At 36.1% G+C, this 64,264-nt stretch overlaps 1 protein-coding gene and 1 long non-coding RNA gene across 4 annotated transcripts; one reads left to right on the top strand and one right to left on the bottom strand.

The window, feature by feature from the left end:
• The first annotated feature begins 27,462 nt into the window (after nt 1–27,462).
• LOC132615386 (uncharacterized) lies at nt 27,463–30,883 on the top strand. Its single transcript, XR_009572679.1, has 3 exons — nt 27,463–27,620; nt 28,672–28,819; nt 30,669–30,883. It is a non-coding gene; the product is annotated as an uncharacterized LOC132615386 (long non-coding RNA).
• A 3,205-nt stretch (nt 30,884–34,088) lies between these two features.
• LOC132615601 (uncharacterized) lies at nt 34,089–40,074 on the bottom strand. 3 transcript variants are annotated; one of them, XM_060330213.1, is made up of 6 exons: nt 39,964–40,063; nt 38,248–38,693; nt 36,029–36,247; nt 35,142–35,231; nt 34,836–34,940; nt 34,089–34,587 (listed from the first exon to the last, which is right to left on the bottom strand). In XM_060330213.1, the coding sequence occupies exons 2-6, from the start codon at nt 38,596–38,598 to the stop codon at nt 34,369–34,371; spliced, it is 984 nt and encodes a 327-aa protein (XP_060186196.1). In that variant the 5' UTR covers nt 38,599–38,693; nt 39,964–40,063; the 3' UTR covers nt 34,089–34,368. The 3 variants fall into 3 exon arrangements, with proteins under 3 accessions (XP_060186196.1, XP_060186197.1, XP_060186195.1); XM_060330214.1 differs by lacking the exon at nt 38,248–38,693 and having other exon boundaries at nt 39,964–40,074; XM_060330212.1 differs by lacking the exon at nt 39,964–40,063 and having other exon boundaries at nt 38,248–39,119.
• Between the last annotated feature and the right edge of the window lie 24,190 nt (nt 40,075–64,264).

Below are 64,264 nucleotides of genomic sequence, written 5' to 3'. Positions count from 1 at the left end.
TGGAACATCTAAATAATAGCTATGATTTTCTCTTGATTAACTTTTTCGTTCACGCTTTAGTGAGAAAGTGAACGGAGTTTCTAAGCATACCAAATTAAGTCCTTTTTCTTGTTGTTTGCTTTGTCTGCAGTTTCTTGATGATGATAATAAGTGCTATCTGGAGATCAACTATACATTTGAAATCAAGAGAATGGCAGGAAAAATGAACGAAGACGCCATGACATGAATCGTTGCTTCCATACTAATTCTTGTTTCCATTCTTCGTAATTATCTAAGTCTTTTTTTCCTGCTAGTTTTATAGAAGAGAAAAAAGGAGGGAGAAAAGAGAAAACAACCTGCTACAATTGATTGTGTGATCAAAAGCTCTCTTTTGTGCCCTCCTCTCAATCAAGTTTCATATGCATAAGTGTGCTTTTTGAATGTTGTAAAACTGTGAAGTAATCTTTTCAGGAATCTAGAGATTTTCGTTCATCAAATTCCTTATTTTTTTCTTCCATTTTCTCAATTATGATATGTCTTCCTTTTACTTACCTTAAAACCAAAGTTTGTCAAGGTTAGGTTCTTTAGCTACTTTTCTCCCTTGACTTTAGTGACTTTGTTATATTCGTGTGACTTTCTCAACCACTTCTCCCACTTTCTTTTTCCCTGTAATAGAACTTGACATTTATGCATTGGCATGTTTTCTCATGATTTGAATGTTTCCCTCCAAGATCGGGCTCGAACCACACCATAGACAAAAGCCTCTAAGTGGAAAAAGGTAGAAGGATAGACTCATTATCCACCGAGCTTCAAATTGTGGGCCATTGGTCTCAGGAATTTCTTTTTATCAGAAAAATATTTGCTTTCAAGGCTTTGGTCTTAGTGGTAATGGTGCAACATGTGATGTGTAGGTTGTTTTAGCAAAATACTTAAGAATCGCAGAATAAAATAGTCAAAAAGAAAATTTTGAGGTTGATAGTTCAGTACCGACAACCAAACTGGAGACACTTCACATGTGTATTAATACAAGTTACGTTGCTCAGACTTTTAAAAAATATGGATGCACGTCTGCCCGATCATCCATATACAATATTAATTTTTGGAGAATCTGATATGAGCACGGCATTATTCTTTAAGAGTTCGTATAACATAGAATATGATCCATTTATCCCTCCTTCACACCACAACCAGTCTAAGCTAACTTTTGGGCACATCGACTATTTTACTTGATATATGCTCTTTTACATACAAATATTGAATAACTCCAAAGGCGGATCCAAGATTTGAAGTTTGGGATTTTCCACCCATCTCAAATTAAAAAATAAAAAGAGCCAAAAACAAAGGCCTACTATATATGGAGACCAAAGGGATTCGAACCCCAAACCAAGAAGAAAGAAAGCTTAAAGGGTCCTTTCTCTGCACTTACACCAACAACACACTTTGTTAATGAGTTCCCATATTGTGTTCTTATATATTTACTGAATTTTTCAATATAAATACCGGATCCGCACGAATGTATGGGGTGTTCCCAGGAACCCCCATACAATTATCTAGATTCGTCCCTGAATAACTCTGTTGATCGTCAAGGTTTTGGCAGACATCACTTCACATTTTTTATCTCTGCTGAAATTTAAACTATAATCTCCAAGATTTTCATCTACTTCGTTGACCGTTGGCCACACCCTTAAATGCATTTTATTCCCCTCTTGTGTTAACTTTTGTGTTTTGATCAAGATATTGTGTGTGATGTGCAAAGCTAGAACTCGGATTAATGGAATGAATCAAGATTAATTAACTCTAAGTTTATATATACTTAATTCTCGAGAATTTTGGGGGAGCTACACAAACAAATGCATTAAAAGGGAGAACAAAAAAATTAATTATGTGGGAAAAAATATAATGCGCAACTCTAACACGACCTAAGAGATAATGATGATAGTGACTAACACAACTGTTGAAGCAGGGAATCGAACTCGCGGCCCAAGCCTCATTTTGAACACCCCTCACCGTCGAGCTGCAGCTTACAATTGTTTCAAGGGTCTTCATCACTTAGGGGTCGTTTGGTAGAAGGTATAAGCTGGGATATCCCAGCAGTAATTTTTATACCATGTTTGGTAGACGGTATAAATTTATCCTGGGATAAATTTATACCTTGTACCAAATATGGTACAAAAATTAGTGCTGGGATATCCCAGCTTATACCTTCTTATCCCACTTATACTGGGATTATTTTATACCATCTTTTAGATGGTATAAAATAATCCCAATAGATGGGATAAATTAGTCCCGAGATTATAATCCCGGGATAATTTCGACTATCTACCAGATGACCCCATAGTGTATAACTACATATTACAGAATTTTACCTATATACCCAACGTAATTTTTCGGTGAAGGGTGTTCGGCTGAACACCCTTGTTATAGTGTAGCTCCGCCCCTAGTTGTAGCAATAATGCCTTTTTTGTCGAACAAGGCTGCAACATAGATGTTTTGTTGGTAGTGGAACCTTTAAATTCGTACGCACTTCATAACTCAAAAATTCAAAAATTAAAAATTCAAAAATTAAAAAGTCAGTCACAAGTCACAACCCAAATAAATGAAGAAAGAATCCTAGCAAAATCTATGACGAGTCTAATACTAATTGTTTGTAATACTTCCTCTGTTTCAATTTATGTGATACTTTTCGCTTGCCGAGATTCAAACTGCATGAACTTTGACCAACATTTTGAGATGTATTTTGTCACGCCCCGAACCATGGCCTGGACGTAACACGGCACTCGGTGCCTGACTGCATGTGACCGAGCGAACCACATGGCTTGCTGAACTATCATGAGGCATACATGAGCGGAATTATAATGTGAATGCATGATGAGCCTTTATAAAATATGGTAAGTCATAATACTTAATACAATACTTGTTTAAACATGAGTGAGCCAAAATGGCTATACGACTCCGAATGTCTGACATAACATAACTGACTTGTCTAGTCTATGAAACCTCTATCATGAGTCTGACTGGAAAACATGCTTACTGGGACAAGGCCCCCAGCATACCTTTAGATGCATAATTAATCATAAGATAAAAGTTGACTAAACCCCGAATGAGATGGGGCTCACCAATAAGCTGATACGAATGTTGTCCTACTGAGCAGATGTGTCGTCTTGTATATCAGTACCTGCATCGTGAAATGCAGGCCCCCGGGCAATAAAAATGGGACGTCAGCACATTGAATGTACTGGTATGTAAAACAACTGAATGAAATAACATGGGACATGAAATAGCATGATAAGAACTGAAACTGAAAAAAAACCTGGACATGAACATGAGCATGAGCATGAGTACATAAACATGAAATTGAAACTGAAACTGAGTACTGGAACTGAACATAATCATGAGTACTGTAAGCATGAGATAATCTGTAATAGTCTATAATACCGACATGAACCACCACGGGGAGAAACGTGGAATCTGATCTCTGCCCGATCAGCTTAGCCATCTCGTACCTTGCCGGGGTACGAGACATGAACATGACATGAATGGATCCAAAATCCCTCAATGGGGAAAATATGAAGGAATCGTCCTATTTGGGCGGAGCGATCCTTATCCTACGTTGGCATACGTAGTTTCAGGCTATCTGAGCCTTCTCGGTATTAATACAACTCCCGAACATGAAAATAATATGGTTGGCTAAGAAGCCCATGACTTTCGTGAATTAACTTGTACTTTTCTTGAAATCATGATTTCACGAAATAACTTGTAAACATGGTTTCATGAAATAGCTTGTAAACATGTTCTTGATTTATGAGTAATACAATAGTTCATAATCATATATTTGTAGTTGACTTGAAAACATGTTTATAACTTGCAAAATAACTCATGCAGTTTCATATGAACATAATGAGAACACATGAGGAAAAATTCATGATTCATGGATTAAGCTAGGATTCCTAATGTCCGTAATGGAAGGTTAGGAATACAATAATGAACATATATACGGGATTCATGTACATACATACATAATTACGGGCTACCAATATGTTGGGTTTAATGCCCTAGGATTTGAACTTCATAGATTTTACGAAACGGATCATGGGGAAGAACGTAGAGGTTCCCACATGTGGATGGAAGTTCTACATACCTTAACTTCCCGCTTTTGAGCGTATCACAATGTCCTTCAATCCCTTCAACTTCAATCTATAGCAATACAAGCCATAGGGATTCTATATTAGCAACAATATCCATGTTTTGTTCATCTAAGCATTTTATCAAACACTTAGTGGGCATGAAGCTCTATAACCCTCATTAATGGTGTTTTCTTCACCCAATCCCCATTCTATTACTCCTAGCTAATTCTACAATCTCAATTAGATGTAATTAACATCATTCTTCATCAACCATATGAATACAACAATCCCAAGTCAACAATCCAACAACTCTAGCATAGTTCATATAATTCTCTTCTTCAAACCCAATTATTATTCTCCCAAGAATTCATCAATTCACAACCATAAATGATTAGGGATTAGAAACATTACCTTTCAAGAGTAGTCACCACGAAATCAACACCCCCAAGTTCGATCCTTAGCTTAGAATGACGGCAACAACTTGTACTACACTTTATCCTTCACGAGCTTCGGGATTCGGGGCCTTAAACTTGGTTGATTTTCTACTTTATCTCTCTAATTTCCCTTTTCTCTCACTTCCTCTCTCTAAAATCTGAAGTTGTGGGAAAAAATGGGGCTTCTAGGGTTACATTTCCCTTATATACTAAGGGGAAATGGGTTGACCCAACTTGAAAATGGGTTGGGACCTTTCTGTCTTAAAACGTCCATATCTCCCTATCCCGATGTCTCCTGTGAACCCACAACCTATGGTTGGAAAGGTATTTCAATTATCTACAACTTTCGTTCTTTGAGTTTTCCCAAATTCCCAAGTTATGATAGGGTTATGGCCTCCCGAAGTCAGGTGACCCGAAACGTACATACGGACCAAGATACGGTCACTGTTACGGTCCCGTAACACGAGGTAAGGACCGTAACTTGGTACCGTACCTTGGTGAAAATTTCCAGTGAGGTTCTGGAAATTTTCGGGACGTTACGGTCCACTGTTACGGCTCGTAACACGTGTTACGGTCCGTAACGTCATCGTTACGCTGGCAGAATTTCCAGCGAACAGGCTTCAGTAAAATGGGCATAACTCTTTGCACAGATGTCCGTTTGACCCCCGTAAGATACCGTTGGAAAGCTATTTCAAAGGGATACAACTTTCATCAAGGAAGTTTTCTCAAATTCCCAACGGATTTACATGAAATTTGACTGGAAGGCAGACGTATCGAAAACTTAGCCGATTCTATAGGATTTCAAGTGCCTTACTATTAGCCATATTGAGACGATCATATCTCCTTGCTCCGATCTCTGATTGGCTTGGTCCTTATATTGTTAGAAAGGTATTTCTACGTACTACAACTTCAATGATAGTACCTTCCAAAATTCCAAACCGATCAAGGAGTTATTGCTGCCCGAACTAGGCCTATTAACCATTTTCGCAAAACGTTCAAACCTTCAATGTTTCCACTAGAACTCTAATAATATGAGCTTAAACTCAGTTCCAAGATGCGGGGTGTTACATATTTTTTCACCAAATTGATATGAGAAAAGTTGTAACATATAGTACTTTCATGTAGTTTTCAAATATATAAATTTTAATCATAAAATATTGAGTTAATCTAATACAATTTAGCTTCAAAATTTAATCAAATTGACTTTCGGAAAACGAAATGTATCACATAAATGAAGCGGAGGGAGTAATAAGCTCTGGTCCAACTACATAGTTGCTTCATGATTTATATGCGAGAAATCACCAACTACATAACTTTTTGCCTCATGGCACAGCAACACCCATACTATCGAAACAGTTCATCATTAGATATGTCCCCACGAGTGCCCTTTTTTTTTTTTTTTTTTTTTTTTTCGGTCCAACGGTACTATAATTCTTATTCCTGTCCCATCATTCTCTCTTTTGGTTTGCTGAAATTCATAACCTCCACACAATTCGAGTCCATAAAAAATTAAATTCTGTATCCGTCACTGACCGCTGATATATCCTTTTTTTTCATTTGTAGTTAATGGCCTACTTGACATTGACCGCGGTGGCGGCGGCCGCGCAGTCGGCCGTGTTTGCCAAGTTAGGGCAACCAGAGTTACAATGGATGAAGATATGCAATATGTATGGGAAATTTTGCAACCAGGTTGGAGAAGGAATTGCAAGTTCTTTAATTGTGAGCCTTAGCATGATAGTTCTATCTGGTATTTCAGCTTTCAGTCTCTTCCGTTTGTATGGAAATAATAAAGGAAAGGGCAATGCAATATAATGTAATGTAACTTTAGTGGATTTCCCGATTTATTTTTATTTTTATTTTTATTTTTTATCTTTTCTGTTGGCAGTTGAAAAATAAATCAAAGACCAAAGTTGGTGAAATTATAATGATTTCAGTTTTTTCTTGATCAAATTCAGATTAGTTTGTTTACTCTTTGATTTCAAAAAATTAACTATTGACTAATCTCAATTGATGGAAATAGAGACCATTGAAAGTTTAATTGGGACTTTGACAAAAACTGAAATTAGTGATGAATTTGTACCATTTTTGTTTTTGTCACATTCTTGGCTGCTTTAATTTTTGTCTATAATCGTCTCCATTACCCAATGGTTTGATTAATTTGGATTCGCGTTGTACTATTTATTGGTCATCCAATTAATCTGAATTACCCTATAATCGATTAGTTGACATTCGTAATGTACTATCTACTGGTCTGATTACCAAACTCATGTCGTCTTTTTACTAATTCGACTTATCAAAATTCGCGCCACGTAAGCGGTTTTAAAGAAATAAAATTTATAAGGTAGATATGAATTTTAGAAGGAAATGTAATTTCAGGAGATGGTTAATAATTCCGAGAAATATTCGAATCGCTTCAATTTTATCGAAGGTTTTCAAATAGACGCTTAGGTAGTGATTCTGTGATATTAAGTGTACTAGTATACATACCTTCGCGATGCGTGGATCGTTTCAAAGGGGAAAAAACACATTATAAGATGTGTGTATTAATGTAAAGAACCTAAAAGCACTTCTTATTACGAATTTACATTATAGGCCTTCCTCAATCAAGGTAGATTTCTGATAGAATTGCTGCATATGTTCATGTTTCCTGAATTATCGACGTACTGCCAAAAACTTAATCAAAATCTTCACCAAGACTAATTCCTAAATGCATACTACATATTACGAATTTACATAAAATAAAAGAGGATACATTGTCAAATTTGACGCTAAAAGCAAAAGATGATAAATGGACAAATTATGTAAGTTTATTTTCAAAAAACAATATGGGTGAGTGCACATACCTTCAAAGTCTTGTTTTCGTTTTAGGTTGCAATTAGCTCGCTAACTTGTCATATTAATCATACAGTCACTATTCATTGTGTATCTATGCGAAAGAAAATTAACTATCTATTATACGTAAACTTTCTCATGGATGATAGATGTGTATTCACCATTTGTATTGTTCAAGAATATTCCGAACCTTACATAAAGGTGGCCTTAGATTCATTAACTACTAATTCACAAATCATAGTTATCTATTGTCACATGTAACATAATAATCCAGTTGTTTAAATACTTAAACATTAGGGACAGACACAACGAACATTCATCACATGGAGCAACAATAATCATCAACATGACCAAGTAAACTCTTTACTTACTAAAGAGCAAGCTTCCTAAACTATTGAAGAAGACAATTTAAAAGCTATGCAGAAACAATTAGGGGATATGTCTCTTCCCTTACAATTGTACTTGAGAATTTTCCTGCGCCACAAACAACAAACAACAGAATATCATATTTTAAACATCTTTTGCACCAAACACAATTAATCATACGATCAACAACCATTTTCTGAAGATTGCTAATTGTTAGTCTGCTTCACTTTAAAAAAAAAACAACTCGAGCAATTTATGCTTAATTTCCTTCCTCAGGTTAGTAACTGTGCATCCTTTTGGTAAGTCATATTACTTGAAAGGTAATAAAAGTAAAAGTATGCAAAGGAAGAAAAATAACACATTAATGATTGCTTTGAACACACATTAATGATTGCTTTGAACGCACATCAAACATGCTTAGCGAAGTTGATAACTTCTTCAAACAAATCAACGTCGAAAGGATAAAAAGATAAAATTGACAGACTACTCATGTTTTATACTTTCTTTTGTTTTTTCTAGCTGAAATGCGTTAAATAAAGTATTGCTCTAAAATCATAAATGAAGAGATACTATCGATAAAAACTTTTGTTAAACCATATAAATTTAGTAATGTCAAATTGATAACTGCAATGAAAACTCTAGATGAGTTAGTTGTTGGTTAATAGTGAAATCAAAATTTTTATATTTTGTTTGAGCCATGTGAATACCACTAAGAATCTATAAATCATAGAGTAATAACTAAAATTGAACAACCAAGTAACTACTCCATCATCCATAAATCAAGAACGATTTATATACAATACCACTGCATGTATAAGCTAGTTTCCTTCCTAATTCATTGCACTAAACCTACAAAAAATAAAGTTGAAATCAAACTTAAAACATAAAGATATATATATATCTATCAAATATATATATATATATATATATATACACCATATATATATATATATATATATATATGGTGTATATATATATATATATATTAAGAATTACGATAACAATAAAAAATTAAAAATATATTTATCTTCAATATAGTCATAAAAATCTACAACACTCACTGAATGGGAAATTACTTCAAGAAACTCTTTGACTCTTCCAATGCAAATTTTTCTTTCAGGGACTGTTATTACTAAGTGCTCATAGTTTTTTCCCACTCACACTTTTTATCATTGTTCCAATGTTACACTTTTTATCTAGTCATTACTTGTGAAGCTGCGACCATTACTGATCTCAATCCAGATTCCACTACATATTCTCCTTCTGGTATTCTTTTACCTATGTAGCCTTATTTATTGGAGATAGAAAAATAGGCTAAATGAGTAATGGTCAGTTATGCAATAGTTAACAAATGATTGCCAGCTGTATGAGAGTGATTAGCTAAAGGAATTAGTTAGTTAGGTAGTGGTACAGCTGGGAAAGTTAGTGGAGTATGTATATATGTGACTCCACCATGAACTGAATAAGATAACTGGCATTCTGCACTTTCCAGTTCTATGGATCCACTTTCTTCCACCATTTTTCTCTCTAACTCAAACTTTTAACATGGTATCAAAGCCATCTCAAATCAGAGATGTGAATCTGAATTAGAGAAGAAATAGGATATAGTTTTTTAGTTTTTAAATTCAAACCTGCAAAATTTTGAAGTTTTTGAAGCTCCATTAATGGCGGCTGATCGAGTTGATCATAATCACCCTTTTTTTCTTCATCCTTCTGATACAGCTGGAACACCTATAATTCCAGTTCAGTTGATTGGATCGGAAAATTACTCTATGTGGAGTCGTTCTATGAAATTAGTAATTTGGAGAAAAAACAAATTAGGGTTTATCGATGGAACGTGCAAGAGAGAGGATCATCCAACGAACACAGCTCTTTGGGATAGATGCAATGCGGTGGTTTTAGCATGGATAATGGGTACAGTATCGAAAGAACTACGCAGTGGAATCGTGTATGCAGAGAATGCATCATCAGTGTGGGCAGAATTGAAGGAACAATTCGATAAGGTCAACGGATCCAGAGTTTATCAGTTACACAGAGGTATAGCAACAATGATGCAAGGTACAAACTCTGTTTCTGAATATTACTCGCATTTGAGGACATTTTGGCATGAATTCGATAGCTTAATTCCACTGCCTGTATGCAACTGTGAAAAGACAAAGGGATTTGTGCAACACCTACATATGCTAAGAATGATGCAATTTTTGATGGGACTAAATGAGTCATACGAACAAACTAGAGGGCAAATACTAATGATGCATCCAATTCCTTCACTTAATCAAGCTTATTCACTGATAATCGATAGAGAAAGTCAAAGGATAGTGTCAAACTCAATAGTTAATTCTGAACACAATGAAGTGACTGCCCTAATGGGGAATAAGGGAGGTCATTATCAAGGAAATGGTGTTGGTCAGGGGAGAGGTAACTCTCAAGGAGGTATTAACTACCAAGGTAGAACCAATTTCCAGGCAAATAACAACTATCAGAGAAGGGGAAATTTCCAGAATAAGAAGAAGAACTGGGATCAGATATGTGAGTTTTGTAAAATTCAAGGACATGTGATGGATGATTGTTACAAATTACACGGATATCCTCCTGACTTTAAATTCAGAAAGAAACCAGGATACAATGCTCATAATGCAGCAATGGAAGATGAAAGAAATCATCATCACTATGATCAAAGGAATGATGCAAATTCGACAAGGACCAACTATCAAGGTCGTGAAGTGGGAGAAAGTGGCAATGCCAAGGAGCATCAACAGTTTCCTCATGCCATGATGACACAGGATTCACACTACAAGCATGCACCACATTACTCTCCTGCACCAGTTTTCACACCTGCTCCACACTTCACACCTGATCAGTTTGGCCAGCTCATGCAGTCACTCAATAAGGAGACCACAGTAGATAAAGCAGCACACATGGCAGGTATGTCATGTTCCTTTATGGTTTCAAAGAAATCTAAGGATTGGATAGTAGACAGTGGTGCTACTAACCACATGACAGCAGACTCAGATTTATTAACTAATAAGGAACCCATAAAGCAGACAGACTCTCAAAAGGTTCACTTACCAAATGGACAGGTGACTCAGGTCACACATATAGGATCATGTCATTTCAGTAATGGAGGAACACTTAAAAATGTTTTGTATATCCCAGAATTCAAGTACAATCTCATGTCAGTCTCCAAGATTACTAGAGATTTGCATTGTTCAGTCTCCTTTTATCCTCACTTCTGCATTTTTCAGGACCTCTCCAGTGGGAGACTGAAGGGGATTGGTAGAGAATCAGGTGGACTTTATCTCTTTCCCTCTACAGCTTCCCTTAAAAGCTCATCCCATGAAGCATTCAGTTGTAATGTTAATAGTTCAACTGTTGAAGCAGACCTATGGCACAAGAGGATGGGGCATGCACCACCAAGTATTTTGAAGCACCTTCTAGGAATAAAGGATGAACACTGCAAGAACATTGCTGATAATTGCAGAATTTGTCCACTTGCTAGACAACCTAGATCCTCTTTTCAGTCTAGTGACAGTAGGACTTTGGCTGTTTTTCAACTTTTACATATGGATGTGTGGGGACCATTTCAGGTTCCTACTGTAGATGGTAATAGATTCTTTCTCAACATTGTTGATGATTTTTCCAGGATGACCTGGTTGTTTTTGTTGAAGGTTAAAAGTGATGTCATTGTTGTTTTGAGAAACTTTCTTGTCATGGTGAAAACTCAGTTTCATAAACTAGTTCAAGTTGTTAGAACTGACAATGGATGTGAATTTGTCAATGCTGCTTGTCTTAGTCTCTTTCAATCTCATGGCATTATCCACCAAAGAACTTGTGTCTACACACCTCAACAGAATGGTGTGGCTGAGAGAAAGCATAGGCATGTGCTTGAAATTGCTAGAGCCATTAGGTTTCAAGGTTCTATTCCTTTGCATTTTTGGGGTCATTGTATCTTAGGTGCAGTTTACTTGATTAACCGACTTCCTTCTTCTGTTTTGCATGGCCAAACTCCTTATGAGGTGTTCCATGGCAAAAAATGTTCTTTGGACCATATCAGAACCTTAGGTTGTTTATGTTTTGCCAAGAAATTACCACCTGCTAACAAGTTTGAACCTAGAGCCATTGAGGCTGTTCACATGGGGTACTCTTCTGTTACAAAAGGGTATGTTCTTTTTTATCTACACTCCAAATCCTTTTTTATCTCTAGAGATGTTATTTTCAGGGAACACATTTTCCCCTCCAGTGCATCTGCACCTGTTCCCAAGGTTTTTTCCCATCTACCTTCCCATTTCTCAGATATTGATTCTGATTTTCCTATCACCACTACCACTATTCCTACTCCTCCACCAGCTACTGCCCCTTCTCTAGAGCCTGTTGAGGACCCTCCACCTGCTCTTGTGGCTACACCTACTGCTCCCCTTAGAAGATCCACTAGAAATAGAAGGGGCCCTGCTTGGTTGTATGATTTTATCGCTACTTCAGTTGCTACAAACTGTTCTTACCCCATCACTGATTATGTGTCCTATGCCCATCTATCACCTTCCTATAAAGCATGTTTGCTATCTTCTTCCATTGTCAAAGAGCCCCTTTCCTTCAAAGAGGCTGCTCTTGATCCTAGATGGGTGGCAGCCATGCAAGATGAAATTACTGCCTTACAGGATAATGGGACTTGGGAACTAGTCCCTTTGCCTCCTGGTAAAGTTGCAATTGGCTGTAAGTGGGTCTTTAAAGTAAAATACCAATCCAATGGTGAGGTGGAAAGGTATAAGGCTCGTTTGGTGGCCAAGGGGTATAATCAGCAAGCAGGTCTTGACTATCATGAGACCTTTTCTCCTGTAGTCAAGATTGTCACCATCCGATCTGTCCTCTCTATTGCTGCTCAGTCTGGTTGGCACATCCACCAAATGGATGTTTACAATGCGTTTCTCCAAGGTGACTTACATGATGAGGTGTATATGACATTACCTGAGGGATTTTCAAGCCAGGGGGAGTCACCAGGATCAGTCTACAGGCTTATCAAATCCCTCTATGGCTTGAAGCAAGCAAGCAGGCAGTGGAATCTAAAACTGTCTGAAGCATTAATTCAGTCTGGATTCACACAGAGCAGTTATGACCATTCTTTATTCATTCAGAGAGTCAATACCAACATTGTGGTGATACTTGTTTATGTGGATGATATGTTAATAGCAGGTGATGACTTGACACTCATACAAGACACTAAAGACAAGCTGCAACAAGCTTTCAAGATCAAAGACTTAGGACCTTTAAAGTTCTTCTTAGGAATGGAATTCAGCAGGTCCAAGGAAGGGATTGTCATGAACCAAAGAAAGTATGCCATGGAGCTAATCAGTGATATGGGAATAAGTGGGGCAAAGCCGGCAAGTACTCCTCTAGATCTCAATCAGAAATTTACAACAAAGGAGTATGATGACATTAGTGGTGTATTTGGAGATGATGAACTTACTGACAAGGAGAGTTATCAGAAGCTCATAGGGAAACTCCTTTATTTAACTCTTACAAGGCCTGATATCTGCTACGGAGTCCAGACATTGAGCCAATTTATGCAAAGGCCCAAAAAATCCCACATGGAGGCAGGATTGAGGATAGTGAGATATATCAAAAATCAGCCTGGACTTGGCATTTTATTGAGCAGCAGGAAATCTGAACATCTGCAGGCTTATTGTGATGCAGATTGGGGGGCCTGTCCTAATACGAGAAAATCTGTTACAGGATTTTTGGTAAAACATGGAGATAGTCTGATATCTTGGAAATCCAAGAAACAGTCGACTGTATCTAGGAGTTCAGCTGAATCAGAATACAAAAGCATGGCTACGACTGTCTCAGAAATTGTGTGGATCACAGGGTTGTTTAAAGAACTTGGCCAGAAAATTGTACTGCCAGTTCATTTATTCTGTGATAGCAAGGCAGCACTACAAATTGCTGCAAATCCGGTATACCACGAGAGGACAAAACACATAGAAATCGATTGCCACTTCATTCGAGAAAAGATTCAAAGTGGTTTAATCAAAACACAGTTCTTGGGAACAAGAGAACAGCAGGCAGACATCATGACAAAGGGTTTGGGAAGGCCACAACATGAGATACTGTTATCCAAGCTAGGAGTGTTCAATATTTTCGCAACTGCTAGCTTGAGGGGGAGTATTGGAGATAGAAAAATAGGCTAAATGAGTAATGGTCAGTTATGCAATAGTTAACAAATGATTGCCAGCTGTATGAGAGTGATTAGCTAAAGGAATTAGTTAGTTAGGTAGTGGTACAGCTGGGAAAGTTAGTGGAGTATGTATATATGTGACTCCACCATGAACTGAATAAAATAACTGGCATTCTGCACTTTCCAGTTCTATGGATCCACTTTCTTCCACCATTTTTCTCTCTAACTCAAACTTTTAACATTATTTTTCTGTTGAGGAGGATTGTTTTCCTTCAAAAGCTGATTTTCTTTTGTGTGGGTATAATTCGATATTATTCAAATGGTATAGGAAAGGTAAAAAGAGACTGATAATCAATCAAAAATTAACAATATCGTAGTTCTTCTGTCATTACTCTTCTTTTTGCTTAAACCACGATGTTCAAAACTTAGTCTCAATTTGAATAACTTCATACACAATCTAATGAACTTTTGCTTTCCAAAAATCGTTCACATAGAGTTTAGTTAGCTAACTTACATAAAGTTATATATGTATCAAACCACCATTAATGAGAATAAAGAAAGCAAATACAAAAGAAGAGACAAAAACTGTATGGTTATCTATATATAATATAAAGCTAGGCATAGACAATCCAATGTGGCATCTCTCTATGGTCTTCATTGGTATTTTTCCTTTTTCTCCTTTTTTTGGCATTTATTGGAATTTTCTCCTCATTTTATGCAATTATTCAATTAATAATTAACTAAAACTTTTGGTTCTTCAAAAGGTTACCCACGTCTAATTGCATTTATCCATGCCAGAAGTAAATTTATGTCTTTCGCATGGGTAATTTGAAACTGCTCCAAAGTGCAATTAATTAGCCAAACCACGTACTTGCACGAACTAGCAGCAGAGAAGTTGTAGGAAACGCAATACTAGCAGAAGAGAAGTTGTAGGAAACGCAACAATTGATATTGAAATGGAACTAATGAGTAGGAAATATTTCATTTTCTAAGTCGCTATGCCTCTCTGCAGATTTTCCATCCAGAGTTTTCTCAAGACATGTGTGCTTCTATTAGTGTAATATTCTGCTCTTTCTTTTACGAGCATTGTTATGAGGTATTTCTTATATGTAATAACAGTAAAAATACAATCCCCCCTCTTCTTCTTTGAAGTGGTATCGTTTAAAGAGTTTTTCCTTTTGAATCTTTTTATCGCAATTTTTTGTTGTATCATGCTTGATTGATGTATAAATATTGATTTGGTGTCATTTAGTCAAATTGCAATGAGTATTTATAATATATGAATATTATGCATTCTAATTTTTCTTTCATCGGCAATTTGGCAAAGGCAATGTCTATTGCGCCAAGAAAGTTCTTCCATGTGCACGAGAATTAGAGGCATACTAATACACATGTCAAGACTGGAGAACGTAGTATATGATAGTACAGTTTTTTGATAAAAGGTACCACTACTAACCTTTTAGATTTTTCTATGTTAAAAAACAAATTTTATTGCTTAATTATATATAATTTTCTTGACTATAACAATAACATAAAATAAATATGGTGAGGTACTCATAAGTATTCTCGCATATGCTTACGGTCGCTTAAATTGTATTTTTTGTTATAACGGAGCAAATAAAAAATGGGATGGTGGACTGGAGCTGTCACTACTTAAATTTTAATTAAATTCTATAACGTTATAAGTTTGAAGTTTTTGACCAGACATAAGTTACTCCTTATTAATAATACAAGTGAAAGATTCTTTTTTTTTCATAATATTATAGCATAACAGAAGAAAAAAAACCAAGAATTCAAGTTTGTTTAGTTATTTAATTAGATACCTATTATGTGTCAGGAAAATGTTATCGTATAATATTTTTGTACAAAAAATAGAACAAAATGGAATCTCCCCGTTTTATCGTATTATGTTTTTCTCTTTCTCCTTTTCAAACTCTTTCTTTCTTTCTTTCTTTTCAGGCTCACTACCTCAATCTCTTTTCCATTTCTCTTAAAGAGTCACTTTTTTTTGATAAATACTTACTCATGCCACTGTGGATGATTTTATGAGATGGTTGATGAAAATATTAAGGTATAAACAATTCAAAAATGGAGATCGATAGGAATTTAAAGGAGAGATAAGTTTCGAAATTTTTGGACTACTAGCAAGAACGAGGGGGAACGAGGAAACAAAATAGAAAAAAGAAATAGACGAATTACCGGTCTAGAAAAACAAAAAAAAATGAAGTAGCAACAGGAGAGAGGTAGAAAAAGGAAATGAGAAGAAAATGATTGAGGGCTCGAGGGAAATTAGCGACTTATCTAAAATTGGAGCTTCTTTAATTAGAGGATGAATGAATAATTGATAGGGAGATTTAAAGAATGTGAATAAAAAATAATGATGCCAAAATTTTGAAGAATAAAATTAGAAAAAGAAATCGAATATCCATTTCTTTCCACTTATGTTTTATTATTCTATTCTATTAGAAGAAAATTAAAGAAAACAAAAGTTTTACTTTTACTTTTTAATCATAGAACAAAAAAATTATACGTGGGTCTCTTCTAATGCCTATTAGGATGAGAGAATCATCAATTAACCACATGAATATATATATTTGAAGTGTAAAACTTTCATAACATTTCTTAATTTTTGAAAAAAAAAAAAACAAATTAGCTACGTTCTAATTCTGTATTTTAAGAAATATGCATACTTATGACTTCATCCATATTCACAATAGATTTTTCTATGCATGCACATGAAAAAATTTACTATCTCTTTTATCTCGATGAAATTAAAAAAATAATTTATTTCTAAATTAATGAATATCTTATTACCGCGCGAAGCGCGGACAAGTTCACTAGTTGAGAATATAGCTCGCAAAGAAAGAAGAAAATCGTAACAAAGAAAGCGCTAGGAGAAAAGAAGAGAGAGAAAACCCTTCTCATTTTATCCTTTTATTTTTGTTTTTGGTAAAATTTAACGGCAAGATTTAAGGAACTTTTATAGCATTAACTAATTAAGAAACATAACAACTAAATAGTTACATTCCTTAATAGGAGAAACCTATAATTTTGGAAGAGAATCACGTTAAAATCCCAATCCTATAGTCCTGATTTTTCACCCATATGCACTAACCTATACCCGTGCCAATAATTTAGCATTAATGAGGCAATAATTATAATTTTCAATATTTTTGGTTGAAACATGGCAATAACAGTAAAGGAAATAATCTTAATTAATGAATCCATGAGATACCTGCATGTCCCTTTTTTTTCAAAACATAAAATATGTTAAAATTTTACAATTTTCCTTGTGTGTGAGAGAGATTTTGTTTCAAAACTAATATTCCATTAACATAGGGTAGTGCATATTAATTTGAACTTCCAAATCAACAATTGTACAATTAATTTACTTAAGGTTGACTCCTTTTATAGTCTTTTGCTCCATATTTATAGCAACTGTATTTCTTAACCAGGGCCGGCTGAAGCCTAATAGCCCGTTTGGCCAAGCTTATTTTCCCCCCAAAAGTACTTATTTTTTCAATAAGTACTTATTTGAAAAAAAGTAAGGTGTTTGGCCAAGCTTTTTGGAGAAAATAAGTGCTTCTGGGGAGTAGCAGAAACAGTTTTTTAGAAGCTAAAAAAATAGTTTTTGCCCAAAAACACTTTTTTGAAAAGTATTTTTGAAAAAAATACACATAGAAGCACTTTTTAAAAGTTTGGCCAAACACTAATTGTTGTTCAAAAGTACTTTTTAAATTAATTGGCCAAACACAAACTGCTTTTAGCCAAAAGTACTTTTTTGAAAAGTATTTTTTTAAAAAGTGCTTTTTAAAATAAGCTGATTTTAGAAGTTTGGCCAAACAGGCTATAAAGCCACTAAAGCAGTGGTTTTAGGCCCCAAATATATTAGGTCCCCAAAATACTTTGTATTATATATATGATTTTAAAAAATTATATATTTATTATTAGTGATATATAATTTTCTAGATCTATTTACTGTCAATTATTACATATATATATTTTCAAAGTTTATGCTACTTTTTAGAAATATGATTATGTAATTACAGTTAGAAGTTGGAGTCAATTAAATTTATAATTACTTCCTAATTTGTAATATGGTTTAATTCACTTCAACTTAAATCAATCTAGTTTATAATTTTGACTTTTTTCTATAACTCTTTGAGTGTCTTTTTAGATATTTTTCAAGCTCAAGCTAAGTAGATTATTAAACAATTAGAATAGAAAAGACATTATTAAGCCCTTAAATATTTTTTAGGCATAATAGTCGCTGACGGTTTTAATCAATTTTTATAGTTATAGTGATACAAAAATATTTATATGTAGAAGATGATACTATTATTGGCCTGAAGTCTTACTTCTATTTTTAAATGTTTCCATTGCTTATAAAATAATTTTGAAAAGTTTTTTGTAATAATCGCTTGAACTAAAAAAAAAAACTAAATCGATGAAATGATCGTAATACAGAGTATAAGACTCGTGATTCAGTTAATGTCTCATGAAAAATCACACGAATTGACTCAATCGTCAATTGAAAAAAAAAATACACTTTGAAAAAGCTATAAGAATAAATAACACATAAAATATATTAAAATAAATATAAGTCCTCCTTTTAAATTCTGGCTTTAGGCCACCGGCTCTCTTGAGCCGCCCTAGTTCTTAACCATTGTAATAATATTTTTTAGTTAAAAATAAAAAAATTATTTCCACAACTTGACTTACTATCAAGCTAGACTACACTCCTTTCAATAAAATATAGATATAAATATTGATTTGAAAAAAGGTGAAAAAGAGATTATATTTTTTATCACGTAGTTAATATGTCAAGTCAAATTTATGAGAATGTCATCTTTTATTATTTAAATTATTTATCTTTTAGTTAAAATTGAATCATAGCATTTCAAATATGTCACGATCTTCAAATTTTCCATATCTTTTTCTTAATTGACTTTCACCATTATCTTTTTCAATTTTCTTTCTATTTTGAGTTTTCTTTCAATTATGTCTTCTTAATTAATATGTCATCTCCATGATGTCACACACCCTTTTTTTGGGGCCCGCACGAATGAACGTACACGGGTCTTTATTATTAAAGGGGTTTTCCATTTGGAGTGACGGTTTTGAAAAAGGGTTATTTTATTTACAGAGTCGCCACTTGAAATTGAGTTTTGGTGTTCCAAGCCACCTTATGAATCCCTAATCAAAAGGAAATGACTCTTTTATTATTGGTCTGCGAAAACAGAAGACCGGGTAAGGAATTCTGTTGACCGGGGAGAAGGTGTTAGGCATTCCCCGAGTCCCGTGGTTCTAGCACGGTCGCTTTATCAACTTATACTTAGCTTAAATCATTTTTAGATATATTGCGTTACAAGCCTTGATTTGCTCGTACATTTATTGTTGATCTTTTATTGGTTTTAACTCGGATGCGTAACCGCATTCCGGATCTTTTAAGCGTCTCAAAATAAGATGCATAACTGCATTCTTACTCGAAACAAGATTAATTATTAAAACGAGTTTAGCCAAGGTGTGTAACCGCATCCTTGAGTTATTAAAAAAGGTCTCGAAATAAGATGTGTAACCACATTCTTAATCGAAACAAACGTCTTAAAACGTGCCTAAAGCTCGTCTAGCGTTAAAGGCAATTATTTGTCTCTAAAATCCGAGACGCTTTATTTTATCATTTCACTCTTTCAACAAAGGGTTTTGAAACATAGTCATGCAAAGACTTTAATTAACTAGAAACAATATTAAACACAATGAAAATCCAAGGAAAGAATAGACCTTCATTTTTAGCAAAAATAACGTCTTTATTGTATTGATTGAACCTTCTAAATAAGCAGCTACATCAACTCCGACCATCGGAACTTTGACGTGAAATGAAATCGTAGAGGAAACCTCGAACCGTGGACGACAACCTCAAACAACCCCTCAAACCAGAAAACTTAGAACTTGACCACAAATGGACTGTTTTGGATGAACTCGACTTTGACCTCTTCAAGGAAGCTATTTTGGAGTAAAGATGGTTCTGTGTGGTGGTATTCAGGGTGATTTTGGGCGGTGGCTGTTTGGACTGGTTTTCATGATGTTCCTTTTTTGAGTTATGCTTGGTGGTTTGATGGTGTTTTGGTTGACGACGTGGCGTCGGAGAAGAAAAAAAAACGAGGGAAATGACTTCTTAGTGTAGAGCTCACGTGGTTGTTGAAGGGTGTTTGTAGTGTGCGGCTGAGTCTATCTAAGTTTACAAGTGGTTTAATGGTGGGGATAAGGGTGACGATGAACAGGGGTTAGGGTGGTTTAACAGTGGGTGTTTTTGGTGGTTTATGTTGGGTCCATCCCATAATTTGAGGAAGGAAACATCTCCCTCATTTTAAGGAAGAAAACAAGGAAGAAAACATTTCCCTTGTTTTGAGGAAGAAAACATATTCCTTGTTTTAAGAAAGAAAACATCTTCCTTGTATTTGGCAAATTGTCAAGTGCTTGCTTAAGTCACAAATGACATCAATAGGTTCATTTCATCCCTATAAATAGGGAAGCCTTCTATCATTTGTAGCATAACCAAGAGCAAGAGAGAAAAACAGTAAGGAAAACACTTGAGTGAGATATAGGTATTAAGTTTAGGATTGGTTTTTTTGTAATAGTTGAGTGTGAAAGTTGCTCCTCCTATTGTAATTCTATTCCGGTTATGAATAGAAGACATTTCCAATCCTAACAAGTGGTATCAAGAGCTTGGTTAATCTTCCAGGCCAATCTTTAAAAAAAATTTGTCCCAAAATTGTGCTCAGAGTATACCATTAGAAAGATCTCGTTCCGAGGATTCCGAATATATATTTTTTGAAATTTTTCGACCACCGGAAGGCCTCCAAAAGTCCAGTCAAAGTTTCTCTGTCCACCATCGCCGCCACCGCTCCGCCACCTTCCGGCCACCAGCTCGCCGGAGAAGACGACCGGAGAAACCCGATCTGACCCAGTAACCCATCCAACCCGACCCGTTTTGTCCAGACCAACCCGTTTGACCAGAACCAGATCTGGTCAAAGTCCAATTGCCACATCATCCTTTTGTTGACTCTTTCAACCAGCCAGTGGTTAAACCGGCCCGGTTCGGTTTGAATTAGTGCAGCCCGGTTCACTCTGTTTTTTGTCCGGTTTTCAGATTAGTCAGACCGGTTCCCTAGGTTTTCGACCATTCCGGATTCAACCGTGAGTCCCGTTTTGCCTGACTCTGCTTCCATAGTCCAGTACAAGCAGATTAGGTGCACTTTATCATGGAGAAATCATCATCGGATACCATGATTCCGCTAACATCCTCAAATTATAACATGTGGAAATCCCGTATGGAGGACTTGTTAAATTTGAAGGATTTAGCCGAGCCGCTCGAAAATAAAGGTGCCAAACCCGACAAGAAGACAGACGAAGAATGGGCAAGAATGAATAGGAAAACGGTCGCACAAATTCGACAGTGGATTGACCATAGTGTATTCCATCATGTCGCGTAGGAAACGAGTGCTTACAAACTTTGGGAAAAGCTTGGGAGCAGTACAAGCAAAAACGGCTCGAAATAAAACATTGTTGATGAGGCGATTGGTAAATCACAAGCTACGTAGCGGTACCTCTGTCACAGAACACACAAGTCAGTTCCAAGATCTCGTGAACCAGCTAAGTGCAGCCGAATGGGTTCTCAAAGATGAAGAGCAAACAATATTGCTCCTAAGTTCTCTACCTGATAGCTGGGAGACTCTTGTCGTCACTCTCAGTAATTCCGCCCCCAATGGTAAGGTGACCATACAGATGGTCACGGACGCCTTAATAAACGAGGAATCTCGAAGAAAAGAAGCCGGGGTAGATCAATCATATGCCCTTGTTTCTGAAAATAGTGCACGTAACGGAGGTAGAAGCAGAGGTAGAGGAAGAGGCCGAGGCAAAGGTAGAGGTCGAGGTCAAAGTAGAGGAAGATCTCAAGTTTGAGGGAGATCACGAGAGCGGGGAAAGTCCGTCGATACCAACACTTGGTTCGAGGGCTATTGTAACTATTGTGGTAACTATGGCCACAAAAAGGTGGAGTGTCGAAAGCTTAAACGGGAGCAGCCTCAAACTAACCAGAGTTCGAGCAAGGAAGATGGTGAGACCATGGTCACCGTGTCACCAGACATTGCACTTGTTACATGCGGAGAGGAAGCATGCCTACACGTGGGCACAAATGATATTGAGTGGGTGATTGATACTAATGCATCATTTCATGCCACTTCACACCGGGATTTTTTCAGTACTTATAAATCTGGAGACTACGGGGTTTTGAAGATGGGCAACACCAGTTTCTCGAGCATTTTTAGCATTGGTGATGTGCACTTAAAAACCAGCAATGGAAGCTCACTTTTGTTAAAAGAGGTTCGGCATGTTCCGGATCTGAGATTGGATCAGATCTCAGGAGTAGCTCTGGATCAACAGGGGTATGGAAATCTGTTCAAGGATGGTACGTGGAAGCTGTCCAAAGGCTTTATGGTGATTGCTAGAGGACATATTTGTGGTACTCTTTACAAAACCTATGTAAAGTTGTATCGACCGAGTCTCAATGCAGTTGAAGAAGAGACATCGCCAAACTTGTTGCATAGACGATTGGGCCACATGAGTTTGAAGGGATTGACGACTCTTGCAAAGAAAGAAGCCATCTCAATAGATAAAGACGTAACTTTGGATCCCTGTGATCACTGTTTATTCGGGAAACAACATACTTCGTGACATTCATCGACGACGCATCACGGAAGGTTTGGGCTTATTGTCTCAAATCTAAGGATCAAATATTTGATCGTTTCAAGACATTCTATGCTATGGTAGAAAGGGAGACTGGAAAGAAGCTGAAATGCCTCCGATCCGACAATGGAGGCGAGTACAATTCCCGGGAGTTTTTGGCATATTGTGCTGAACATGGGATCAGACATGAGAAAACAGTGCCATGAACACCACAACATAACGGTGTAGCTGAAAGAATGAACCGCACTATTGTTGAGAAAGTCCGATGCATGCTCAGTATGGCTAAACTGCCAAAGCCATTCTGGGGCGAAGCTGTTCTGACAGCTTGTTATCTTATAAACAGGTCACCTTCAGTCCCATTGAACTTTGAAGTTCCAGAAAAGATATGGTCTGGGAAAGATATTTCATATTCTCACTTGAAAGTGTTCGAGTGCAAGGCATTTGTGCATGTATCCAAGGAGTTGAGGCAGAAGCTTGATCTCAGATCAACTCCGTGTATCTTTATCGGCTATGAAGATCAAGAGTTCGGATACAGGCTGTGGGATCCCGAAATGAAGAAAGTGATTCGAAGTAGAGATGTCGTGTTCTATGAAAACCAGTTTCATGAGTGTGCTCCAACAGTCAACAAGCAACGAAGTTATCATGCTCCAGATGATGTCCCTGAATCACCACTCATTCCTCTCAACAACGAGGAACTTCATGATAATGTCCATGATGAACAAGAAAACATTGATCCGGCAGATGTTGATGATGATCAAAACGAAGAAATTCTTGAGCAGGGGGAGCCTTCACCCCAAGACGCAGCTGGAAATAATCAAGTTCGACGTTCTGCACGAGGGTTAATCCCTCAAAGGTCATACTCGCCAACATAATGGATCCTTCTTACCAGCGAGGGGGAGCCAGAGAGCTTTCAAGAAGCTTAATCTCATCGTGAAAAATCCAATTGGCGACAGGCCATGGAGGAAGAAATGAATTCTTTACAAAAGAATCAAACATATGAGTTGGTGAAACTTCCTCCGGGAAAGAAGGCCTTGAAGAACAAATGGGTATTTTAGCTCAAGAAAGATGTTAGTGAAAATATCGTGAAGTACAAGGCAAGGCTCATAGTCAAAGGTTTCCAACAGAAGGAAGGAATCGACTTTGATGAGATTTTTTCGCCGGTTGTGAAGATGATGTCTATCCGAGTGGTTCTCGGATTGGTGGCAAGTATGGATCTTCAACTTGAGCAGATGGACGTGAAAACAACTTTTCTGCATGGTGATTTGGAGGAAGAAATATACATGGAGCAGCCCGATGGTTTCCGAATCCCAAAGAAAGAGCATCTCGTTTGCAAGTTAAGGAAGAGTCTCTACGGTCTCAAACAAGCCCCAAGGCAATGGCACAAAAAGTTCGACTCATTCATGCTGAAACATCAATACAAAAGAACAACTGCAGATCATTGTGTGTACTTGAATAAGTTCCCCGATGGAAAATTTATCATCCTTCTGCTCTATGTGGATGATATGATGATAGTAGGCCAGGATGCAACTATGATCAACAACTTGAAGAAAGATTTGTCTAAGTTCTTTGATATGAAAGACTTAGGCCCTGCACAACATATCTTGGGCATGAAAATCATTCGTGATCGAAAGGCAAAAAAGTTGTTCTTGTCACAAGAGGAATACGTTGAATGTGTGATCAAAAGGTTCAACATGAAAAATACCAAGCCTGTTGGTACTCCACTAGCAAATCACTTCAAGTTGAGCAAGGAAAGTTGTCCTTCTTCCGAAGAAGAAAAGAAGAAGATGAAAGCAGTGCCCTACTCTTCAGCAGTTGGAAGTTTGATGTATGCAATGGTGTGCACAAGGCCAGACATTGCTCATGCTGTCGGTGTTGTGAGCAGATACTTATCAAATCCAGGAAGAATACATTGGGAAGCTGTCAAGTGGATACTACGGTAACTGAGGGTACATCCAGACTATGTTTATTTTATGGGGGAGCTAAGCCGATTTTGGAAGGTTACACTGATGCTGACATGGCAGGAGATTATGATAGCAGGAAATCAACTTCGAGTTATATATTCACATTTGCAGGGGGAGCTGTGTCATGGAAATCCAAGTTACAAAAGTGTGTAGCACTATCAACCACAGAAGCTGAATACATTGCCGCAATTGAAGCTGGGAAGGAGCTTATGTGGCTGAAACGTTTCCTTCAAGAACTGGGTTTCCGACAAGAAGAATACACAGTTCATTGTGATAGTCAAAGCGCTATGGATCTTAGCAAAAACTCGAGGTACCACTCACGCACAAAACATATTGACGTTCGATATCACTGGCTCAGAGAAGCAGTCGAGCAACATGAACTGAAGCTCTCCAAGATCAACACAAACGACAATCCTACAGACATGCTGACCAAGGTGGTACCGAGAGACAAGTTCGAATTGTGCAAAGAACTTGTCGGCATACACTCAAACTAAAAGCCAGTGTACCCTCCTTCAGGTGTATGGGACTGGAGGGGGAGATTTGTTGGGTCCATCCCATAATTTGAGGAAGGAAACATCTTCCTCATTTTAAGGAAGAAAACAAGGAAGAAAACATTTCTCTTGTTTTGAGGAAGAAAACATATTCCTTGTTTTAAGGAAAAAAAACATCTTCCTTGTATTTGGAAAATTGTCAAGTGCTTGCTTGAGTCACAAATGACATCAATAGGTTCATTTCATCGCTATAAATAGGGAAGCCTTCTATCATTTGTAGCATAACCAAGAGCAAAAGAGAAAAACAGTAAGGAAAACACTTGAGTGAGATATAGGTATTAAGTTTAGGATTGGTTTTTGTAATAGTTGAGTGTGAGAGTTGCTCCTCCTATTGTAATTCTGTTCCTGTTATGAATAGAAGACTTTTCTAATCCTAACAGTTTAATGGGTTTAGGAGAAGATGATAGTTTACTGTAAAAAGAATAAAAAAACGAAGAAGATCAAGATTGTGATGGCTCCTTTTTTTTTTATTCAATCCCCCCCCCCCCCCCCCCCCCCCTTTCTCTCTCTCTATATTATCATTCCCTATATATGGATGTTGTGTATTCCTTAGGTATTAGTAGCTTGAAAAAAAAAAAGAAATCCGAGGGAAGAAAAAAATGGATTGTATGCTGATGTCCCCAAAACGTGAAAGTGCCGGTGTCCTTGTGTGTGTGCCCCTTTTCCTTTGTTTTTTTGGCGGGTCCCACGCCCAACAATAATACCCCCTGTCACGTTTTCCTCCCCATTTTTGTGATAAAATTTGTTATAACTTTTTTCATTTTGTGGTGAGGTGGTATATTTTTGTGGAAGAGTGGAGTGGTGAGCAAGAATTATTCTAGGTGAGGTGTCAAAATGGGAGTGGTATCATGTGTGAGTTGGTTAGGGAAAAAGACAAAAGTAATGAGATATTTCTTGAATTATCTAAAAGAAAACTTAAACTAAAATAAAATATTCTAACTAATTTAATGAAATAAAATATCACCCAAAATATTGAAACGAAATCAAAATGACAAGAAAATAATTCTCCCAACTAAATAACACTATTACAGTAGCTTAAAACTATTTATAAAACTCAAAAGTTGTGAGAACTTTAGAAACTAAGAAAACATATTTTTTGGGAAATTTTCTTTCTTTTGTTGCAAATTAAAACATAACTTATATTCTAAAAATAGCAAATATTTTTTGTTCTTTTTGATTTTCGCAAATAAGCCTATTAAATAAAAATAGAATACAATCGACACGTCAAAAATTAAAATTAAAAGAAATATTTAAACACTATAAAGTGAAACACCCGGGGAGGGTCAAAATTACGTGTCTACACATGATTCTAGCGAATATAGAAGAAAAGTTAATGAGTGAATCTATATTTAGTATAGATATATTATAGGAATATTTTCTAGATTATATGATTTTTTTATAATTTAGGATAAAATAATTAAGTTCAACATAAAAAGGTTATTATAATGTAGATTCTATAAAAAATTCAATTAATTAAGAAAAAGGCAAAAAAATGTTAGTATATGTTAATATGCATCTTTGGAAGAGAAAAGAACGCTTAAAGCAAGAACAATTAAATTTCAATGGCTTTTCAGTATTTTTTTTGCATGCTTTAATTTGAAAGAACATATACAAAAGTATCTTGTAATATCAAAAGTTTTAATTATATATGATATGATATGATGATGATGATATTATATATCATAATATTTTAAATAACTCTTAAAATATTCTAAACGTTTTCATCATTTTATCTTTTCTAGTTAGTTGGCTTGTGGGTTCATCATAAACATTATCATATTAGTTCAATGTCTATTAAGTGACTATATAACATTATTGACATAATCTTTAAAGAGAACAAGTATCACGATGGAGCAAAAAAATTTGAATGCAATAAGTGTGGCATGCCATTTGATACGCTAGCCTAACTTAATCTGAATTATCCTATAATCGATTAGTTGATATTCGTAATGTATTATCTACTGGTCCAATTACCGAACTCATGTCGTCTTTCTACTAATTCGACTTATCAAGATTTGCGCCACATAAATTGTTTTAAAGAAATAAAATTAAGATCTGAATTTTAGAAGGAAATATAATTTTATGAGATGATTAATAATTCCGAGAAATATTCGAATCGCTTCCATTTTATCGAAGGTTTACAAATAGACGCTTAGGTAGTGATTCTGTGATATTAATTGTATTTTTGAATAAAACGTTATTACTTGACACTGACCTATCATATAAGCTAAATTGGTTAGTAAAGTATGAAAGCAATCAATGCTTAACCAAATTAAATTAGAGTAAGATAGCATTGAATGTTTTTCCTCTTTTGCAATATTTGATTTCTCACAAAATACAACGCAAGAAAAAACAATCTTTCATTTTGACAGACAAGTCTTAGGTTTTCTCGGGTTCTTACAACTTTTGACTGCCTCAACGTGACACAACTGAAGCAAAACAAGAACACACAAAAAATGGTAAAAAAAATTCTTCTCATTTTTTTTAAAATTTCTTGGGGGTTTTTGTTTGATTTTCTTCTCCCATTTGTTGTAATTTCCTTTTACATCTCAATTCCAAATTAGTCGAATTCAGTTATATGAACCTTTCGTATCATCCAAAGGGGTTTCATCATGATCTGATCGTTGACTGTCAAACTACCACGATCATTCTATTTGTTTGGATTTTTAAAGTACTAAAATTTGTGTCTAATAGGAGCTTTAGACAAAAGTTTTTTGTTCCTTCTAATTCTTGCGGAAGTCCCAAAAAGGTAGGGATATCCGATACTTATACGGATGAAAGTGATAGATATCCGACAAAATAATTGAGTCGTGTGCAAGTTGGTCAGAAAAAAATCTATAAGAACCGTGGACTTTTACTTTTCTGAAAAAAAATCTATTCCCGTTGTTTGTACAATTCAATTATGATTACTTTTGCCACTACCTCAATTACTTTGCTTGTTCTTGTTAAATGTTAAATCTTTTTTACTTATTTAACCTATCCCTTAAAAAAAATTCAAAATCGGAGCTTTTGGGAACCCGACATCGTAAGTTGACCACATTTCTTTTTGTCATAGATGCATTTATGTTTCTATACAACATAGTGGAGGTGAAATTGTTTTTTTTGAAAAACACTAGAAAGGTAAAACATTACTTGGGAAACCTACTGAAATGTACCCTTTGACAATCTAGTTTACCAAACATGGCCGTGGTATACACTGCCTATACACTTTGGTTGTATAGGTAGTATATATGCATGTATATGTATGTATATTATATGTATAGGCATGTATATTATATGTATAGTATTATATGTATATGAATGTATAGTGTATATATATATATATTTAGTGATTGGTGATAATGATATATTTAGTGATTGGTGATAATGATATTTTCCCATCACGATTATAACATAACAATAACGACTTGTCCCGTAGAATTGATCAAATTGCGCCAAGCTCACGCGAACACCACGAGTACATAAATGATAATATGACTTGTCTTTTTTTTCTTCTTCAAAATTTGGCAGACTACATCAAAAAGAGTTGCAGAGAGGAAAGTGGCTAAGTTTGAGAAGAACATAACAAGGAGAGGATTGAATCCTCTAACAGGGAAGAACAAAATGGAACCAGCACACATTGTTCTTGCACTCTTTGCTGTTTTGGTCATTGGATCTTGTAAGCTTCTGTAATCTTTAATATTAAAAGTCATCTCTAGTTAAATTTCTTCACTCAGCTTTGTACGTTTCTATCGAATGCTTTTTTTTCTTGTTAGGTTGTCAACCAAATTTTAGAAACTCAAAAGTTGTATATACATAGATTCAGACATTTCTATAACAACTATCCTCTATATTAACATTTCATTATAACAACCAAGTTTCTTTTAAAACTGATTTTTCATATTATGTTATCTTACTGTATATGTTCAACCCACTATTGCAGCTAAAAATATATTTATACAAACGACATCGTTATAGAGAGTTTTGACTTAATATAAATAGTTAATGTGAAATATCCTATGTTGCTCGGACTCTTAAAAAATATCGATGGGTGCGTGTCGGACACTCCAAAAGTAGTGCATTTTTGGAGATTCCGACACGGGTGCGGCAACTTAGGAAATATCACTATATCTTCTATGACATTTGAGTTTGAACAATAGTACAAGTACATAGTACATACATTTTCATTTATGCATGTATCCAGGGCCGAAGCTAAAGGAGGCAAGAGGATTAATCGGATCTCCTTCGTTGAAAAATCGTACTATGTAGATAGAGCAAAAACAAAAAATTTTAGTTATATATGAATTGTTGAATCCCCTTGATATAAGAAAAGATTTTAGTGAGTGGTAAAAACCCGTTCAAAAATCCCCTTGTATATACATAGATTCAGACATTTCAATAACAACTATCCTATATATCGACATTTCAATATAACAACCAAGTTTCTTTAGAAACTGATTTTTCATGTTACGTTATATTATATGTTCTCTATTACACCAACTCGCTATAGCAGCCAACCAAAAATATATTCATACAAACGACGTCGTTGTAGAGAGTTTGGACTTAATATATATAGTTGGTGTAGGATATCACTATACCTTCTATGACATTTGAGTTTGAACTTTAGTACAGGTGCATAGTACATACATTTCCATTATGCATGTATCCAGGGCGGGAGCTAAAAGAGGCAAGGGGATTAATTGAATTTGCTTTGCTGAAAAATCGTACTATGTAGATAGAGCAAAAACAACATTTTTTTAGTTATATATGAATTGTTGAATCCCCTTGATATAAGAAAAGATTTTACGGAGTGGTAAAAACCCGTTCAAAAATCCCCATGTATATACATAGATTTAGACATTTCAGTATAATAAATCCTATATATTGACATTTCACTATAATAACCAAGTTTCTTTTGAAACTGTTTTTTCATGTTACGTTATATTATATGTTCTCTATTACATCAACTCGCTATAGCAGCCAACCAAAAATATATCCATACAAACGACGTCGTTGTAGAGAGTTTTGACTAAGTATATATATAGTTGGTGTAGGATATCACTATACCTTCTATGACATTTGAGTTTGAACTTAAGTACAAGTACATACATTTTCATTTATGGATATATCCAGGGCCAGAGCTAAAGGAGGCAAGGGGGTTAATTGAATCTCATTCGCTGAAAAATCGTACGATGCAAATAGAGCAAAAACAAGATAGTTCTTATTGAATGCCTTTGATATAAGAAAAGATTTTAGTGAGTGGTAAAAAACCGTTTAAAATTTTATTTAGGTCGTAGGTTCAAATATTAGGTATGACGTATGCTACTTAAGTATGTTCTTGAATCTTGTATGAATTTCTAGCTCCGTCGTCATTATAGTTCTCAAAGAATTTGCATGAACCTTTCACTTCCCATTAAATTTATCATTTCGATAAGTGTAAAAAGTGATCTTTTCTTTTTGGTACAGTATGAATTCTCCTAGTTTCTCAAATTGATAAATCCTTTGAATCTTTCCTTTTGGATGTGCAGTTGTTTTCCAGGTTGTGAAGATGGCAATTAATGGTGGGGTGCAATGAAGGTGGAAGCTTTTAATTTCTCCAGAAAAATGAAACTTTAAGTGCAGAAGCTTATCTTTTTAGAATTAATGGTTAAAGCTACATTTTCAAACAAACTATAAATAAGTTTGTGATAACATTCTCTCTTGCTTGGTTGTACTACCTTGTTATGTTAATTTCTTTTCCTTCTCTCTAATCTTTCTTAAGGGCCTATTTGGAAAGCCACCGGCTAATTGGAATTGGGCGTAATTGGATGTAATTATGCAGTTTGACTTATTTGTTTGACCAAATAATTATACACTTAGGTGGGAATTGAGTGTAATTGAGAGGGTGTAACTACACTCTCCAATTCTCAAGGGGGGGCCGAGAATTAGGTGTAATTACACCCTGTAATTACAGGGTTACTTCTTAGTTTCTTTCTTTTTTGTTTTATTTTAATTTCTTTTTTATTATTTTAAATTCTTCTTTATTTTTACTTTTTTATTATTTTTATTTTTTAAAATATATTTTTCTTTTATATTACATATCTTTCATTTTCTTTCTTCTCATTCCCAACTTTTACTTCTTGTGGTTCCATGTAATTGCTCGTATTTTTTTTATTTCTTTATTCATGTTGCATAACCATGTTATTATTCTAATTTTTGAAACTACACCTCTTAATATTAGAAAGAATGAGTCATTAACAAAATTGACAGATAATGAGTGACGTTATTAGAGTAGAATTTTGTTGTGTTTGAGATTATAAACTTATATTTTCCCTTTCTTTTGAATTATATTTACTTAAGTTACGTTGGAACTTACTTATGTAATGTTGGAATTTGATATAAGAGTATTATGTTAAACTTTTTCTTATGGATTTTAAATTTAGATTATATTTTGATTTTAATTTATTTCCTTTAGTATTATTGACTTGTTATTTCACATTACATGATGTTTATTTTTCACTTACAGTTGTTAACTTTCTTTTTGTCAAACATTTGAATAATGGTATGGCATTATATTTATGATTTTTTTCGTCAAACATCCATTCCATGATGTCTCACAAAAAAAAAGGTCTGCTTTTAAGTTTCATAATTAATTAGAATTAAAATATTATTAATTTGAAAAATACATATCAAGTAATTTTTTTAACAATATTAGTCACAAATATATGATTATTAATTAATGTATTTTCAAGAAACATGTGTTATTCAATAACTAATTTAATATCATTTATAAAGGCACATATTTTTAAATATTAATTTTAAATTTTATTTTTAAATTAAACTAACTGTGTAATTACACTTGTGCAACGCTTGTAATTACAGTGTAATTATATTTTGACAAACAAACAGGTCGTTGTAATTACAATACTGTGTAATTACTAGGCTGTGTAATTACTACCCTAGTAATAACACCAATTCCAATTACCAGGTGGCTTTCCAAACAGACCCTAAGTTTTCTATTTCCTTGTGATCAGTGGCGGATCCAAGATTCACTAAGAGGGTTCAAAAAATAAAGATGTAGTGTCTAAGATTTGAACTTAGAACCGCAAGCTAAATTTTGACCCCCTTATCCACTAAGCCAACCTCCAGTCTTGTGTTTAGGGAATTCAAAATTTATATATATACATTAAAAAAAAAAAAACTTATATATGCAGTATAATTTTTTGCCGAGGGGGTTCAGGTGAACACGCTCAACCCCCTTCTGGATCCGCCCCTGCTTGTGATTTCTGATTAAGTACATTGAATCTTCAATTACTGATATGTGCACTTTTGATTCCCTTTGATCGTAAATCACTAAACCTATATAAATTTTACGAATTCTTAAGTGTCAAACCATTCAGTTATCGATTCATTATGTTCAATTTGTACTGCTCCTCCATATTTGAGGGTAATATAGTTCTAAAAATAAGCTAAATATCATATATTTCTTATATAAAGGGATCAAAAATGCACATTTTAGTTAATTGAAGGTCACATGTGCTCAGTCAAATAATACAAGGACCAAACCCAAAATTCATTAATAACTTAAGGGCCAACGGTGCAAACAATAATTATGAAAAACAAAAGCCCACCCAAAGATATTTAACCATTTGAATTTGACAATCACAAATAATTTAAAAAGCGCGCGCACATACATATATAGAATACAGTCACATATCAAGTTTAAAATGTTAAGAAAAGATACTGATTACCATGGAAAATTTTGAAAGAGAAGTCATGTATCCATGGTAGATAGAAAAGGAAAAAACAAAAGGCTGAATTCAAAAGCAAAGGCAAATGCAGTTATCTCTAGGGCAGGGCATAAATATCGAAAATCGAAGAACCGAATTGAACTTCAAGAAACCGAAACCGAAAGAACCGAACCGAACTAGTTTGGTTTGGTATTTGGTATTCACCTTAAAAAAACCGAAACCAAAACCGAACCGAAATTTAAACTCAAATTTATACATTACTCAAAAAAATTAAAACAGTCCAGACACATTAAGTTTAAGCCCAAAAAAAAACACAATTGTAATAAACTCTTTTTTGCCTTTATATCCCTAATTTTCCACTTCAGTTGGGAAAATCAAATATCCTTAACAAATAAAGGTGACTAGGATGTGTCTTTAGGATTAATGTATGTCCTTTATGTGTTTTCTTAATTATTCTTACTATATGTATATAACACCTAGTAATCCTATATTATGGTTATGGTTTTCTGTTCTTGTGTATCCTGTTTGTTTGATTTTAATTTTAATTTGTTAGTTTTATGTTTTGTTACTTTTGAGAATATGAATTAGTGTAAATAGAATCGCTTCTAATATCATATCAAAAAAATCAAATTGAAAATATCGAAACCGAACCGAACTAAACTTCAAAAAACCAAAACCGAAAGAACCGAACCGAACTAGTTTGGTTCGGTGTTCGGTGTCCACCTTCAAAAAACCAAAACCGAAATAGCCAAACCGAACCAAAGAACCGAATGCTCACCCCTAGTTATCTCCTAGATTAGTGGCCATCAAATCTCTATCGAAAAAATCCTCTCTACTTCCTAAGGTAGGGGTAAAGTCTGCATACACTCTACCTTTGCAGACCTCACTTTGTGGGATTTAACTGGGTATGTTATTGTCGTTTGTAGTTATTTACACAAAGAAGCAATAGTTTTAGAGAAAAAATTTGCATGGTCCAAACAACTGCTTTCCAGTTTTTTGAAACCATAGATCATCTGGAGACAACGTGATCTAATAATAGTTAGAATATTTGAAAATACGACGGTCCATATCATCGAATAAATCTTTCCCAATTTAGGAGTACTTGTGTGATATCACTGATATGGCTATATTCTTAACCAGATTTAGTGAAATAGTCTTAAAAATGCATCCTTAGCTTGGTCTTTCTAGCCATTGTAGAAGGACCGCGTAAAACAAAAGTGCATCACATGATCTCATCATCTTATTATCAAATCATGCAGTTCATTGCAAGAGTTTGAAAAACATAACCATGACTAATCGGGTTCGATGGACTATTGGAAATAGGCCAGCATATCTTATAAGATACCAACAAAATATATGCTGAACAGGTACTTGGTCTATGACTAAGAGTGCAGAGCTGGCAGCTCAAGCAGATTGATTTACTGAAATATGTCGAGGAGAGAAGGGGACGGAAATTGACACGATGCATTCACCAAGAATCTTCAGGATTGAGGACAACTCAGTAGAACTTGCTGTGAACCTGCTTTTCGTATGTGCATTTTCTTTCATCAGATCTGCGAGCTACACGAGTTGCTTTGTTGCCTGTGTTGGAACATTGGCGGCAATCTGAGCTTTTAGACAACTTCCTTGCACAAGAATTGTAGCTGGCCTCATGATGCATGTGCATATTGTTTTTTACCAAATCTTTAGCATCAGGAGAATTGAAGTCCTCAAATTCCTAAAAGGTAACATGTTAGTTATTGAAACACGAGTCACCTTCTTTATATGAGCATAACACTATGTATCAAGAACATAGCTCAAAGCAATAGAAAAATTCAGGCTATCACTGATAACTTCCGAACTTTACAAATCTAATCCCTGAGCTTCAGAGAAAGCATCAAGTTCTTGCAAGCACATTTCATTCTCAATCCGCAAAGTATCTTGAAAATGGTTTTGCAGGTATTTCACGGGTCATGAGACACTCACCTTGGACTTTGTCTTGGCATAATAAGGTGTTAAGCAGGGGTTTACATCCTTGAGAAACATGTCATCTGGACTGCCGGGAATTGTATGATCCTCAGAGCTGAATTCCTAATAGAAACAAGAAAACAAATTACTCCCCAGAAGCGAATGCCTAACATGCACATTCATGTCAGATTTCTTTTGGAAGGATGATAACTTTGAGCAGAATAATTACATAAAAGGATATTATCTAAGCTATATCGGTAATTTTTTCACAACAAACTTCGTGTTGCATTTCAAAATTTTTGCACATTATTTAGATGTATATACCAGAGAATTAGCTGCTTCTTCTTGATCATATCCTGGAGGGCTATCAAGAGAATCATAGCTCCCTCTTAGAGCATATTTGTCTGCTTTGACCTGTGAAAATTATATTGTCAGACACTTCCTATAACAATCTAATGCTGGTCTTATGATAAAACCGAAGATATTTGCATTAATACATCCAAAGCATATGGAGACCAAACCAACGGACTTTTCAAAATCCCGGTAGCAACTGAATAGTTTAGCCTATCAGAAGGTAAATTACACGTTAAACCATATTTCTTCATGACATGAGAAACCAAAGAGCCAGCATCGGACTCCTTGTCTTTGTTTCACCTTACAAAGTGGACAAGCAAAAAACCTTCTTAAACAATATTTATTTCCATAGGCTATTTGGGTAATGAAATGATGCAAGATCCCAACATATAGCTTCCAAATAACCATTCATAAGAAAAGTAAGTGATAGTTTGAATTCAACAGGCAAAAGGGAAAATATTGAAAAAGTATATAACTGTCAAACCTCTCTTCTGGATATTTTTTTGGCTGCTATAGCAAGATGTTGTAATAGGGAACATATAATATAACATAATGTAAGGGTCAGTTCCAAATTAAACTAGGCTATTACAGTTAAATGTTGTTGTAAAGGATGACTATTATAGAGAGGTCTGACTGTATCAACTAGATCCATATAGTATTCTCCCATATTTTCATCTTGAGGAGCGAGCAGCAACCAAGAACGACACTGACTTTTTCATGTCATGGAGCCTTTTGTGGTTCATCAGTGAGGTAGAAAATCATATTCTTTTCTGTAATATCCTTATAGGACATCTTTAAGGTTCATGGAGCGTTCAACCAAGGAGATACTCTTTGGCAATAATGACTTATATTGTTACCTCAGCGAGATCTTCAGCTAGGCATTGGAGTTTCCCTGTAAGAGAAGTGACCTGCCTTTGAAGATTTGGTATAATCTGCTTTGCCTGTTTGAGTTCTGAACCCTGCTTTTCCAAAAGATCCTGAACTTGATAATTCATAACATCGGGGAACAGTATCGAACTTTTCAGTGACTTTATCTCTTCCCTTTGCTTTAAGCACAGATCCTTGAGCTTCTCAACCTGTCAGTATTATGAGCAAATCAGAAAATGAAGCAAAGAGATAACATATAAGCTCAAACTTCAATTCCTTCATGTAACCTCGGACGATTAACTTGATTCACGTTGAAAAATTGCAGGGAGGACAAAACGTATACAACTTTGGATTAGTCGCTTTTCTAGTCAAAGTCCAACACCAACCTCATAACATTGGAAATTCACAAAAAGAAGAAAATAACCACCATAAAAATTTAATCCACATTAAAGACTTGTATCAACCAAATCCACAACATACAAACACATTAGGTCAGAAATCAAGCATAAGTCCAACTCATTGAGACTCAACCACTATGCCATCAAAAATAATAACATCATCCCACATTTTGCAACCACATAATGCACCATCTTGACCAAGATAATTACATCATTCTTTTAGATTACAACAAATGCCATCTTGATCAGGAAATTTTTACGCAAATTTACACTATTCTTGAAAATTCACATATCAAAAGATAAACTCTTCGGCCGAAAATAGACAAAAAATTTACACCTTGACATAAACAACAACAACAACATACCCAGTATAATCCCACAAGTGGGGTCTGGGGAGGGTGGTGTGAACGCAGACCTTACCCCTACCTTGTGAAGGTAGAGGGGTACACCTTGGCATAAAATGTACCAAATAATTAAAAAGCCACAACTTTTGAACAAATTAAAGAAGAAGTTGTTGGTCAAACATTCCATTCAAAGTTAAGATGCATGGAGAAAGCTTCTCTTATGAAAATTTATGCTCCAGTAAAGAAAAAGGGTTAAAATTTCAAAACTATGTTAGAATGCAAGATTAAACTATATGATATACAAATATAGCACCTTTCTAATTTTTTTTTTTTTTTTGTTCAAGCATCAACTAAAGTAGTGTACGCGTATGTTCAAGTAGAAGCCAGGAATAACTCCAACTAAATCATAAACAACCAATGTGCCATCAAAAGTAAAATCATCCCACATTTTGCAACAATAAAAATGACATCTTGAACAAAATAATTGCAGCAGTTTTTAAGATTATAAACCTTCAATACCAAAGACCTCGATTACCACTTACACCTTCGCTGTTTTTTAAAAATCCACATACCAAAAACTAAAATCTTTGAACTGAAAAGCCAAAAAAATTGCAATCTTGCCCAAAAGTTTGCCCAAATAATTCAAAATGGCACAGATTTTAACCAAATCCCAAGCTGTTGATCGAACTATTTAAATCAAAGTTAGCCTCCAAACATTAAGCTGCACATTAAAAAAGCTACCCTTACAAAATTTTATGCTACAATAGCAAAGTTAGATCGAAAAGCAACAACAACAACAACAACAACAGCCCAGTGAAATCCCACATCTTGGGGTCTGGGGAGGGTATAATGTACGCAGACCTTACTCCTATCAAGGTAGGATGGCTGTTTCCGAGAGACCCTCGGCTCAATAGAAGCATAAAAAGGGGGTCAGATAAGGTTAAAAGATTTAAAACGATCATTAAAACTATATGATATACAAATAGAGTACCTCTCGGTTTTTCTCCTCAAGTATCAACTAAAGTAACATACGCATATATTGAATTAGAAACCAGGAATAACTCCAACTAATTCGTAAACAACCAATGTACCATCAAAAGTAAAATCATCTCACATTTTGCAACAATAAAAATGCCTATCTTGAACAAGATAATCACAGTATTTTTAAGATTATAAACCTCCTACACCAAAGACATCGATTACCACTTTCACTAAAATAACATTTCTTAAAAATGCAGTTATAATGCCAATTTACACCTCCAATGTTCTTTTAAAAATCCACATGCCAAAAACTAAAATGCCTTAAAGCTTGCATCTTGCCCTAAATTTTACCCAAATAATTCAAAAAGACACAGCTTTTAAGCAAATCCCAAGCTGTTCATCAAACAGTTTAAATCAAAGTTAGCCTCAAAAACTAAGATCCAAAAGCAACACTAAAACTATACATAATATACAAATTTATAGTACCTCTCGGTTTTTCTCCTCGAGCATCAACTTAAGCTCAATAATCTGATCTTCTTGCTCCTTATTCATACTTAACAGCTCCCTTTCACTTCTAAGTACCATTCCTAATGTCCTCGTATTCGCTTTAACCTCGGTTAACGCCTTTTTCGCGCTTCCTTCTTCTTTTTTCACACTACCAGAAGAACCTTTAAACAACTTCTTATGTAAAGAACTCAATCCACTACCCCTTTTCGCCGTTTTCTTTAAATCTTCAGCTATAAAATCCACTGGAATAACCAATTTCAAATCACCTTTTTTCTGTTTTGTCATTAATTTAGAAGAGTTGGATTTGTGTTCAACAAATTTCTTGACCATTGAGCTGAAATTGGATTGATGGGTAGTTTGAGTAACACCATTTGAACCATTCTTGATTTTGATTAGAGCACTGTTGTTGGTTTTTGGTGTTAAGTCTGTAGATGAAGAAGGGTCAGATTTAGTTGAAGATCTTGAAGAATCAAATGATGTTTTAGCATAGCGAGATGATGGTTTCATTGAAGACATTGTTGGTGTAAATTTTGGTTTTGGAGAGATTAATGTTTGAATTTTAGGACAGACAGAGTATTTTCTTGGTTTGTGTCACTGTGTGTGTGTGTAAGAAGACAGTTTGGCGCTGTCTGAATTCAAATTTTGGGGAGCGTTTACACTTGGGAGATTTTTGAAAATTAATTATGACATGATGCTTAATAATTGTACAATATTTTTTCTTTGGGATAATACACATGACCCCCTAAACGTTTGCTACATTTTCGTCTTACACCTCCAACTTTATGAGGGGTTTCAACTACCCCGTCGTTGTTCAAAATGTATATTTGACCGCCCACCCCTCCACCCCGCAACCTTACAATCAAAAGCTTCTATGAGACTGGGCTAGCGGGAAACACGCTTCACTCATAGAGTAACATGTGATAAAGGAAAAAAGGAGAAGAAATTCCAACCCCCGATCTAGAGCCTCTTTGGATGGGCTTAAAATAAGCAACTTATAAGTTCGAAATAACTTAAAAGCTAAAAAATATAAGTTGGATAGGCTAACTTTTTTTTTTTTTTGGCTTATAAGTTGCTTTCAGCTTATAAGCTGTTTTAGATAAGCTAAGTTAAACGGACCAAATTATTTTTTTAGATTTATTTTATGCACAAAATGACTTTAAGCTGGCCAGTCAAACACTCAAAAAAACTAAAAACAACTTATAAGTCAATCCAAACGGGCTCCTAGTCGTCTTCTTCTTCTCTGTCCCTTCGAGATTTGCTCATCTTTCCGAAACCTTGGCCCCATCATCATAATCATCTCCAAACTCCCCTACCCTCTTCCAAAACCATTTGCGACGTGTTGGATAACATAAATGCTCAACGCGAAATCCGAAAAATTGTAAAAATCCTATGTCCATATAGTTTTCTGGAATAATATTCAGGAAAAAAAGTAAAAATTATCCATGTATTATCAAGAAAATCACTAATATTATAAGTAACACCCCGATTCCTGAACTTATTCGATTAATTTCTGAATCATGATAGGAACTAATGAAAAAACCAATAAAGCAGTCATTTTTTCGAATATAGTGAATTGGGGTTGTTACCTAGCAATAATATCAAATGTTACTATCTTTATAAATGTTAATAATATGTTAATTAAAAAAAGCTCAATTGTAAGTAAGTAAGTAACACCACCCTGAAATAAAATGTCACCTGATCAACATCCATCTGCTCTCTATTATTATTTAGCTTTTGTGTTGCTTCTTCTTTATTATTGCTAATAGTAATTTGATTAAAAAGATTAGCCTTTTTGTATTTATAACGGATTTTTATTTCTCTTTGAAAATATTGGCTTCACTAAAAGCTAATAATAATTTTAGCTCATGGATTTCTGATTGGATTGGGCCGGTTCGGGTCCTATCCCATATGTGACTTGTCAACAAAGAATTCAACAGTGGACATCCGATTATTATTAAAAAAAATGAATTCAACAAATAAGTATACTTAAATACGAGAAAATTACTACTATTAAGAAGCACGGGTGGGGGCTCATTTTTGTCGTCCGTTGTGGCCCCCCAATGAAAAAAAATATATTTTGGGCCCCATATTAAACAGTCCATAAAAAAAAAATTATAAAAAAAAAAATTGTGGGTCCCATATATATTAAACAACAACTAATATTAAAAAAAAATTGTAGTCCCCATATTAAACACCAATCAGTATTAAAAAAAAAAACTGGAACCCACCACATTCAAACTCACGGGAAAAAAAAGTGGACCCCATATTAATAACATTAAGCAATATTACAAAAAAAAGTGAATCCCATATTAAAAAAACAAACAATGTTAAAAAAAAATATGGCCCCATATTAAACACCATGCGTATTCGTAGCAAACACTAATATAATAAAGTTTTAAATACGGAGTGTTGACACCCAATTTTGTCCCTCTTTTATTTTTATTTCATTTACTCGGGTTTCTAAATTTATTGACGAGCTAAATACTTTATTTTCACTATTTTTATATTTTGTTGCTACTACTATTAATATCGCTACTTTTATTTTTAACATTACGAGCATTACTTTATCACAAATCATTTTCGGGTTTGGAATCGTTAAATTAATTACTAGACAACATTTTGTAGAATCTTTATTTTTCTACATATTAATTACTAATTGTCCTTACATAGTATATATTGTACTAGTTATTAAATTAAAAGCCCAAAAATAACTAAATGAAGGAAGAATGACCACAATTTTCAGCCAGTTGATGGCCCAAATCAGTCCACTACCCATTCCAATCCGCGACCCACCATCAATTCAGACTATCAGCCCAACTCCAAACCCAACCCGGTCCGGCCCACCCCCTTATTTTAACCCTAATCCCTAACCCTTTTCTTTTTCTCTCTTCACCCCTCACCACCGTCTCATTCTCCTCTCTTTCTCTTCTCCATCCCTCACCGCCGCTCCCTCTCCCCTCTCTCTCCTCACGTTCTCCCCACCATGCCTCTGCCATTCTCTCTGTCTCCTCCATCTCATGTCCCCCATGCGTCTGTCACCTTTGTTCCCCACGCCGATAGTCTCTGCTCCACACTTCATCTTGTTCCCCACACCGTTCGTCTCTCTCTCATACGCTCATCTCCCTCCTCAAATTTCCCCATAAAAGGACTCGGCTACCTTCTCTGATCTCCACCGGATTTTGGGAGCAAAAACCTAACAAAAACAAGCAAGAACAGACCGGATAATCACACACACAAGTTTCGGTCTCCTCAAATTTCCCCAGAAATCCTTAGATTTTACTTGATTATCATTCCAACTTTAAGACTATCAAATATTCATTTCTGTCTTGGTGGACTTTGGCCACGACAGAAATCTTCGAATATATTCGAGTGAGGTTCGGTTCGTTCGTGTTCGAGCGTAGATTCGCGACTTCGACATCCCAGTTCATTGCACACAAAAGAGGTAAACTTCGATACATTCATTACTCATGGTCTTTAGTTTCTGTTTTATTTAAGATTTTTTTGTTTATTCTGCGATATGTTTAGTGATTGTGTAATTTCTTTGTCGTCGCATTATTTGTTTGACGTTTGGGAGCTGTTAGGATAGGATATTAATCGTTAATTGAATTTGAAAGATGCATGTTGTAGTTTAGATGTTTAGACTGAATTTCCAGCACTTAGAATCTATTTGAAGTCAAATATACATAGGATATACAGTGGGTTATCAAAGTAAGAAGAAGATATACATTCGATATACATCTGATATACATATCGTGGTGTGTATATCTTAGGTATATCGTGTATATGATTAAAACAGATCGACACTGGACCATCTTCATAATTGTCTTTCATCCGTAAGTTTAAGCTTTCTGTTTTGGTTAATGCTAATATGAAACAATGGCAATGAGTATTGATTATTTGTTCTTCCATGATTTAGAGTTTGCTACTGTATATGTTTATACCAATCAGGTCCTAAGGTAGTATTAAATCACTGAAAATTTAATTCAATCCCGTCTGTATGTTTAAATGCCCATCGAAGCATTAGTTTGGCATAGTGACCTGAGCATGAGGTTAAGGCATCAGTTTGCAGCTTGATTCTGTCAGTCTGGTAATGCATTGGATCTGTGTTAGCATACAGTATTCGTTTCCTACTCTTCATGGCATTACACTGTCACTCTTTCCTTTGATGTTGCCATTAAACCCCTTTGTATATTCCTCTACGTTCCGATGTGCATATATTCTCCTGTTTGTTAGTATGAAAATGAGAGTTTAAAGTTGTGGTCATTATTCTGTATGAACAGCATGTCTATGTTCGAATTAAGGTTGAGTGTGTTGTTCTGTTCAAGCATGGTCGATAACCAAGCATATGATTGTTGTGTTTAAAGACATGAGGCTAGGAATCTCTGTACTAGACCAATCACAGTTATGCAATAGAATATGCCAAAATATGAGTTTTGAAATAGGCCCTGTCCATTCTGAGTGTGAACATGCCTTCTAAAATGAGTAGTCTCTTCTGGTTTATCAATATAGTTTTACCTGGAGATGAGGTGTATAATTTCATGTTAAGTTGACTTTTTTAAGATATTCACTGCGATTGCAGTTACCAATTTTTTTCTTTAAAAAAAAGATATTCACTACGATTGCTATGCCAATGCTGTTTGCTTTAGTATATTGTGTAGTTTTCTTGTAATGTCCACTGCCTATCTGCTGGGCTGTCGTGTTGTTTGTTTGGTATATGTTGTTGTCCCTGTATGGTTCCTTTACATCTGGTCGCTATTTCAAGTTCCTTTTTCTCTCTGTTAATTTGAGTCAGCATGTCTGGTAAGAATATTGAGTGTCACTGTTTTCCAGTTAAAATTCCTCATGACTAGGTAGTATTTAATCTCTTTCATTTCGGGTATGCCATCAGAGGTATAGCAATCAGTGGCCTTACTTAAAGTTCTCATTGCTTTTATAATTCAATTCTGTGGAAAGCTCATTGGACTTATTCAATCAAGTCAGTAACTGCCTGAGTCTATTTTGAATTGGAAAACTCACCATTATATTGACCAAAGTGATTTGAATAATGAAGAGGTTATGTAAAATGAACAGCATTGGCACTAAACAGTTGAAATTGGAAGGTCCATTAGACTGAATATGTAGAACCTTACTCGTTCAATGATTGTATATGTTAAATGTATTTAGTGTGCAGACAATATATGTTTGTTATGCGTTGAAGATGTGTAAGACTTTTCTAAATTCTATAGTCAAATTATGCGTGCAAATTGCCTCCTGATATTCGTATTTGTTATTTGGAGTTGTGTTTTAGCCCGACTGTGTTGTGCTAATTGCCCGAATGAATATACTTAAATATATACAGTATATATATTTAGCTTACTGATCTGCTTTGAATCTATATTTTATATGTTTAGCCTTATTTATCGATTACATATTAATCCTTTTCTTTTCATTTTTTATGCATGACATCTCGCATACGAGTCCAAGCGACTCGTCATCTTCTCCCGCATTTTGACGTTGGGCCAAAGGCCCAACACAATTCCTCTCGAGTCGGCTTCATCCTCAGCCAAACAAGGAAATAAAAATCTGGCCGAAGCCCAATAGGCGTGACAGCAGCAGCAACACATATAAAAACTGTTACTGGGCCGAAGCCCAGCTGCAAACAGACCACAGCAGTCCGAATGGGCCAAGCCCATTTACATTATATCTACCCTTCCATTTTTATTGTTGTGTGCATTTAATGTGCATTGTATGACTAACATTTGTGCTTGTTAATTAAGATAAACCTTAGTGACATTAAGGGTTTTAGTTTAATAATGGGTAGTTAATACCACGAATTACATTCACTTCTATTTTTAAAACTATTCATAGTATCTATAACATTTATTTGAGTAATTGATTTTCAAATAGTATGCCCATATATTTTTGGGTTAAAGAAATCATTTTCCACTCTTATTATCTTATGAATTTCAAAACGTCATTAAGTAGGGATCCAATTATATTTTATAAACATTTTCAAGATTTACCTAACTATACATATTTTTAGCCAAAAATTGGTTAAATAAAGAGTGATAGAAATAGAAAGATAAGTCCAGGCATTTCCATACCATCATATTCATATAATATCATTTTACTTAAAGAATCACATTCGTCGCATTATCTTTTAAAAGACTATTTACTCATAGACAAATCATCCTATTTTCTACAAATCTTATTTTGAATAACATTACTATATTTTTCATTTAAGGCCTTAGCCATATCTTTAAGTCTCATTTAACATTTAGAATCTTCTTTTACGCAAATTATTATGTTTTCTACAAGTATTATTTTAAACAACACTATTATGCTTTCGTTTAAAACCTTTACAACATTTACAAGTCGTATTCAAAATAGCATTAGAAATACTCTTTTATACAAATTATTACTTTTCTACAGGTCCTATTTTAAATAGCATTCTTATATGTTTATCTATAACTTTAGTCACATTTACGAAGCTACGTTCTTTTCTATAATACTATGTTTACACTTAGCCTAACTAATTGTAAGTCCGGTCGGTTAACCATTGTTAATGGGTCTTAAAGGGTGCCTAATACCTTCCCTTTAGACTAATTGAACCCTTACCCAAAATCTTAAATTTCGCAGACCTTAAACAGAGCTAACTTTAGGAAATAACTTTGATAAACTTTAGGTGTCCTAATTCACCATAAATAATTAGGTGGCGACTCTCAACTTTAATTAACCCCGGAATTATCCGGATGTTATAAATTATTTTGACTCCGGTTAAAATAGGGTATAACACGGAGCACAAACTACAATGTTATATTAATCGTGTTTTGAACATAGTTTCCCATATTGACAAAATCAAGCAATATATATATAAAAAAAAAAAGTGAATCCCATATTAAAAAAATAAACAGTGTTAAAAAAAATGTGGGCCCCATATTAAACACCATGCGTATTCGTAGAAAACACTAATATAATAAAGGACGACGAAAAAGGAGCCCCAACCCGTGCTTCTTAATAGTAGTAAAAAAAAAGTGAATCCCATATTAAAAAAATAAACAGTGTCAAAAAAAAAAGTGCAGACTTTGTATTCTTAGCAAACACTAATATAATAAAGTTTTAGATACGGAGCACAAATTACAATGTTATATCAATCGTGTTCTGAACATAGCATATATATATATATATATATATATATATATATATATATATATATATTATATGTATAAAAATAGTGCAAACTAATAATGTCCAAGAGGGCGGGCCCCATACTAAACAACACCAGGCAATATAAAAAATAAAAAGAAAAAAGAAAAAACTATATAAAGCATGGGTTTAGACCCATGCTTCATCGTCTGTTGTCCCTTAAAAAAAAGGGTAGGCCCCATACTAAATACGCACGGGCATTGCCACATGCGTATCAACCCACTAGTGGGAGCAAATGAAATTATTGTACAGTAACACACTTAAAATACTCATGAAAAAACAAATGGACCCATATTAAAAAAAAAAAAAAAAACGTGCACCCCATATACTAAAAAATCAAACAATATTCATGTAATTCCCAAAGTATCCCCATCAAGTCAATAAGAGTGGATTCATTGCCACATGTTTATTAACCCATTAGTGAGAGCAAATGAAATTATTGCACAGCAAAAAATATGGACCTCATATTATTACTTTTCTTCAAAATATTTAATTGTTGTATTTGCTATTCCGCCATGTCATTTATTTTTTATGTTTACTAAAATAAATATACTTAAAATATATATATTTAAAAAATAAGATACAATTTAATTACTTTTTTATTTTTATTCTTACTCTAATAAATGTGAAAAAAGATTAATATCAAATGAAGATCAAATAATGAATAAGATAAATTAGTCAAATTATAATTCTAATTCACATTTCCTTAAAAAAACCATGCAAAAGACAACATGACAAGTAAAATGAGTTAAACCGAAAATATTTACTAAAAATTTAAAAATAGCATTTCTTCGTTTAAATAAAAAATTAATTTCTACTTTGTTTCATTTCAAACATGTAAAATTAATTTAATAATGTGAATTAGAATTATCCAAATCAAAATTTGATAAAAAAATAATAAGTATTTTACACTTTCAAATTAATCGAATTAAAATTGAAAATATCGACTGATGCTTAAATATTGCTATTATTTTATCTCAAAGAGAGGAAATTTTCATAGCAAACACGAATAAAATAAAATTTTAGATACGGAGCACAAACTACAATGTTATATTAATCGTATTTTGAACATAGTATATATATATATATATATATATATATATATATATATATATATATATATATATATATATATATATATATATATATATATATATAAATTATTATTTAAACACAACTACATATACATAGATACACTATAATCCGAAGTGTTGGGCCCGTGCGCAGCACGGGCATAAGCCATCTAGTGAAATATATAAAGCTTAGAGTTGGTATGAACATTGAACTTTTGTGCGGATTTCCCCTCAAACGCTCTGGTCTTTAATTTTTGTCCTTCATAATTGTGGTCATTTATTTTGCAAGGAATAATTTCTATAATATTTTTTCAAAAACTAATTTTTTGCCTCACGCGGCATAAATTATGCAGGAACTAATTTATATAGCATAGTTTTATATTAATTTTTTAAATTATATTGAGTGTTGGAAATTATGCCTTATCCGGCATAGTTTGTGTGGATGTTATGATACATATGTTAAAATTAAACGCTACTTATGCCCGCCGAAATCTAAAATTATGCTTTTTTCATATTATGTTGAGTGTTAACAGTTATGTCTTATCCGGCATAATATGTGGATTGTGTATGATACGTATGCCGAAGATAAACACTAATTATGCTGAACAATATTCTAATTATGTCACGTTAAAAATAATAAAGGATAAAAAATAAAATAAAAACTCAAATTTAAAGGCCAAAAACTAGAGACCACCCCAAAATAGGACATTTGTGCGAATGACCCATCCATAGCTAGAACTGAAACCAACAAGGACCGATTAAAGAAGAAAATAACTCAAAAACATTCAAATTTGGTTGGGCCAAATCTTGGGCTAACCATTTCTAGCCAGCTAAACAATAAAGGGAAAAGGACACTGTGTGTCTAATGGCCTAAAGTAATGCCACATTTGGTCAATATTTGAGCCTAATACCACCAGGAGTCCACTTGGCCCAAAATAATGCCAAAAAATGGCTGGCCGACCCAAAATAATGCAAAGTGCTGGCCGGCCTAACAGCGCAATGCTTTTTTTTTTTTTCCAAAAAAAAAAATGTCGCCACTAAAGGCATTTTTAATTGCCACTAAAAAACTTGATTTTATGTAGCAGGCCTTTTGTGGTGACTAAAAGTCTGACTTTTAAAAAAAAAAAAAAAAGTGTCTGGCCTGTTGGACCAGCCAACCTTTAGTGGCGAGTTTTTAAATTTTTTGTGGCGATTTTTAGTCGCCACAAAAGGCTTGCTACAGATTTTGGCTACCGGATGGGAACAGTTTATGGGCTAATTTTTGGGTTTGGGAATAGATGGGCTAGCGCGTGGGATCATTTATGGCCCAGCGGCCATTTGTGTCCTTTTCCCAACAATAAAATGTAAATCAACTCAGTACACATTACGCTAGCAGTAATCAATATTGGGTTGGACCCAACAAGGATCTTCATATTTCTATAAATGATGAATTGAATCTTGGGAATTTGTCACCATGTGGTAACTTATACACATAATTGGCATATATGACCAATATAAACGTTTTGGGTAAAAAATTTGGCACACAATGACCCATAAATCCTTGAGTAAAAATAGTTCTTTATACGGTACCTTCTCATTCTCTATCCAAGTTTCACTCTCTCCAATTTCTTCTTTTTATACCGTACTTTTTCATTATCGCTCTTAAAAGTTTTACTCTCTCCAATTTTCTTCTCCTAAAATCAATACATTAGAACTCTAGTAGAATCATGAATCTCTCAAAATAAATTCACTCGATTCAGTCGAAGAGAAAAATCTGATATGGGAACTATTCTTGAAAAAATTTCTAGAGTTTTCGCACGAATACCCCTATTTTGGGTGGTCTTTAATTTTGTTCTTCAACACTTTAAGTAACAAAAGTGACCGAAAATACACTGACATTGAAAAAAAAAAATATCAGATCTATGACCTAATTTCGCAAGGCATAAGTTCAACTATGCCTTTTCGGAAAAAAAGTTACATAGAACTTTATGGCTTATCCAACATAGTTCTGTAGAAATTAAGTTATAAGGCATAACTTATTCCACAAATCTATGCCGGATAAGGCATATGTTCCATGTAACATTGCCAGAATAGTCATAGGTTCATAGAAACTTATTTATTATTTTCGACTCTATTGGAGATCGAACTCATAATCTATGATTTTATAGACAAGCAAAAAGGATACTTTGGCCCACAAGTTTTCATTAAATGAGAAACAAAAGCAAAAATTAAAACCAGCGAATTGAGGGGCAAAAATTAAAGAGCAACACAAGATAGGGATAAAAGTGCAGAGTGCAATTCGCACAGATGCCTTATTTTGGGATTGTATTTAAACTTTTGGCCATTAAATTTAAATACTTAATTTTTGTTCTTCATCTAATATTCCGAGGTTCTAGGTTCGAACTCATGCTCAGGTAAAAATTAGAAAGAAATCGCAAGGCAGAGGTTTTGTAGCAAAAATAGGCCTATTCGGCAGAGGTTTGCCATAAGGCAAACTTTACCCAAAATTAGGCCTTAAGGCAAACCTATGCCTTAAAGGCAAACTTCTGCTGATATATGCCTAATTAATAGGCCTAATTTTGCCCGAATAGGTCTAATTTTTCTATAAAATCTTTGCCTTGTGAATTTTTTAAAATCTTTGCCTGAGCAGGAGTTCGAATCTGTAACCCATGGATTTTTAGGCGAAAGGCAAAAATTAAAAACCAGCGCCTTTGAAGGGCATTGTGCACAAAAAAATGAAGTGCAAATGGACTCATTTTGTACAGTAGTGGCCCATTCTATAAGTGACTCAGCCCGTGTGTTAAAAAGGATATATTTCTTCAATTTTTTTTACCTCATTTTCGCAAACACAATATACTGTCTCTTCTATTTCTCTTCTCTGAACTAGGGTTTTGATTTGAGGTTTCCAGTTGCTAACTACGTCTTCTTCTTGTCCTCCATGTGTCCTGTTTGACGAGTTTGACGAGTGTAGCGGTTGCATATTAAAGGATTATTTCACACAACCAGAAAAAGATGATTTTAGTATCCTCATAGGTTATTACAAATCTACTAAACTGTTGAGAGAAACAATCAATCGGCTGCATAAGGTGAAGAGTGAAAAGTATGTTAGTGATTGGATAATGGAACGCTCTGGGGTATATCAATGTAACGCTACAGGGAACCATATGCAACATTGAAGTCTAGTATTTTATCAAGAAAATCGCCAATTCTCTCTATATCTCATCCATCGAAGAGTCCTCCATCGAGATCATCGATACTATGACAACTGCCCGGTGGCAAATCGTAAAACTATCATCGAGACCAAAACTATCACCTGATTTATTCTCAATTGCTTCAAGTGCACCTTTGCCTTTGTTGACAAAAATACTATAAAAGTAACAATTCAGAAAAGATTAAAATAGATGACATAAGGAAGAGTTTTTGAAACAAATTAAGTTACATTATTTGTACAACATTTTATTTCTAGATATAATTATTCTAAGTTCTATGCGAACAACATAATTTAAGGAGTCGGGTTAGGCTCGGGTCGACCCCTTAGACAGGCATAGTTGAGACTCTAGTTCAATGTACTGAGGCCCAACTCGACCCCTTAAGGGTGAGCCTCATTAAGCAATACTTTTGTCACGACCCAAAATTCTACTAGGTCGCGAGGGCACCTACCCTAACCGTAGGAGTACCATACTACACTTGTTAAAATAATTCGTAAATGAAACTCAAAGGCGGAAGAAAATCAATATATAATCTCAATAGATTCGTACACTCTTTATATTAATTACAATATGAGGAAAAGATACAACTCTACCCAGAAACTGGTGACCTGGTGTCACTAGTACAAGGACTTTAAAAGTACAATATGAAGGGAAGAAAAATAACTACGCCGCCCCAGATGATAGTGACAACCTGACTTGATGGAGACCAAGGCTACTAAAAGGATATAGTCCACCTTACTCTCCCGTACCTTAAGCTGCAACCTGGAATGACCTGTATACACGCATCCACGTAAAAGATGCAGCAAATGTAGCATGAGTATACACAAAGCACCCAGTAAACATCATAGGACGATAACGACAGAAATCACGCAATAGGCATAAATACTAAGTTATCCTACCCCGGTGTCTAAGTCGGATTTTACCCTAGGTTCCTGCTTTGAGGAACCGCTTACTAGCTCAGTACGTTAATTTAGCTTATAGTCATTCTAATTCAAGGATTTTTCCAGAAAGGTTTCAATTATACCTAAGTCACAGTCCTTTCCCAATACCCAGACAGAACACATAAGTATTAGCAAGAAGCGCATATAATAGTTCGTCACAATCTTTCTATCTACAATTAAGCGATTCCCAGTCCTTAACTCTAAGTAATTGTTCCCGTGTACTATTCGTTCGTTTAGGTCGAGTATACTCAGTCACATAATCAAGTCAAGCCCAGCAGACGTCTAGTTCTCACCGTATCACTTATGCAGTTAGGGTTTCACTACAAGTCATGAGTACAAACACCCTAGCAAGCCACTCAACAGTCAAGTCCTTTAGGGACATAGTAAGGTCAATCATATATTTGTATCACGAGTCCAAGTCAATATGAGTATGAATGCAATGCAGTATGATATGAATAATGCAGTGGCCACAATACCTGGTACACACACGCTGCTTCAGTAGCTGTTCATATGACCCGTGGGGGACTCATGAGGTCCATATACCTATCCGCTCCGGAATGACTCACCGGATCATGGATACCGGCTTTTCATAATCATCATCATCTCTTTCCATAACTAGTGTCATATCCTCCGGTCCGACTCCTCAAGCCGAACTCAATACCTCAGTTATCAATGCTATGCATATGAATAATATGAATGAATGAATGGATGTATGGATATGAACACGCCATGCTCTCAATATAAATATCACATGTATAGAAGGATCATGTCAACCATAATCCAATGACGGTGTAAGGGATGAATATGCCACTCAATACGGGTAGTCAATCAAGCCAAGTCCAGTTTAATCAACATGTTATTAGTCATATCCAGTCGTTTAGACAATGTTCATAATAAGGGACTACGTCACAAACAATCTGTACATTAATTTCGTCATAACCCTAGGCCCACACCACAGAGATAACACAATTAGAAGGGTTAATGCAATGGCAACAAACCCAACTTCTTTGTTTAATACTAGTAGTAATGTTTCTTTTCAGATAGAAACATTAATGATCTTCGCACTCTAATGCAGTAAAGGTTACAATTGAGCATGATAAGATTTCACGCACTGATGGATATGCATGGATTGTACAAAAATTGAAGAATATAAGGTACCTTTTTTACTAAACTATATTCCATATGAGTTATATTAATATACATAGATATAGATTTAAACCCTAATATCTTTAAAGGGTAAAAGGTGTTGCGGTTGAAGAAGTTGCTCCCGCTAAGGAAGGGGTTTAAGTTGATGCTAAGGAAGGGGTTGCCAGTGATATTTTTGGTCCTGCAGATAGTTTCGATGATTTCCCATCTGGCAGCATCGATGACATTCCTAGTGTAGGAAATGTAGAGAGCAATACTAATTTTCGAGATAAATCACAAGATTTCAATGTTGTAGAGGCATCTAATGATCCAGCCCTGGAGCGTTCCATTAAGTTTGAGAATATCACTAAAGGGCGTAGATGGTGAGAAATTGGTTCAATGGTAAGAGATTTGTTGAAGTTGATGGTAAGAAAGTTGCTGGTGAGGAATTTGTTGAAGTTGATGGTAAGAAAATTGCTGTTGAGAAAGTTGATGGTGAGAAATTGGTTCAAGTTGTTGGTGAGAAAGTTGTTGTTGAGAAAGTTGATGTTGAGAAATTGGTTCAAGTTGTTGGTAAGAAAATTGCTGGTAAGAATTTGGTTGACGTTGCTGAAGTTGCTGGTAAGAAATTGATTGATGTTGCTGGTAAGAACGATGCTGTTAAGAAAGTTTCTGGTAAGAATTCTGATAAAAAGGATGTTGTTGACCTTGACAATCTCTTGGATCTCGAAGGCCTTGATTTACCAAGTGATGGTTTTGGTGAAAATTTTTGTAATCTTCCGTTGGGCAGTTACCATACCATTGATGATATCGATCTCAATGAGGAAATTGGGGATTTTCTTGATAAAAATGTTCCACATTAGTGTTTTAAAAGGGGAGGGGGCGTAAGGCGGGGCGTTTTACATTTGCCTCGGCGAGGCGTAAAACCCAAGGCACAGGCCGTAAGCCTCATGGGTATTTATTTTTAGTATTTCATAAAATATTATAATTACAATAAATATTTTTTAATTAGGTAAAATTACATAAAAATAAAAGGAAACTGTAAGTAAATGATATATAGTAACATTAGTATTTATATTAGTGAGGATTAATTCAAGTCAATAAGATATTAGCTATGTGTTATAAAGACATTACCTAGGATGTCATTATAAAAACTTTATTTAATAATATGAAGATTTGAGTAGTTTAGTTCAAAGCTTTAAAATATTGCTCTTAAAACGTAGATAGTGTTTTTTATTTGTTTTGTTATATATATTTTGTACTTCTTTTTACAATCTTCAATATTATCTAAGAGAAACTTAAACCATAAAATTCATCGGTAAAAATGTTCGGGGCTTCAAAAGTTTGAGGGTGTAAACCAAAGCTTTGCTAGCCTCACCCTAAGCTACCCTTGCTTACAACTTGTAATTATATATAACATAATTTTATAAATATAAATAAGTTAATGAAATAAAAGCTATTATGGAATACAAATCAACTCTAACATCTTAACTTTCAAACAATGAAAAAATCACAATTTCTTAAAACAATATTGCTATCATACTATTCATTTTATATCAATAAATTTTATTAGTATTATAATTAAAATGTAATTCCTTCATGAATAAAATTAAATTTACTTTCAAATAGCGAAATAATAACATATGATAATTTTGATAAATAGGACAAAAGATCAATGACAAGTGAAAATGTACAGTTCGGCTGTGTATTTTTAAAAGAAATATTAAGTGATATTCACCCTTACGATGTTCTCAAATAGTAAATATGCAATACTACGACTTGTTAATTGAGTTACACTCAATCTTCTTATTTCTATAGATAAAAAACTATTAAGTACCATTTATTTGTTATAGAATTATGATGGTCAACGATTTTAATTAAAGAATTTAACATATAATTTGTGTAAGAACGGTTGGGCGAGCCCCGAGCGTTGGGTGTTAGGCGCGTTTAGGACGTACAGTCGCGCGCTTAAGGCGTAAGCCTCACAGGAACTAAGCCCCGCACGTGAGCCCCGAGGCGTTTTGTTAGTGCTTCGCTCCGAGGCGAGTCCTGAAATTGCCTTTTAAAACACTGTTGCATATGTTTCCCCGGAGCAATCTGTTCATGTTCCCAAAAGTCGTAGATCACAGAGAAGGGGAGATGATGATGAAGAATAAACAAAAACAAAAACGTTTGAATCTTAGTAAATACGATGCGACTAGAAATGGAGAAGTGAATGCTATGCTGGAGAAGGAAGTACCGTAGGCTTTGGGAGTAATACGCATTCGTTGAGTTAGTTGGAATGGGCCTATTAAATAAGTCCTTTAGTATTACGATTTAGCCCACCTAGTCTTTATATTTTCAGTTGTGTTATTACACATTAGTCCCTCTATTTATTTCAAGTTGTTGCAATCTAGTCCCTGCCAAATTGTTAGGAATTATTGGACAGGTGGAAGAATATAGTACAAGTGTCAGGTAGTGGCACCATTACATATAGTTGTAATCGTCCTTCTTATCAGTATCAATATATCAATATTATCCAATTTTGGATTGTTAGTTTTTCCTTTAAATTTTCTCCTTTTTCATAGTTAAAGGTAGCAGCTGCATCATATACAGAATTGAGAAAATTGATGGAGGCGATTGAAAAAATCTCAACGAAGGTAACAAACATCTCTATGAGACAAAATAAGGTGACTGGGGAGTTTATTCCAAGTCACCTATCGATGCGATTGGCAAAGCAAAATCATATGACAGTGTTAATAGCTTCAACTAGATCCAATAAATTCAATAAGAAGTGATGAACTATCAAGTGTTGTTGGACAAATTTGAAAAAGACGAGAGGAAAATACTTCAAGTTACTATAGACGGGCAATCTATTCTTTTTAATTCATACATTTGTAAAAGAAAGATTGAGGTTAATAACTCAACTTTCTTCTTAGTTTTTTATATTTTTGCATTATTTAAGTATCCTTATTTATAATATCATCATAGAGTACATTACAAACTCTGTGATGATCATAGAATACTTAATTCTCTCTAGCTCTTATTTTCTCCATGTTTGTTCATGAGGAGAGATTTGTTACCTCATTAGGACTAGTAAGGTAAGGCCTAGCCCCTTGCTTGTACTTATCCCAATTGAGGACCTTTTTTATTTAAAAAAATAAAAATAAAAAAGAAAATCGAGATAAGATTATCAACGAGCTGAAGGAATCAATAGAAGTCTGCTAATACTGAAACTGTTTACCCCGGATTCGGATAATCAATTAAATTTGTGGATGGGTATAGGATATGTGCTTGGATCTTGATATATGTTTGATAGTGAAAAATAAGCGTGTGAGTATTTAGTAATAAAACGGCTAATAACGATAATTTGCTCGATTTGCTATGGACATGAACATTTAGAAGCTATGTTCAATACTTAATGGAAGAAGCACAATATAAATGGAAACAAATGGCCTTGGCCGGATCAGATATTGAGGGAGAGAGATTGTGTATATGAGCTATTTTATTATAAATGTTCTTGGAAAGTAAAGGAGCCAACCCTTACAAAGGAGGGGGATGTGCTCTATTTATAGTGATGCCTCTATGGGCCTCTTCCCATACAAATGATTAGAATAATAATAAAAAGGACAGCTCTGAGCAGATTTGGTGGGATTAGGTTGGCCGTACGATCTGACGCACGCATGGTTGGTGGTTGACCATGACAGGACGCTATCGACGCGTGGCAACCGCGTAACGGATCTCCCGGATCAACAGTCATGACCAAAACGGACCAACAACCAGGATCTCCCAGACTAACGGCCACGATTTCCCGGACTAATGGCCACGATTTCCCGGACTAACGACCACGATCAAACGGACTAACGGGGAGTGGATAACTTCCGAAACCGGTGGCCCTGTCAGCTCGTCGTTACCTTCTTATTTCTTCGTTTTGAATGTTTGCCATTATTTTTGTCATGATCGTTGGTCCGTTTTAGGACAGATCGACTCATAGTCGTTAATTCACCGTGCCCGTGGGACTTATCCGATGCTTCATAAGTTCAGATGTCTCCGAATTACGATAGGCATTTTCTTTAGGGTCGGTATTTTTTCAACCTTGGCAAAGTTTTTGATGTAGCAGTCCCCGTTTTGGGGGAATTTGGCGAGCTTTGGCTTGGGTCATTGTGACCTTGTCGCCTTTGTCGAATTTCGGGCACAATCCTCGATATAGAGTATGTGAGTGGGGCAGTGCTGGAATATGGCGGTTACCATCGGGGCGAAGTCCTTTTAATAGAAAGACACCCAAGATTTTGTTATACCAGCTTTTGATAACTTTGCGTTTGCAAAACGTTTGTACATATGAGAATTTTAATTCCTTCTGCCTTTGTTGTAGCAAATATACAACGGGACACGATTCGTTACGATCGTTTGGTCCTTACATCGAAGGCTATGGCCGGTGACCGGGCCTTAGTTTTGCCGTAGCAAATGCTAAATGGGACACGATTCATTATGATCGTTTGGTCCTTACATCGAAGGCTATGGCCGGTGACCGGGCCTTAGTTTTGCCGTAGCAAATGCTAAATGGGACACGATTCATTATGATCGTTTGGTCCTGACACCGAAATCTAATGCAGAAGGTCCGGTCTTGATTTTGCCGTAGCAAATATTGAGGGGACACAATTCATTTTGATTGTTTGGTCCTTACACCGAAACCTAATGCAGAAGGTCCGGTCTTGATTTGTTGAGCTCCTCCGTTTTCCACTAACCGGGGTAAACCTCGATGTGGGTATAAGTCCCCTAGTGTTTATCCGAGCTGCAAGATCAGGCGAGCGCTATCAAGTCCCCACTCGTAGGCCGTGACCCCGAGTTCCCGACCATTTGTCCTTATTTTTGTTAAGTAGAACGTTGTATTTGTTGCCTCATTAAAAACCTTGTCGAAAAACCCATTTTGAGACAAAATCGTACTAAGGAAAAGAGTGCAACACGCGTTTCAGACCTAGATCCTAACTTTATCCGGTACTTGACTTCCTGCAAAAAGAAAAAGGTAACATGAGGTGTCCATACCTTAGCAGTAATATCCCTTCAAATGAGCCACGTTCCGGTTGTTGCACAATCGCTGCCCGTCCACGGATTCCAGTTGATACGATCCTTTGCCCGTTACCTCGGTTATCTTGTACGGTCTTTCTCAGTTCGGACCCAGTTTTCCTCCGTTGGGATTCTTGGTGCTCAAGGTATCTTTTCGAAGCACCAAGTCCCCAACTTAGAAATGTCAAAAATTGGCTCTCCGATTGTAGTACCTTTCCATTCTCTACTTCTGGGTTGCAATACGGACCAACGCGTTTTCGCGAAGTTCATCAGTGAGATCGAGTTTCACAGCCGTGGCCTCCTCGTTTGACTCCTCGGTGGTATACCTGAACCGGGGACTCGGCCGTTTATCACCCCCACCCGGAGAAATGACTGGGGCCATCCCTTGATTTTTCCGACCTGAAGCTTGGTTTTCGAGAGTATGGCCGATACCTTTCCCTCGATGGTCCGGCCTCCGGTTCGTAACTCTTTCGTGATCTCTCCGAGCTTTTGTTCATTTTTACGGGCCCCGGGGGAAGCTCGAGTTGGTCATCCTCTATCCGAATTTTTGACTCGTATCGGTTATGGACATCCGCCCAGGTCACAGCCTCGTATTCCAGTAAGCTTTCCTTTAATTTGAACGAAGCCGTCGAGCTCTGAACATTGAGCCCCTTTGTGAAAGCTTGTGCGGCCCATTCCTCCGGAACCGGGGGGAGCTCCATTCGTTCCCTTTGGAACCGGTTGACAAATTCACGCAATAGCTCCTCGTCTCTTTGGGCTACACGGAAAATATCCGCCTTTCGAGCCTGCACCTTTTTGGCTCCGGCGTGTGCTTTTATGAAGGCATCGGCGAGCATTTCGAAAGAAGTGATTGAATGCTCGGGCAGATGATCGTACCAAATCAATGCTCCTTTTGACAGAGTTTCCCCGAACTTTTTCAGCAACACGGATTCGATTTCATCATCTTCCATATCATTGCCTTTTATAGCACAGGCGTATGAGGTCACGTGTTCGTGAGGGTCCGTTGTGCCGTCATATTTTTGGATATCCGGCATTTTGAACCTCTTCGGGATCAATTTCGGAGCTGCACTCGGAGGAAAAGGCCTTTGGATGTACCTCTTTGAATCCGGCCCTTTCAAGATAGGCGGAGCCCCCGGGATTTGATCCACCCGAGAGTTGTATGTCTCCACCCTTTTTCGGTCGAGTCCACCTGCTTTGCCAACGTTTCGAGCATTCTCAGAACCTCGGTGGATGGACCAGCTCCGGAGCCATTGCTTTCAACCATCCGTGCCTCATCTCTTCTGGGTTCAGCAACACTCTTCGTCTTTTCCGGGGTCGTTTTATCTCCTTCGTTCTGCAGCTGGGCTATTGCGATTCCCTGTTCGGCAATCACCGCTCTCTGTTCCTGCAACATTTCAAAAATTAAACGCAAGTCAATATTATCATTCGGGGTATCCGGTTCTTTCCGGACTTGTGTCCCGGACAAAGTAATTGAATTGTTAGTATTTAAAGGGTCAGTGGGGTTTGGCAATCCTCGTGGCCCGCTGCCTTCATTTTCGGCCACGATCTCGTTGTTGTTGACGTGACCAGATTGCCCACTGTTAGCCATTTGGTCTGTTTTTTCAGAGACGGACAGCAGATGTTTCTGATTTTGATGGGTAAGATAGAGATCAAGATCAAAGACCACTATTATCCTGGCCCCACGGTGGGCGCCAAACTGTTTACCGCGGATTCAGATAATCAATTAAATTTGTGGATGGGTATAGGATATGTGCTTGGATCTTGATATATGTTTGATAGTGAAAAATAAACGTGTGAGTATTTAGTAATAAAACGGCTAATAACGATAATTTGCTCGATTTGCTATGGACATGAACATTTAGAAGCTATGTTCAATACTTAATGGAAGAAGCACAATATAAATGGAAACAAATGGCCTTGGCCGGATCAGATATTGAGGGAGAGAGATTGTGTATATGAGCTATTTTATTATAAATGTTCTTGGAAAGTAAATGAGTCAATCCGTACAAAGGAGGGGGATGTGCTCTATTTATAGTGATGCCTCTATTGGCCTCTTCCCACACAAATGATTAGAATAATAATAAAAAGGACAGCTCTGAGCAGATTTGGTGGGATTAGGTTGACCGTACGATCTGACGCACGCATGGTTGGTGGTTGACCATGGCAGGACGCTATCGACGCGTGGCAACCGCGTAACGGATCTCCCGGATCAACGGTCATGACCAAAACGGACCAACGGCCAGGATCTCCCAGACTAACGGCCACGATTTCCCGGACTAACGGCCACGATTTCCCGGACTAACGGCCACGATCAAACGGACTAACGGCTATGATCAAATGGACCAGCGGCCACGATCAATTCGGACCAACGGCTATGATCAAACGGACCAGCGGCCACGATCAATTCGGACCAACGGCCCCGGTCAAACGGACCAACGGCCACGATCAATTCGTACCAACGGTCACGAATGCTCGGGTCACCGGGCTTGGTCGTTCCAATGACGAAGAAGGCAGATCAGTCGGTCCCCTCACTCCACCGGTTTGCCTCGCATCCGGTGTTTACCGTATACAGAAACATTAATCACCATAAAATGGGGTTGTCATATTTTATAATGAATAGATGTTACTACATGTCCTTTGATAGATTATTCACCATATTTATTTTGAGCCATTGACCCAATATACTCGGAAGTGGAAGTAGTCCTAATGTAAACTTGTGTTTGCGTTAATCTCCTAATTCACGGATATAAAGATGTGCTACTTGACGAATCGTTTAGATTTATAATGTTAAAAGTGTTTGACATATTTGGAAGGTAGAAATATGCTATATGTTTTAGTGTAAATATGTGTGAATCTAATCTATATATAATACAAAGCTAGGCATAGACAAGGTGATGTGGCACCTCTCTGTGGCCTAGAATGCTATTTATTTGTTTTTCTCCTTTTTTTGACATTTTTCTCTCATTCCTCTACATAATCTATTAATTAAATGGATTAACAAAAGTCTCATCAAGTAAATATCCATTTGCAATAAAGGCCACGTAGTAGCAATTGAAATATGTGAAATAAAGCCTAAATAGCCTCAATTAGTATAATGCAAATCTTTCATATTCCTAATTGAAAACCACTAAGATCTGTTACTGCATATTTTGTTTAATGGAACTTATTCCACATCATTATCTATCTTCTAACGTAAAAGTTGATAAACATATTTATATGGAGAGGTTAATGGCTGTTGGGTCCATCCCCTTATTTTAGGGAAGAAAACACTTCCCTTGTTTTGAGGAAGAAAACACTTCCCTTGTTTTGAGGAAGAAAACATCTTCCTTGTCTTTGGCAAATTGTCAAGTGCTTGCTTGAGTCACTAATGACATCAATAGGTTCATCTCATCCCTATAAATAGGGAAGTCTTCTATCATTTGAATACACACCAAAATTGAAGAAGACAACACATCCCAAAGAGAGAAAAATCTAAGAGAAATACTCTTAGTGAAAGGTCTAAGTAAGAGAAGGTTTTTTGAGAGAATTTTTAGTAAAAAAATTCTTGAGTGAAATTGGGATTGGGGTTGTGAGGTTGAGTGTTGTAAACACTTGTAATATTTCTTCTTTAATAAGATCTGCATCAGCAACGTGGACGTAGCTCTCACATTGAGGGTGAACCACTATAAATCTGTGTGTGCTATTTATTCTTCGCTTACATCACGATATAAGTAGGTTCTGTCTAAGGAGGTTGGTATTTAAGTGATCCAGCTGTGACCCTCCAATCTTTCCTGAGAACCTGCTTACAAAGGTCGGATTTGGGATTCAAATTCGAACAACTGGTATCAGAGCAATAGGTTGTGTTGTGATTTAGAAACGATGGGAGGCGAAGATGGTACGACGCACGACATCGGTAAATTCGATGGTACAGATTTTGCGTTCTGGAGAATGCAAATTGAAGATTATTTATATGGCAGAAAGCTTCATGAACCTCTGAGTCCGAAACCAGAGGAGATGAAGCAAGCAGATTGGGATCTCCTCGACAGACAAGTTCTGGGAGTCATTCGGCTGACGCTGTCGAAGAACGTTGCTCACAACGTGGCAAAGGAGAAGACCACCGCAGATATGATGAAGGTATTGTCTGACATGTATGACAAACCTTCGGCAAATAATAAGGTATTTCTCATGAAGAAACTATTTCATCTAAAGATGATGGAAAATGCTCATGTTGCTGCACACGTAAATGAATTCAATACCATTGTAAATCAATTGTCATCGGTAAAAATTGATTTCGATGATGAAGTGCAAGCTCTAATCTTGTTGGCATCCCTACCAAATAGCTGGGAGCCAATGAGAGTAGCGGTTAGTAATTCTGTCGGCAGTGACAAATTAAAGTTTAACGATGTTAGGGATCATATCCTTGCTGAGGAGGTGCGCAGGACAGATTCTGGAGAGGCATCGACGAGTTCTGCTTTTAATGTTGAAAACAGAAGCAGAAATTATGACAGAAACTACAACTGAAATAGGGGCAGATCGAAGTCAAGGAATGGCAGGGGTCAATCCAGACCCGGACGAACACTTGAGTGTTGGAACTGTGGAAAACCAGGTCACCTCAAGAAGAACTGCAGGGCGCCAAAGAAGGAGAACAACAAGGGGGGATGGAATCAACGCTGCTACGGAAGACATTGGCGATGCGTTGTTGCTATCAGTTGACAGCCCGATAGACTCTTGGGTGCTTGACTCAGGAGCGTCCTTTCATACCACCCACATCATGATATAATGACAAACTACGTGGCTGGGAATCTCGGCAAAGTTTATTTAGCCGATGGAGAGCCGCTAGACGTTGTTGGCACGGGAGACATTAATTTGAAGATGTCAAATGGATCCTCGTGGAAGATTACAAAAGTTAGACATGTTCCAAAGCTGATGCGAAACCTGATCTCAGTAGGTCAGCTTGATGATGAGGGATATGATCTCAACTTTGGTAATGGGTCTTGGAAGGTGGCGAAAGGTGCTATGGTAGTTGGCCGAGGAAAGAAGATTGAAACTCTCTACATGACGACTAGCTGTCGTGATACTGTTGCTGTGGTTGACAACACAAAGAAGACAGATTTGTGGCATTGTCGGCTGGGGCATATCAGCCAGAAGGGGATGCAGCTATTGGTGACAAATGGCTTAATTCCGGAGCTGAAGACGGTGGACCTTCATACGTGTGAGAGCTGCATTCTCGGAAAACAAAAGCGAGTAAGCTTCTCAAATGCAGGCAGGGAGTTGAAGGTCGAGAAGCTGGAATTGGTGCACACAGACGTGTGGGGACCTACCACTGTCCCCTCTCTTGGAGGATCACACTACTACGTGACCTTCATTGATGATTCAACCAGGAAGGTATGGGTTTATTTTATGAAAAATAAATCCGATGTGTTTAGTGTATTCAAAAGATGGAAAGCCATGGTCGAGAATGAAACAAACCTCAAGTTGAAGTGTTTGAGGTCCGACAACGGCGGAGAATACACCGATGGTGATTTCAAACGGTACTGTGCTGATAATGGGATCAAGATGATAAAGACTATTCCTGGAACGCCGCAACAAAATGAATAGCCGAAAGAATGAACCGAACATTGAACGAGCGTGCTCGGAGTATGAGAATACACTCTGGACTGCCCAAGACATTCTGGGCAGATGCAGTCAATACTGCGACCTTCTTAATTAACCGAGGACCGTCAGTTCCCTTGAATTTCAGAATTCCAGAAGAAGTCTGGAGTGGCAAGAAGGTAAATCTTTCATTTCTGAAAGTGTTCGGCTGCTTATCATATGTTCATAATGATGATACAGCTAGAAGCAAGCTTGATCCAAAATCAAAGAAGTGTTACTTTATTGGCTATGGTGATACCGAGCGTGGTTACCAATTTTGGGATGAACAAAATCGGAAGATCATCCGAAGCAGGAATGTTGTCTTCAACGAAGAGGTACTGTACAAAGACAAGTTGCAAAAAAATTCAGAATGTCAGGACAAGGAAGCAGAAATAGTCGATTTGAGGGACTTCCCGATACCTGAGCCGCAGCCAGGTACAGCCGAGGCAGAGGAACAAACAATCCGAGAAGGTGCTGATGAAAGTGCTGATTCTGAAACAAATAAACAGACGCCAATCACAGAACTGCGTAGATCATCCAAGATCAGGAAGCCGATTTACAGGTACTCTCCATCCCTCAACTACATTCTACTCACTGATAGAGGGGAGCCGGAATGTTATGAAGAAGCAATGCAAGTCGATGAATCGACTAAGTGGGAGCTGGCAATGAAGGATGAGATGGATTCACTATCCGCAAATCATACATGGGATTTAGCTGAGTTGCCAAAGGATAAGAGGGCATTGCAAAACAAATGGGTTTATCGGATAAAGGAAGAACCCAATGGAAGCAAGCGTTATAAAGCAAGGCTGGTTGCAAAGGGATTTCAACAGAAAGAAGACATCTAACTCTCACAAGAAGAACGTGTGAGGAAAGTTATCAAAAGGTTCAACATGCATGATGCCAAGCCAGTCAGCACTCCCTTGGCTGGACACTTTCGGTTGTCAAAGGATCAGTCGTCGACAACCGAGGATGAGAAGAAGCAGATGGACAAGATACCTTATGCATCTGCAATCGGTAGTCTTATGTATGCAATGATATGTACAAGGCCAGACATTGCACATGCAGTGGGAGTTGTCAGCCGATTTATGAGCAATCCGGGAAAGCAACACTGAGAGGCTGTGAAGTGGATATTCATATATCTGAAAGGCAGCTCGAGTTCAGCTCTGTATTTCCGAAAATCAGAAACAGGATTGCAAGGGTATGTTGATGCTGACAACGGTGGTGATGTTGATAGCAGAAAGAGCACATCCGGGTATGTTTACACCTTCGGAGGTACTGCAATCTCTTGGGTTTCCAAGTTGCAAAAGATATTAGCTTTCTCTAGTTGTGAGGCTGAGTACGTTGCTGTGACGGAGGCCACAAAGGAAATGATGTGACTACAATATTTTCTGCGGGAATTGGATCAAGACCATGAGGGAAGTGGGCTATATTGTGATAGCCAAAGCGCCATTCATTTGGCAAAGAACCCGGTCTACCATGCTCGAACGAAGCATATACAACTCCGCTACCATTTCATTAGATCAGCTTTGGAAGATGGAGCGTTAGTGCTTGAGAAGATCGCAGGGAGTCAGAATCCAGCAGACATGCTGACAAAGGCAGTGACGATAGACAAACTGAAGCTATGTTCAGCTTCAGTTGGCCTGCACGAAGTATGAAACTAGGAAAAAGCTGCTGCATCGATCAAAGTGTGAAGACTAATTAAAATTAGCCTTCAAGTGGGAGATTTGTTGGGTCCATCCTCTTATTTTAGGGAAGAAAACACTTCCCTTGTTTTGAGGAAGAAAACACTTCCCTTGTTTTGAGGAAGAAAACATCTTCCTTGTCTTTGGCA

This window comes from Lycium barbarum, chromosome 10 (assembly GCF_019175385.1).
Source record: "Lycium barbarum isolate Lr01 chromosome 10, ASM1917538v2, whole genome shotgun sequence".
In the NCBI taxonomy this organism is placed as follows: domain Eukaryota; kingdom Viridiplantae; phylum Streptophyta; class Magnoliopsida; order Solanales; family Solanaceae; genus Lycium; species Lycium barbarum.
This window is presented reverse-complemented; position numbering and strand designations above follow the sequence as displayed.

Bases quoted from the DNA above. Each gene is read 5' to 3' on its own strand.
- LOC132615601 (XM_060330212.1), bottom strand. From the start codon at position 38,784: ATGTCTTCAATGAAACCATCATCTCGCTATGCTAAAACATCATTTGAT. The intron at 36,248-38,247 runs GTACTATAAATT...TAATACTGACAG, and splicing joins TCGAGGAGAAAAACCGAGAG to GTTGAGAAGCTCAAGGATCT. The intron at 34,941-35,141 runs GTATATACATCT...TGTTTCTATTAG, and splicing joins AAGAAGCAGCTAATTCTCTG to GAATTCAGCTCTGAGGATCA.